Below are 67,913 nucleotides of genomic sequence, written 5' to 3'. Positions count from 1 at the left end.
GCTTCAGCATCAGTCCTTCCAATGAATATTCAGAGTTGATTTCCTTTAGGATTGATGAGTTTGATCTTGCTGTCCCAGGGACTTCAAGAATCTTTTCCAGCACTGCAATTTGAAAGCATCAATTCTTTGGTACCTAGCCTTCTTTAGGGTCCAACTCTCATATCTGTACATGACTACTGGAAAAACCATAGCTTTGACTCTATGACCCTTTGTCGGAGTTTTTCAAGTGGCTTCCACTGACATTTGTCTGTTTCTTTCTCTTCCAAACCCAACTGGAAGAGAGAGCACAAGAAGAGCCTGATTATATGATCCATACAAGACAGCTCCAAGTACACAAAGCAGCATCTAAAAGGATGGTAGGATGGAGAGCAGATTCTTCCACAATCATTCAAACTGAACAGTCTCATGTTTATTAAAGCTTGAGAGGTTGGCCACACCCTATTGAACTGTTCCTTAGATGGAACATTTGCTTCCTTGGTTGGTGAAGGAAAGAACTGGAATCCTGTGATGTGTGACAGGCTTGCTTGACCAAGGAAGGATGAGATTAAAGAAGGAGGTCATCAGCAGATTCTCCTGTCTGATGATCTCTGCTTTTGTTCTTTTTCAATTTGTTCCTTGATTTATGGGACACTGCATTGTCTGCCTGAATCCCTCTCTAGCGGGCTTTGGATTCAAACTCTCCAAGAGAGACACAACTTGGATAGATTGATCAATCAACATCCAATAGAGAGAACTGCTCTAAGATAGACTTCTCTGCTTGGGATACATCATAGGTTATTGATGCCCACGGACCAAACCATGGTCCAATCCTAAAGGATGGGAGGTGAAGTCACATGGTATGATGCCTGGCAACATGTGTGGAAAGAACTCCTTCCAGTCCACTTTGTGAAGTGTATCAGTTAGACTTGGCTGTGCAGCAAACAGTCCCCAAATTTCATTTGCTTAAAATAACAACTGTATTATTCTGTATATGATTTTGTGGGTTGGCAAGTGATTTCTTCTGGTCTAGTCTACCTGGCTGGTCTTGGCTGGTTCTTTCATGCATTTTTGGTCAGTTGGTGGGTCAGCTGTTTGCTGGATGATCAAACAGCCCACTCCTACATCTGGCAGGTTGGCAATCAGGGTGAAGAATTATTGGCTAGACAGCCTTGTTTCTCTTCCACATGGCCTCTCATTCTCTAGCAGGTTAACTTGGGCTCATTTACATGGTGATCTTAGGGTTTCAAGTGCACCAGGAGAGGGAAAGCCCCAATATGTGAGCATTTTCTAAATCTCTGTTTGTATCCTGTGAACTTGCTATCCCACTGGCCAAAGTCAGTTACATGGCCAAGTGTAGAGCCAGCATGGGTGGACTACACACAAAGATGGGTAATTCTTGCATCTATTCATGCAAATAATCTCTCACTTGCAGACTGATCTTCTAGCACACGGAATGCTCAGAATTTCATGGACTTCTCTTGGATTCAGGCATTTCACTTTAATATTTATACACTTTTCACTTCACCTCAGCTGACAAAGATAGATCTAAATGTTCTTTAAGTTGCCATGCAAAATAAACTTTTTTCCATGTTTTAATAACTGTAATTTTTAAAACTTTTATTGAAGTATGGTTGATTTACAAGGCTGTATTATTTCAAAAGAAACATTTTTTGAGTATCACATGAAGCAAATATTTTGAATACTACCAGAGGGGTTGACTGCCAGCCTACCTATGCAGCCATATCTAGGTATTATTTGAATATTTTACTGCATTGCCTCTAAATAATTTATAACAAGAAATGGGAAACTGAAAGATACTCATTGCAAGGATGTGAAGCTGAATAAAGCAAACCGTATTTAAAATGGAGTTGGGAAAGCCAGAAAGGGGCGCTGTCATGCCTTACCAGTCACTGCCATTTGCAGACCTCAAACAGAAAGAGAGGTACTTTGCATTTTCAACAGGAAGACTACTGCTTTATTAGCCAGTGGAAGGGAGGAAGGTTTTTCTTCTTGCTTGGTGACAGCCCAGCCAATGAGAGATTGTCACAGGTCAGCCAATGATAAGCCACTACACTTTCAACTCCCAGATTCCTCCAATGGATCCTTTGTTTACAATAACCCTTCCCAACTGCTTTTCCCCTCTAAAAAGCAGTTTTCTGCTGCTGCTTAGTCGCTTCAGTAGTGTCCAACTCTATGCGACCCCATAGACGGCAGCCCACCAGGCTCCCCCGTCCCTGGGATTCTCCAGGCAAGAACACTGGAGTGGGTTGCCATTTCCTTCTCCAATGCATGAAAGTGAAAAGTGAAAAGTGAAAGTGAAGTCGCTCAGTCGTGTCCGACTCTTAGTGACCCCATGGACTGTGGCCCACCAGGCTCTTCCGTCCATGGGATTTTCCAGGCAAGAGTGCTGGAGTGGGGTGCCATTGCCTTCTCCGAAAAAGCAGTTTTAGTTCCCCTCTAAAAAGCAGTTTTAGTTCCCCTCTAAAAAGCAGTTCCTCTCCTTTGTTTCTCTGGACTTACATATAGTTTTTGCGATAGCATGCTTGTCCTGTATTGCAATTCTCTGCTACTTTCAAATAAACTCATTTTTCTGCTAAAATAACTGGCTGTTTTATTTTTTTCTTTATTAAAAAATTTTTTTTATTGAAGCATTTACAATGTGACATTAATTAGGCTGTTTTATTTTCAAGGTCAACAGGGATATGTTTCACAACTATAATAAAACCAAGGCAAGACATCAATCACTAAATGTATATTTGAACTTGTCAAACTAGGAGATATTTGCAATATTTGTGGTGGATCATACCAAGACTCTTTAAATATGAATGAGAAGACAATTTCAGGACACCATATTAATGGGACCAGTCATGAATTTTACTAGTCAAGTGGTTGAATTTAATTACATTGGGTGATGGGGCTTCCCCAGTGGCTCAACAGTAGAAGAATCCACCCGCGATGCAGGACATGCAGCAGGAGCCATAGGTTTGATTCCTGGGTCAGGAAGATGCCCCGGAGGAGAAATGGCAACTCACTCCAGTATTCATGCCTGGAGAATCCTATGGACAGAGGAGCCTGGTGGGCTACAGTCCACGGTGTCACAAAAAAGTTGGACACAACCTAGTGACTAAACAGCAACAATAACATACTGGGTGACCCTATCTCTAAGACCAGAGTTATGGGTACTCACTTTGCAGAAGTGGTAAGCTGAGAAATGAAAGGATAACAGGGAACTGGGTAACATAAAGTTTATCACACTCTTCCACACCCTGGACTTCAATCCTCTCATTAAAGAAGCCTTCTCAAAGTTGCATCTATTTTCTTGGCATAGATGGAGATTGGGGCCACTCGCCATGACCTGGTTTTCCCCCTTGGCCACCATCATTGTTTCCAAATTCATTTTCTGAAGTATGGTCCATCCTGGTGATGTACTATTTAAATTACGTGGATGAAAAGAGAACTAATGGACCCTTACGCAATGAGAAGTAATAGACCCATCATGCAAGTGCTCCTACTGAAAGGTTGTTATGGAGCCATGAAAAACGCTGGGATTCTTGGCCTCCGGAGGAAAGAAATTCAATCCAGGGCCAGGACAAGGCTTGATCACTTGGAGCTTTTGTGTAATAAAGTTTTATTAAAGTATAAAAGAGATAGAGAAAGCTTCTGACATAGACATCAGAATGGGGCAGAATGAGTGCCCCCCTGCTAGTCTTTAGCAGGGAGCTATATACCTACTAGCAGGCTGCTAATTAGAGAAAGGAAATGTCTCATAACTCAGAGAGTGGCACCAGGCCCTTCACACACAACATGCATTCTGAGATAACATTGGCACAAGGTGAGTCATCTCGGGTAATAAAACTATTAATATGAATCTTGAAGAAAGGCAGATTTCCAAGCAAATACATAGTCTCATTAATAGAGCTTAAGAGAACATTTACATGAGTAAAACATACTGGTTTGTTGAGTAAAACATACTGATTTGTCAAGTCGGTTCTGAGTCTTCGGCAGAACCAACTTGAAGAAAGAGAGTCTAAGGTAAATAGGTAGTTCATTAACATAGCTTAAGGAAAACATTTCCATAAGAAAAATGCATAGGTTAGATCAAGGTTTGAGAAAAGTTAAGTTTAGGTGTAACCAGGTGTTGTTATGGCAACACAGAATTTTAAAAGAAACCTCCTTTCAATTTTGTATAGAGAAGGGAAAAAAATCTGATACTTGTCCTCCTGCTGCTTAGTTCAATTCAGTTCAGTCACTCAGTCGTGTCCGACTCTTTGAGACCAAATAGCCTGCAGCACGCCAGGCCTCCCTGTCCATCACCAACTCCTGGAGCTTGCTCAAACTCATGCCCATCAAGTCAGTGGTGCCATCCAACTAGCTCACCCTCTGTTGTCCCCTTCTCCTCTGCCTTCAATCTTTCCCAGCATCAGGGTCTTTTCCAAGGAGTTAGTTCTTCACATCAGCTGGCCAAAGTATTGGAGTTTCAGCTTTAGCATCAGTCCTTCCAGTGAATATTCAGGACTGATTACCTTTAGGATGGACTGGTTTGATCTCCTTGCAGTTCAAGGGACTCTCAAGAGTTTTGTCCAACACCACAGTTCAAAAGCATCCATTCTTCAGCGCTCAGCTTTCTTTATAGTCCAACTCTCACATCCATACATGACTACTGGAAAAGCCAGAGGTTTGACTAGATGGACCTTTGTCAGCAAAGTAATGTCTCTACTTTTTAATATGTTGTCTAGGTCTGTCACTCTGCTTATTTAACTTATATGCAGAGTACATCATGAGAAACGCTGGACTGGAAGAAGCACAAGCTGGAATCAAGATTGCCGGGAGAAATATCAATAACCTCAGATATGCAGATGACACCACCCTTACGGCAGAAAGTGAAGAGGAACTAAAAAGCCTCTTGAAGAAAGTGAAAGTGGAGAGTGAAAAAGTTGGCTTAAAGCTCAACATTCAGAAAATGAAGATCATGGCATCCGGTCCCATCACTTCATGGGAAATAGATGGGGAAACAGTGGAAACAGTGTCAGATTTTATTTTTGGGGGCTCCAAAATCACTGCAGATGGTGACTGCAGCCATGAAATTAAAAGACGCTTACTCCTTGGAAGGAAAGTTATGACCAACCTAGATAGCATATTCAAAAGCAGAGACATTACTTCGCCAACAAACGTCCATCTAGTCAAGGCTACGGTTTTTCCTGTGGTCATGTACAGATGTGAGAGTTGGAGTGTGAAGAAGGCTGAGCGCCGAAGAATTGATGCTTTTGAACTGTGGTGTTGGAGAAGACTCTTGAGAGTCCCTTGGACTGCAAGGAGATCCAACCAGTCCATTCTGAAGGAGATCAGCCCTGGGATTTCTTTGGAAGGAATGATGCTAAAGCTGAAACTCCAGTACTTTGGCCACCTCACGTGAAGAGTTGACTCATTGGAAAAGACTCTGATGCTGGGAGGGATTGGGGGCAGGAGGAGAAGGGGATGACAGAGGATGAGATGGCTGGATGGGATCACTGACTCGATGGATGTGAGTCTGGGTGAAGTCTGGGAGTTGGTGATGGACAGGGAGGCCTGGCGTGCTGCGATTCATGGGGTCGCAAAGAGTCGGACACGACTGAGCCACTGAACTGAACTGAACTGAGGTCTGTCATAGATTTTCTTCCAAGGAGCAAGTGTCTTTTAATTTCATGGCTGTAGTCACCATCTGCAGCGATTTTGGAGACCAAGAAAATAAAGTCTGTCACTGTTTCCATTGTTTCCCCATCTATATGCCATGAAGTGATGGGACCAGATGCCATGATCTTCATTTTTTGAATGTTAATTTTTAAACCAGCTTTTTCATTCTCCTCTTTCATTTTGATCAAGATGCTCTCTAGTTCTTCTTCACTTTCTGCCATCAGGATAGTGTCATCTGTGTATCTGAGGTTACTGATATTTCTCCTGCAATCTTGATTCCAGCTTGTGCTTCATCCAGCCTATCATTTTGCTTGATGTACTCTGCATAGAAGTTAAATAAGCAGGGTGACAATATACAGCCTTGATGTACTCCTTTCCCAATTTGGAACCAGTCTGTTGTTCCAAGTCCAGTTTTTCTCAAGAGGCAGGTTAGGTGGTCTGGTATTTCCATCTCTTGAAGAATTTTGTGATCACAGTTTGTTGTGATCTACACAGTCAAAGGCTTTGGCATAATCAATAAAGCAGAAGTAGATGTTTTTCTGGTATGCTCTTGCTTTTTTGATGATCCAACAGATGTTGGCAATTTGATCTCTGGTTTGTCTGCCTTTTCTAAATCCAGCTTGAACATCTGGAAATTCATAGTTCATGTACTGTTGGAGCCTGGCTTGAAGAATTTTGAGCATTAGTTTGCTAGTGTGTGAGATAAGTGCAATTGTGTGGTAGTTGAACATTCTTTGGCATTGCCTTTCTTTGGGATTGGAATGAAAACTGACCTTTTCCAGTCCTGTGACCACTGCTGAGCTTTCCAGATTTGCTGGCATATTGAGTGCAGCACTTTCACAGCATCATCTTTTAGGATTTGAAACAGCTCAACTGGAATTCCATCACCTCCACTAGCTTTGTCCACAGTGATGCTTCATAAGGCCCACTTGACTTCGCATTCTAGGATGTCTGGCTCTAGGTGAGTGATCACACCATTGTGGTTATCTGGGTCATGAAAATCTTTTTTGTATCGTTCTTTTGTGTATTATTGCCATCTCCTCTTAATATCTTCTGCTTCTGTTAGGTCTATACCATTTCTGTCCTTTATTGTGCCCATCTTTGCTGAATGGGAAACATGCTGAAAGGGAACATGAAATGTTCCCTTGCTATCTCTAATTTTCTTGAAGAGATCTCTAGTCTTTCCCATTATATTATTTTCCTCTATTTCTTTGCACTGATCACTGAGGGAGGTTTTCTTACCTCTCCTTGCTATTCTTTGGAACTCTTCACTCAAATGGGTATATCTTTCCTTTCTCCTTTGCCTTTAGCTTCTCTTCTTTTCTCAGCTATTTGTAAGGCCTCCTCAGACAACCATTTTTGCCTTTTTGCATTTCTGCTGCTTAAGAGAAATTAAAAATGTCTGACTCTTGCAGCCTATTTCCTCCATGTGGGGGGCCTTACCCTTTTTGAACGTTACCATCTCACTACCAATGCCTGCAGTCATCTCATACAGCCTCAAGACTCCTTGAGAAACTAAAGTTCAAGATAAGAAGAGATGAACTTCCTGTTTTGGTTGTTGTTAGCTTGAAGAAGCTGCCAGACTGGGTGACCAGTGAGGATTTTCATTTTCTGGGTAAGGAGGAACTGGTTTTGTGTTTTTTCCACTGAAAATACAAAATGCTTTGTTTGTGATCTTGAGTCTTAAAAAAATACACTGGCTCTGGAAAGATTTTAAAGGATAGCTCGTTATATGTCCTGTTCCTTTATTTTTTAATTTATATTTATTTTAAAATTTATTTATTTTTAATTGGAGAATAATTGCTTTACAACATTGTATTGGTTTCTGTCATGCTTTATCTCTTGAAAGATGCCCTAGAAACATTGTTTCATATTTATTTTCCCATTTCAGTTTAGTATGTATAGGCCATACTAAAATGTTTTCAAATACTCAAAAGAAATCATGAATTGTGTGTTGAGGGGCTTAAGGAGAACTAAAATAAAAAGTTTCAATGAACAGAGTCTGAAGCAAATACTCTTTGTGAAACTTGGTTCATTTTTCTCTCTATCTCTGTAAAGTAAAATGTATTTTTTATAATGGGTCTTGTTTAAAAACAAACAAAATACTCTGTAAATCAATGTTGCTAGATCTGTGAAATAAATCAGACCCAAAGAACAAATACAATATGATCTCACTTAGATGTAGAAACTACGGTAGTCAAATGCATAGAAGCATAGACTGATGTTTTCCAGGGATTGGGGAGGGAGGAAGATGGGAGGGGAAGTTCATAGGGTATAAAGTTTTAGTTACACAAGATGAAAAATTCCAGTAATGTATATACAGCTTAATGTCTATAGCTAATGATACTGTGTTGTATACTTAAAATTTTCTAAGAAGGTAGATCTTATGTTAAGTTTTATTCACACACACACACACACTCAAATCATAAAGAGGGCAGGAGGATATTTTCAGATATGATGGATATGTTTATGTCCTTAATGGTAGTGATAGTTTCATATGTATATATTTATTCTAAACTTATCAAGTTGTATACATAAAATATGTACTTTTGCATGCTTTTTACATGATGACCATCCCTCAGTAAAGTGGTTAAAAAAAAAAAAAGAAATCAACATCACTAGAGGTCTCAGCTCTTCTGAAAAATATTATCACCCTTTTCACACAAGATATTCACTTCAGTTAAACTGGTTTCAAAAAAGTCTTAAAAAAAAAAAGAATAACGACTAACTAGACTGGATTTCTCTACGTTGAGAGTTTCTATAGTTTATCTTACAGTAGGCTTTTGGAAGGGAAGAGAAATATAAATAAAAAAGGAAATGAATGTTGAGAGAAGGGAAAGGATCAGGAAGTAACAAAGTATAACTCCTGGCAGATGTCAACATACAGAACGTCTTGAGGTAAAGTCCATGGTCTCCAGATCTCCAGAGTTCTAATTTTTCCCTCCAGATCCCCAAGTGGCCTCATTTATTTATATTCCAAGTTTAGACCTAGGTGACAAGGTGGTTTGGGCTTCCCAAGTGGCATTAGCGGTAAAGAATCTCCCTGCTAGTGCAAGAGACTTAAGAAATGCAGGTTTGACCCCTGGGTTGGGAAGATCTCCTGAAGGAAGGCATGGCAACCCACTCCAGTGTTCTTGCCTGGAGAATCCCATGGACAGAGGAGCCTGGAGGGCTACAGTCCATAGGGCGGCAAAAAGTCGAACAGTACTGAGCGGCGACTACTGCTACTACTAACCTTGCTCCAAGGAGCCATTATGCTATAATCATCCTTGCAGAACCTTGCTTATTTCCCAGAATTGGAGTTGTTGAGTCAAATGACAGGTAGAAATGAAAGGGTTTTGATAAACATCAACCACCTGCCTTCTAAATTTTGTGACCATCCAAAATAAATCCTCATGAGGCTTATTTATCCCAGGAACCCTTGTCACATCCTGCTTGGGAGTGCTTCTATGGTTGTCATTCCTGGAACCTCGGCTGCTATGGGAAGCAGGTGCCTGTTGCTACTCCCTGGTGAGTAGAACAAAGAATTTTCCCCACCCTCCAGTACCCTGGATACCCCAGCTATGGTTGCTTTCCAGAATTTGGCACTTTCTCCAGAAATTCCTGTGTGTGTGTTCTATTCCAAACTCTGATACGGAGTCTCTTAGTTGCTCTCCTCCAAAGCAGAACCGAGACAAAAACTTGGGTTTAATTAATTTAGGCTTCCCAGATGGTGCTAGTGGTAAAGAACACACCTGCCAATGCAGGAGACATAAGAGATCTGGGTTCGATCCCTCGGTGGGGAAGATCCCCTGGAGAAGGGCATGGCAACCACTCCAGTATTCTTGCCTGAAGAATCTCATGGACAGAGGATCCTGGTGGGCTACAGTCCATAGGGTCCCAAAGAGCCGGACACAACTGAAGCAACCCAGCACAAACAGTTTGGGAAGGAATCCCAGGAAGGCTTTAGGATCCTTTGGGAAGGGAAGACAAAGAGGGAAGAGAGAAGAGTGGCAGTGAGGGGTTAGCACTGTGGGTAACTGGCACTCCAGTCCTGGGTATCCTTTCAGTATGTAATGTGCCTTAGAAGGGCAAAGAATCTGGACCAGTTCCCCTCCCGTGCTTCTTGATGCCTTCACGGGCTGCAGAAAAACATCCTTTTACAGAAGGATATAGTAAGTTATCTGCTTACTGTGCAACCCCTTCCTGGGTAGGCTTAGGGGACATGGCAAGCATCTAACATGCTGACTGACCACTGTGCGGGTCCAAACTTGGAGGACCATTGCTTACTATATTGTAGTAACTGGAACCTACCCACCTGTCTGCTCTGAGCTTTAGGGACTTCAAGATAATAAAAAATACCATTGGAGGAATCAAGCACAGTTTAAGGCTATGCAGTGTGTAAGCAGTTCTTAGAGGCAAGCACATGATGGCCATTACTTTATGACAGAAGTGAACGTATTTTTTCTTTCTGTAAAGATCCAAGTAATCACTATTCTCAGCTTTGTGGGCCATTTTGATCCCTGTCTTAATGCCTCAACTCTACTTGTTGCTGTATAAAAGCAGCCACAGAGTGGGACAGATCTTTTGGAATTTGTCTAGTGGGGTTTTCACAACACTGCACTGGAAAACCTCCCCCCACCCACAAAAAAAGTAAATAAATAAATAAAAGCAGCCACCAACCTTTTGTGACTGATGGGCACTGCTGTGTTCCAATAAAGCTTGATTTATAGACATAGGAATGTGAATTTCAGGTAATTTTCACATTCCATGCATGCACTATATTCTCCTTGATTAAAAAAAAAAACATTTAAAAACCACTAAAAACTTGGCAACCCACTCCAGTACTCTTGCCTGGAAAATCCCATGGACGGAGGAGCCTGGTAGGCTGCAGTCCATGGGGTCACTAGGAGTCGGACACGACTGAGCGACTTCACTTTCACTTTTCACTTTCATGCATTGGAGAAGGAAATGGCAACCCACTCCAGTGTTCTTGCCTGGAGAATCCCAGGGACGGGGGAGCCTGGTGGGCTGCTGTCTATGGGGTCTCACAGAATTGGACACGACTGAAGCAATTTAGCAGCAGCAGCAAAAACAATTCTTAGCTCATGGGCTGCACAAAACCAGGCGGAGGTCTGCATTTGGCCCAAGGCCATAGTTGGCTGACCTCTGCCCTATGGTCATACTTCTTTATGTGTCAAAAAAGCATTCACAAGGAAAATGCAGAGGCTTGAGGGTTTTTTGTTTTTAGCTGTGCTGGATCTTCGTTACTGCTTGCAGACTACTTTCTAGTTATGGTGCACAGGCTTCTCATTGCGGGGGCTTCTCTTGTTGTAGAGTACTGGCTCTAGGGTGCACGGGCTTCAGCAGTTGTGACGCACTGGCTTAGTTGCCCCATGGCATGTGGGATCTTCCCAGACCAGAGATCGACCCTATGTCCCGCGCATTGGCAGGTAGATTCTTGACCACTGAGCCACCTGGGATGCCCAATGAAGTGTCTATAAAAGCCCCAAAATGATGGGATTCCGAGAGCTTCTGGGTTGGTGAACACATGGAGATTTGAGGAAAGTGGTGCCAAGAGGGCATGGAATCCCCACTCCCTTCCTCATACCTTGCCCAGTGTATGTCTTCCATTTGGCTCTTTCTGAGATATATTCTATGTGTGCATGCCAAGTCATTTCAGTCATGTCCGATTGTGACCCCATGGACCATAACCCACTAGACTCTTCTGTCCATGGGATTCTCCAGGCAAGAATACTGGAGTGGGTTTCCTTGCTCTTTCAAGAATCTTTCCAACCCAGGGAAACCCGCGTCTCTTATGTCTCCTGCATTGGCAGGCAGGTTCTTTACCACTAGTGCCACCTGGGACGCTCAATATCCTTCTACAATAAACTGGTAATCCAGTAAGTAAATGGTTTCCCTGAGTTCTGTGAGCTGCTCTAGCAAATTAATTGAACCCAAAGACGGAGTCATTGGAATATCCAATCCATAGCCAGTTGGCCAGAAGCCCAGGGGACAACTTGGAATTGTGATGGGCATCTGAAGTCTTTCGGACTGAGCCCTTAACCTGGGATAGCTGATACTCTTTCTGGGGAGTTAGTGCCAGAACTGAGTTGAGAGGGACAAATTCGGAGGTTGGGATTGACATGTACACACTACTGTATATAAAATAGGAATTCCCTATTTCAGTGGTTAGGGCTCTGCACTTCCACTGCAGGGATCACAGGTCTGATCTTTGGTTGGAGAACTTAAGATCCCACGTGCCATGCTGCATTACAAAAATAAAAAATAGATAACTAATAAGGACCTATTTTAGGCTTCCCAGGTAGCATTAAAGGTAAAGAATCCACCTTCCAATGCAGGAGACATAGGAGATGTGGGTTTGATCCCTGGGTGGGGAAGATCCTTGGAGGAGGGCATGGCAACCCACTCCAGTATTCTTGCCTGGAGAATCCCATGGACAGAGAAGCCATGGTGCAACCATGGTGGATCCATAGGGTTGCAAAGAGTTGGGCACAACTGAAGCAACTTAGCATAGCACAAGGACCTATTTTATAGCACAAGAAACTCTTCTCAATACTCTTGTAATGATCCATATGTGAAAAAAAATCTAAAAAAGAGTGGGGGGGGGGTGGGGAGAGGAAAAAAGAACTGAGTTTAATTATAGGATACCCAGCTGGTGTCAGAGGATTGCTTATTGCTGTGGAAACTCTCATTGTCCCCCACACACACTGGACTTGGGTGTAGAGTCTCTGATAGCTGTAATCAGTACTGTGACATTAGTGTTTATAGCCAATCTAGAAGAATCTACAGTGAAGCTAGCACAAGTATGACTTGACAAGAGGAGACAAAGCCCCCCGACTGACTCAGGCTTCAGCCAAGCAGAGCCTCAGGACATCTCCCATCCACTTTATCTCTGCCCTTATTCTTCTAGGTCTCAGTGTCCTCCTGGCTCTGTTAGGATTGGAAGCAAAGGAGGCTGGAGGTGAGTGTGTTGCTACTGTTCAGTTGCTCAGTCATATCCTACTCTTTGTGATCCTATGGACCGCAGCACACCAGGCTTCTTTGTCCTTCACTATCATTGCAAATACTTCATACTTCAATGAGAAAAAAGACACCTTGGTTTGTTTTTGTAGTTGCATACATGAACCTCACTTTTCTACACTATTCTCTTGTTGGTTATCCTCCTCGTGTTTCCTTTTTTCCAGCCTTCAGTTGTTGTTTTTCAGTCACTAAATCATGTCTGACTCTTTGCAACCCCATGGACTGTAGCACACCAGTTTTTCCTGTCCTTCACCATCTCCTGGAAGTTGCTCAAACTCATGTGCATTGAGTCACTGATGCCATACAACCATCTCATCCTCTCTCAACACCTTCTCCTCCTGCCCTCAATCTTTCCCAGCATCAGGATCTTTTCTAACGACTCAGCTCTTCACATCAGGTGGCCAATGGATTGGAGCTTCAGCTTCAGCATCAGTTCTTCCAGTTAATATTCAGGGTGGATTTCCTTTAGGATCGACTGGTTTGATCTCCTTGCTGTCCCAGGGACTCTCAAGAGTCTTCTCTGGCACCACCAGCCCCCAATACATGTAGCCAAAAAGAGCTTTATTGTTGCAGGTTTTTTTGTTGTTGTTAATTATTCTGGTTAGCTGATTCATATCTGGAATGAGAAGCTGGTTTATTTTTAATCCACTGGCTCAGTCAGTCCATCACTGTTTGAGGAAACTAGTCCTTGGGGAAGAAGACCTTGAAAACCAGCATGTGCCGTGCAAAAAGGATGCTAGTGGCCAGAGAGAGCCCTCAGTAAGGAAACATAGGTGCTGAAATCTGGAAGTTCTACTGACGAGCAAAATTGGTATTGGTGGCAGAGGTGGGGAATGGGTGGGGCATGGTGAGCATCTATGTTCAGCAGTAGGATGGCTTCCAAAAGGATGCCAATAAGCTATTCCCAAGAGGAGGTTCTTGCGACTGCGGCATCTGGTACATCATAGGTGCTCAATGAATATTTCTTAAATGAAATGAATGAACAAGCGAATGAATGGATTCTATGTTCCTTGCAGTTTCCTGTCCTCCGTGCCCAGAAAATGCTAACTGCCTCAATGGCACCTGCGTTTGCGAAGATGGATTTGAGTCTGTGTCTCCGAGGTTGAGGTCCGCTCAGAAATGTGAAGGTAAAGAAGAAGTCCGCATTCATCTTGGCATTTGAAAGGGACCAGGGGCAACCTTCCTAGATTCAAATACTGTGTCACCTAGTGGTGCTGGTACTGCAATGGTACAATGATATTACAAAGTGGAAAATATCAGGACTGCCTCAATATCCCCATAGAAGCCCCCAGCCCTTGCCTTCTTTTCACATGCATCCCAATGCTGGCTTAGTGAGCCCTGATATTGGCTTGGTTTTTCTTCAGAGAAAAGTGGAGTTCTCAGGACCCTGGACTCTTAAAGTCTCAAGCACTGGTGATTGTTGTTTTTTTTTTTTTGAGGGGTGTGTTCTGAGGATTCCACAAGGGCAGGGAGAATTTCTTTTGTTTATCACTCAATACATAGGAAAAAGAACAATATCACATGGCAGATGCCCAACAAATAAGTGTTCCCCAAAGGAACAAATGAATAGACTCTCTCATCACTCAGCATCTTTCGTGGTGTGGTCCCAACTTAGCTTTTCAGTTTCACTTTTCACTACTCTCATCAGCTCTGGACAAATCTCTTTTTCACTGCTACAAATTCTAAAGGTCAATCTAAATGCCAAGGGCAATACCACTCCTGAATCCTAATTGCTGGAACTGGTTAACTGTTTGATGGCGTTGTCATGTCAATTCATTAGGTGAAACAGAAAATAGTAGACTATTTAAGATGTATTTATTCCTTTTTAACTTCATTTTACTGTGGCAAATGTATAAATTACAATTTACCATGTGGCTCAGTTGTGTCCAACTCTTTGAGACCCCATGGACTGTAGCCCACCAGGCTCTTCTGTTCATGGGATTTCCCAGGCAAGAGTATTAGAGTGTGTTGCCATTTCTTCCACCGGGGATCTTCCTGATCCAAGGATCAAACCCACGTCTCCTGTCTTCTGCATAGGCAGGCAGATTCTTTACCACTGAGCCACTTGGGAAGCCAGATGTATCTTTCAGTGGTTTTTAATACCTTCATATTGTTGTGCAACTGTCTCTACCATCCAACCACAGAACTTTTTCATCATCTCTAATGGAAACTTTGTACCCATTAAATGCTAAATTCCCATTCCTACTCCTCCCCCAGCCCTTGGCAGCCACCATCCTACTTTCTACCTCTGTTAATTTGACTCCTTTCAGTTCAGTTCAGTTCAGTGGCTCAGTCGCGTCTGACCCTTTGCAACCCCATGAATCGCAGCACGCCAGGCCTCCCTGTCCATCACCAACTCCCGGAGTTCACCTAGACTCACGTCCATCGAGTCAGTGATCCCATCCAGCCATCTCATTCTCTGTCGTCCCCTTCTCTTCCTGCCCCCAATCCCTCCCAGCATCAGAGGCTTTTCCAATGAGTCAACTCTTCACATGAGGTGGCCAAAGTACTGGAGTTTCAGCTTTAGCATCATTCCTTCCAAAGAACACCCAGGACTCATCTCCTTTAGAATGGACTGGTTGGATCTCCTTGAAGTCCAAGGGACTCTGAAGAGTCTTCTCCAACAGCACAGTTCAAAAGCATCAATTCTTCAGCGCTCAGCTTTCTTGACAGTCCAACTCTCACATCCATACATGACTACTGGAAAAACCATAGCCTTACTAGACCGACCTTTGTTGACTCCTTTAGGGCCCTCCTATAAGTGGAATCATATGATAATGTATTTATTTATTTAAATTGTTTTTTTCAATTATAGTAAAATATGTATAATGCAATTTACCATTTTAATCAGTTACTGTTATTCACTGTTATTCACTGACTACTTTGTTAACTACTTCACTGTTATTTAGTACAGTCACACTGTTGTGCAACCATCTCTGCCTTTCATCTCCAGAACGTTTTTCATCTTGCAGAACTGAAACTCTTTCCCCGTTAAACACTAACTTCCCTCTTCTCTCCCCCTATCCCCTGGTACCCACCATTCTACATTCTATCTTGGAATCATATAATATTGGATGTATTTTTTAGATGTTGTATTTTAAAACAGTTTGAGACTTAAAGAAAAACTGCAAAACGTGCAATGAATTCTGTAGAGCTTTTACTCAGTTCTCTAAGGTCAGCCAATCGTATGACAACCATCATACAGTGAGCAAAATCAGAGGATGAGTAATGGTACAATAACATATACTAGACTAGAGACTTTATACAAGTTTTACCAGTTCTCCTAAAATCCACCCCCCTTTTTTTTCTGTTCTAAGAGCCATTTCAAGGTCTCACATTGCATTTAGTCATCTCAGTCCTGCCTCATCTAATCTGTGACAGATTCTTAATCCTTCTTTGTCTTCTGTGATCTTGATCCTTTTGATGGGACATCAGAGAAGGCCTTCTGAACTTCATTTCACTCCTCAGCGCATCCTAGAAATTACTTTGGCTTTATAAAGTAACTTCAGGAGAATTGTCATCTCTATATTGAATCATCTTAACCAAGGAGAGATGTTCTGGGTACATTTATAAGTGATGTTGGGTAGTAGAGATCTCATGGGCAAGGGAAAACAATATGGTTTTATGAGACTAAAAAGTGATATTTTCTAATGATATTTTCTCTTGATTCACAGATATTGATGAGTGTGCGAGAGGGCTGGCAAAGTGCAAGAAGAAAGCATACTGCAGAAATGGAATTGGAAATTACTACTGCAGCTGTGTCCCACATTATCCTGTCTTCAACTGGGTGGCTGGTATATTTACAATTAATTATGCAGAATGTTATGGTAAGAATCTCCAAATACTCCAGTAATCAAATACTCCACCATGAAAAAGGAGGCAGGAGAAGATCCCTTGAGAGTTGCACTAATTTCAGGCTAGGGTAACGGGGTAGAGATCTGTCCTGGTCCTCACCCTTCAATCCATTGTTGTCCTTGGTAATCATTTCCTGGGAGATTTCACTCAAGCCCATGGCAACAGTCACCATCTCCAAGTAGATGCCTTTGTTGTTGTCGTTCAGTCATGTCCGACTCTTTGCAACCCCATGGACTGAAGCACACCAGACTTCCCTGTCCCTCACTATATCCCTGAGTTTGCTCAAACTTATGTCCATCGAGTTGGTGATGCCATCCAACCATCTCCTCCTCTGTCATCCCCTTCTCCTCCTGCCTTCAATCTTTCCCAGCATAACGGTCTTTTCCAATGAGTTAGCATTTCACATCAGGTGATCAGTGTCACTTAAAATATGATGCTAGGTAGACAACAACTGATTGTTATTATCTCAATTAACACCTGTTTCTTTGGGAATGGTTTCCCACACCCTAAACATGGTCTTTTTCTGTATATTGCCAAGGCGTCTCATCCTATGTATTAATATGCTGGACTCTTATAATCACTCAATTATTTGCTTGGCAACTTTGCCATAGGCTGCAAACTCCACAAGGGAACATATTTTGTCTCTGTTTTTAAAAACCTGGAATATAGTTGCTTTACAATGGTGTGTTAGTATCTGCTCCACAATGAAGTGACTTAGCTCTGTGTATACACATATCTGCGTCCTCCCATCGCCCTCCATTCCACCCATCCAGGTTATCGTAGAGCACTGAGCTGAGCTCCCTGCACAATACTGCAGGTTCCCACCGGCTATCAGTTTTACACATGGTAGTGTATTTAGGTCAGTCCCAGTGTCCCAGTACATCTTTCCCTCTACCCCTTCAGTGCTCACATGTCTGTTCTCTATTTCTGCCCTGCAAACAGATTCATCCATAAGTTTTTCTAGATTCCACATAAATGTGTTAATATACAGTATTTGTTTTTCTCTTTCTGACTTACTTTACTCTGTATGACAGACTCTAGGTCCACCCATGTCTCTACCAATGACCCAATTTCATTCTTTCTGTTGGTTTGTTTTGTTTCTTCTACTTATTTATTATTATTTAATACTTAAATTTTATATTTCATCTTAAAATGTATTTTATCTTAATTCTTAGTTATTTTTGTTCACTTTAAAGAAATTACTGTTTTCTAGATTCCATTGTTTCTGATGAGAGGTTAGCTATCAGTCTAATTGGTTTTCATTTGAATATAATCTTTTTTTCTGTTTGTCTTTGATTTTCAGCAGTTTTTTTTTTTAGGTTTTTTAAAAATTTATTTTGTTTTAATTGAAGGATAATTGCTTTACAGAATTGTGTTGTTTTCTGTCAAATCTCAGCATGAATCAGCCATAGGTATACATATATCCCCTCCCTTTTGAACCTCCCTCCTGTCTCCCTCCCCACCCTACTCCTCTAGGTTGATACAGAGCCCCTGTTTGAGTTTCCTGAGCCATACAGTAAATTCCTATTGGCTATCTATTTTACATATGGTAATGTAAGTTTCCATGTTACTCTTCCTATACATCTTGCCCTCTCCTCCTCATTCCCCATATCTGTTCTCTTTGTCTGTTTCTCCATTGTTGCCCTGTAAATAAATTCTTTAGTACCATTTTTCTAGATTCTGTATATATGCATTAGAATACGATAATATCTTTCTCTTTCTGACTCACTTCAGTCTGTATAATAGGTTCTAGGTTCATCCACGTCATAGAACTGACTCAAAGGCATTCCTTTTTATGGCCGAGTAATATTCCACTGTGTATATGTACCACAACTTTTTTATCCATTCATCTGTCGATGGACATCTAGGTTGCTTCCATGTTCTAGCTATTATAAATACAGCTGCAGTGAACATTGGGGTACTTGTGTCTTTTTGAATTATGGTTTTCTTAGGATCTGTGCTCAAGGGTGGGATTGCTGGGTCATATGGTAATTCTATTTTTAGCTTTTTAAAGAACCTCCCATACTGTTCTCCATAGTGGCTATATCAATTCACATTCCCATCAACAGTGAAAGATCATGGCAGCTGTCTCTATTCACCTATAAGATTTAGCCTCCCTCTTAGTAAATGCTCCATGAACACTACTGACTGAATTTTTAAATGAGAAACCCCATCCTAATTCCCTTTGAAAATTCTACCTTAGAAGAGATTTGGGAATTCTTAGAATGAAATTAGGATAGTATTTGAGTGCAGAAGGAAACACTCAACTTGAATGTGATTGGAAGAAAGATCTATGTTAGAGTGTGTTATTTCCCATATTTCATTTGACTGTACTTTTCTTTCTCAGAAGATGCCAGTAATAAGACACAAGCATCAGGGGACATTTGGGTAAGTAAGGTGTAGCCTAGGTTTGAAAAACAATCAGTCTGACCATACGTTTCTCCTGCTCAAATACTACCATGGCTCTCTATGACTTTTGTTGTTGTTATTGTTCAGTCGCCAAGTCATGTCTGACTCTTTGCAAATCCATGGACTGCAGCATGCCAGACTCTCCTGTCCTTCACTAACTCCTGGAGTTTTCTCAAATTCATGTTTGTTGAGTCAGTGATGTTACCTAACTATCTCATCCTCTGTTGCCCCTTCTTCTTTTGCCTTCAATCTTTCCCAGATCAGAGTCTTTTCCAATGAGTTGGCTCTTTGCATCAGGTGGTCTTCTGATGAATATTCAGGGTTGAGTTCCTTTAAGATTGACTGGTTTGATCTCCTTGCTGTCCAAAAGACTCTCAAGAATCTTCTCCAGTAACACAGTTGGAAAGTATCAACTCTTTGGTGCTATGCCTTCTTTATGGTCCAGCTTTCACATCTGTGCATGACTACTGGAAAGCCCATACATAGTCTTGACTATATGGACATTTGTCAGCAAAATGATGTCTTTGCTTTTTAACCTACTGCCTAGGTTTGTCATAGCTTTCCTGCCAAGATGCAATCATCTTCTAATTTCATGGCTGCAGTGACCATAAGCAGTGATTTTAGAACACAAGAAGAGGAAATCTGTCACTTGCCCTTCTGTTTGCCACGAAGTGATGGGACCTGAGGACATGATGTTAGTTTTTTTTAATGTTGAGTTTTAAGCCAGCTTTTTCACTCTCATCAAGAGGCTGGCTCACTCAACCACACTTATGTATATTCCTGCTTTTCAAAGTTTCAATAACCATCTACCTAATTAGTTTTATTTCTTTGAAAGGAAATTCTGAGGAACAATGGAAGCAAAAACTACATTGCAAAACAGGCGACCCAACTACTTCAACATGTAGAATTGACCATATGGAATAAGAGTTTTGTTTCTCCAGGAAAGCATGAAGATTCTGTACTTGACATAGGTAAGAAACACTAAGCATTAGTTTTAAGACCAGAAAATTTTATGAAAGTCATCTTTTATCAGACCTTGTGTTAATATGTTCACATATCATGAACAGAGTTCACTTAAGTGATTTTTCCCAAATGCAGAAGATTGCTCCCAGGTGACTATTCCCTTGGAAAATTTTTATTTTTTCTTGTTAGATTTTTAAAAATTGAATTATAGTTGATTTATATTATTGTGTTAGTTTCAGGTATATAGCATAGGAGGGCTTCCCAGGTGGCACTAGTGGTAAAGAATCCACCTGCCAATGCAGGCTTTTTGCCTAGAAAATCCCATGGATGGAGGAGCCTGGTAGGCTGCAGTCCATGGGGTCACGAAAAGTCGGACACGACTGAACAACTTCACTTTCACTTTTCACTTTCATGCATTGGAGAAGGAAATGGCAACCCACTCCAGTGTTCTTGCCTGGAGAATCCCAGGGACGGGGAAGCCTGGTGGACTGCTGTCTATGGGGTTGCACAGAGTCGGACACAACTGAAGTGACTTAGCAGCAGCAGCAGCAGCCAATGCAGGAGACATAACAGATGTGGGTTCAACTCCTGAGTTAGGAAGATTCCCTTGAGGAGGGCATGGCAACCCACTCCAGTATTCCTGCCTGGAGAATCCCATGAACAGAGGAGCCTGGCTTCAGTCCACGGGGTTGCAAAGAGTCAGACATGACTGAATTGACTTAGCATGCACACATGCATGTATAGCATAGTGATTCAATACTTTTGCAGATTACATTCCATTGTAGATTATTATGAGATATTGGGTATAACTTCATGTGCTATTCAGTAAATCTCTGTTGCTTATCTATTTTATATATTGTAGTTTGTACCTGTTAATCCCATAGTCCTAATTTATCCCTCCCCACTGCCTCTCCCCTTTGATAACCATAAATTTGTTTTCTATGTCTGTGAATCTGTTTCTGTTCTGTACATACACTCATTTGTATTATTTATTAGATTCCACATGTGTTATCTGTAGTATTTGTCTTTCTATGACATTTTATTAAGTATTATATTCTCTAGGTCCATCCGTGTTGCTGCAAATGGCAATATTTCATTCTTTTTAATGGCCAAGAAATATTCCAATATGCCTAAGTCAATCATCTGTTGACGGGCACTTAGGTTGCTACCATGTCTTGGCTATTGTGCACAGTCCTGCTGTGAACACTGGGGCGAATGTATCTTTTCAAATTAGAGTGTTTGTTTTTTCTGGATCGATGCCCAGGAGTAGAATTCCTGGATCATATGGTAGCTCTGTTTCTAGTTTGTTCGCTTTTTTTTTTTTTCATGAAAACTCTATTTCTTGGAAAACTTTTAAATGCTTAGCTTCCCTTGCTTAAAAAAATTAGTTCTCCTTTCCCCAGGCGCCCCATTACACATTGTCTAAAGAAAATTTTTCCCTTTATTATATGGTAAAGGCGGAGCTTGCCTATTTTAGTTCCAGCTCTGGGAAGCATGACAGTCTTCTCTCTTCCCCTGAGTTGTGTGACCCACATGTGTTGCCTATACTTTCGACATTTCATCTCCACCAGTCAGAAATGTTAGGGGAGGACCACATGGTCTACCTTGCATGCAGTAAGTAAAATGACTAGTAATGGACCTGTCAAAGAAGGGAGTTATTAGCAAGTTTTTTAGGCATGAGAACTGAGCAAAGCAGGACTCACTTTCCTAATGTTTCCAGTTTATGAAACCAAGAAGTGCAATGAGACAAGTGAGAAGACTGTTCTAGAAGCTGGAAACAACACGATGGATATCGACTGCCCAAATGCTTTCAAAGGAAGCACAAGAGGTACTGTGTCTAAGATGACCTATACTCTTGACCTATAACTTCTAGGCACTGTTGTCTCATTTCTAGGTGATGGAGCCAAGCTTCCAAAGCATTCAAGGTAAGAAGACTCTTCTGGCAGAATTAAAAGATCTGCCTTGACCACTAACCAGGCAATTTTGAGGACACAGTTTGTATGGACTTTGTGATACACACGGAGGTTCAAACAGGGATTCCTTGACTTAGCTCCTTAAAAGGGATGGGCTGGTGCACACTCAGTTTCATATGCTGATCCAAAAAGCTTACTCTTTTTTAAAAACTTTATTTTTTAAGTGAAGTCCCTGGTGGCTCAGCTGTAAAGAATCTGCCTACAATGCGGGAGACCTGGGCTTGATCCCTGGGTTGGGAAGATCCCCTGGAGAAGGGAAAGGCTATCCACTCCAGTATTCTGGCCTGGAGAATTCCATGGACTGTATAGTCCATGGGGTCGCAAAGAGTCGGACATGACTGAGTGAGTTTCACTTTCGTAGTTGATTTATAATGTCATGCCTGTCTCTGCTATATAGCGAAGTGACTCAGATAATACACTTTCTTTCTTTTTTAAATATTCTTTTCCATTATGGTTTATCACAGGATATAGACCATAGCTCCCTGTGTTATAACAATAGAGCCTTGTCGTTTGCCCGTCCTCTATATAACAGTTTGTGCCTCCTTGCTCATCCCACAGGCCCAGTCCTTCCCTCCCCCATCTGCCTCCCCATGGCAACCTCAAGCCTGTTCGTGTCTGTGTGTCTGTTTCTGTTTTGTAGATAGGTTAGTTTGTGCCATATTTTAGATTCCACATGTAAGTGATATCATATGGCATATTTGTCTCTCTTTCTCAAATACTTGACTTGGTATGATAATCTCTAGGTCCATCCGTGTTACTGCAAATGGCATCATTTCATCCTTTTTTTGGCTAAGTAATATTCCATTGTATATACATACCACATCTTCTTTACCTATTCCTCTGTTTATGGACATTTAGGTTGTTTCCATGCTTTGATTATTGTGAACACTGCTGCTATGAACATAGGGGTACATGTACCTTTTTGAATTATAGCTTTAGCAGGAAATATGCCCAAGAGGGGGATTGTTGGATCATATATTGGTTTTTTGAGGAACCGCCACACCATTTTCCATAGTGGCTGCACCAGCTTACATTCCCACCAAATGTAGTGTAGAAGTGTTTCCTCAGAGAAGCTCACTCTTGATGATGGCACACGAGTTGCCTCAAACACTCTTTCCCTTGAGAAGCATTTTATAATCTCTCTATTCTGCTAGCCTACAAGTTGGCAAACTTTTTCTGTAAGAACACAAGAGGACATATATTCCTGGTTTTGGGGCCAGATGATTTTTGTTTTATCTGCTCAACTCTTGACATTGTAGTGTGAAAGCAGCCATCAGTGATATGTAAATGAAGGGACATGGCTGTGTGCCAATAAAATTTTATTTACAAAAACAGGTGGTAGGCTGGATTTGACCCTCAGGGCCATAATTTGACACCCCTACTTTATTCTATCATTTTATTTAAGTCTCTGCATCACATCCACACTATGCAACCCTTTCTAATTTATTTATTTGTTTGGTGTCTATCTCTCCCACGACATCATCTCCCTGATGGCAGGGACTCTGCCCATTTTGTTCCCTGTTGTGTTGCGATGCCTGGAACACTGTCCAGTACACAGTAGATGCTCAGTAAACATGTGACAAATGAATGAATGAATGCACGCATGAAAAGTATTTCAAAGAGAAAGACCCAGTTACCTTGAGAGAGTGAAGTACTTGTTCCTATGACTCCTCCAGAAAATTCCTGGCTACTGGTTAATCTTCACTGTTTACTGTGAGCTGCAGAAGAGAGGAGGGAGAGGGGAAAACATCTAAAAATGAGCTGATTTTTATTATTTTTTCAACCATTCACTCCTTTTTAAAATCTATTTTTTAATTTATTTTTGGTAGTGCTGGGTCTTTGTTACTGCTTGCGGGCTTTCTCTAGTTGCAGTGCTCAGTGTTTCTCACTGTGGCGGCTTTCTCATGCATCCAGCCTCCACGGGATGCATGGGCTTCAGTACTTGTGATTCACAGGCTCTAGAGCACAGGCTCAGTAACTGTGACTTAGTTGCTCTGTGGCATGTGGAATCTTCGAGGACCAGGGACCAAACCCATTTCCTCTGCATTGGCAGGTGATTCTTATCCACTGGACCACCAGAGAAGTCCAGTTGGTTTTTTTAGATCGAGTGATATAGGTGGTAAGTGGTTTGGGGTAAAACTGGGATGGTGGCACATGAATGATTGCAGTTTAGGAAACTGTGTCATACTGTGCATTCAACTTCTATGACTTAAATTCTTCTAGCATGAAAAGGGAAAGGGAAGAGGATGGGAGGGAGACAGAGAGAGAGAAAAAGAAAAAGAGAGAGAGAGAGGCTGAGAAAGAGAGGTAGGAGGAGGGAGTGAGGAAGGATGAGAGGATAAATTGAACAGAATGGGCCATCCTGATACTTTTCCATTAAATTAGATACCCAAGAGTCAGCTTGAGGTGGAAGATAGGAATTATTTGGAATATTTTTTAAATTAATTTTTGTTGGAGTATAGTTGCTTTATAATGCTGTGTTAGTTTCTACTATCCAGCAGAGTGACTCAGTCATGTGTATACACATATCCCCTCTCTTTTGGATTTCCTCCCCATGTAGCTCAGCACAGAGCATTGAGCAGAGTTCCCTAACTATACAGTAGGTTCCCATTAGTTATGCATTTTATGCATAGTGTTGATACTGTACGGGGCTTCCCAGGTGCTGCAGTGGTTAAGAATTCACCTGCCAGTGCAGGAGATGCAAGAGGTGTGGTTCAGTCCCTGGGTTGGGAAGACACCCTGGAGTAGGAAATGGCAACCCACTCCAGTGTTCTTGCCAGGAAAATTCCATGGACAGAGGGGCCTGGCAGGCTACAGTTCATAGGACTGCAAAGAGTTGGCCAAGACTGAGCAACTGAGCACACACACATCAACAGCGATATATGTCAATCCCAATCTCCCTGTTCATCCAGTGTCCCCCATTCCCCCCTTGGTGTCTATACATTTGTTGTCTAGGTCTGTGTCTCTGTCTCTTTGGCAAATAAGATCATCTGTACCATTTCTCTAGATTCCACATATGTGTGTTAATATATAATATTTGTTTTTCTCTTTCTGGCTCAGTTCACTCTGTATGACAGTCTCTAGGTCTGTCTGTGTCCCAACTTTATTTCATTTTATAGTTGAGTAGTATTCCACTGTACATACACACCACATCTTCTCCATCCATTCCTTTGTTGATGGACATCTAGGTTGCCTCCGTCCCTTGGCCACCATAAACAGTGTACAGGAATGCATATGAGGGAGTCATCATCTATTCAGAAACATTTCAGTTCTTCATCCCACATGAGTTCCAGGCTTCCCAGGTGGTGCTAGTGGTAAAGAACCTGCCTGCCAATGCAGGAGATGTAAGAGATGGGGGTTTGATCCCTGGGTCGGAAAGATCCCCTGGAGAAGGAAATGGTAACTCACTCCAGTATTCTTGCCTGGAGAATCCCATGGACAGAGGAGCCTGGTGGGTTACAGTCCATGGGGTTACAGAGAGTTGGACGTGACTGAATGGGCACATGCATATGTGCGTGCCACACAAACACACACACACGCACACCTGAATTTCACCTTCTGGAGACAAACATCTTGCCTTATGATTCTGCTTTTGATGTCTAATGTTCATATATAAATATTTTACAACACATCGATAGAATATTTTGCACATGCTGCTGCTAAGTCCCTTCAGTCGTGTCCGACTCTGTGCGACCCCATAGACGGCAGCCCACCAGGCTCCCCCGACCCTGGGATTCTCCAGGCAAGAACACTGGAGTGGGTTGCCATTTCCTTCTCCAATGCATGAAAGTCAAAAGTGAAAGTGAAGTCGCTCAGTCATGTCCGACTCTTAGCGACCCCATGGACTGCAGCCTACCAGGCTCCTCCATCCATGGGATTTTCCAGGCAAAAGTACTGGAGTGGGGTGCCGTTGCCTTATATCCCTTATAATGTGTGATACATTTGACTATATATTACATATACAGAATAATAATCCCTAAGCCACATGTAATGTATTGATTGGGCAATGGAAAAGACTTCCTAGTGCAATTTTGACTTTATACAACCCTCACAACCCTCACACAGAACACTAATGTACCAATTCCCCAACCTCTAGATACCCTAGCAAACGTGACTTTTCTTCCATTTTCTCAGATAGGAGTGCAGTGGCACTTATCACTTATCGATCTCTTGGGGATATTCTAAATGGATCCTTTTTCAGTGATAGAAGAGGGATAAAGGAAGTCAACCTGAACTCTCAAGTGATAAGTGGCTCCATTGGTGTGAAGGAAAAAGTTGATCTATCTAAACCTGTGTTCCTAACCTTCCAACATACTCAGGTGAGCAAAATCTAGGCTTTACTTTGAACAGGTGAATTATCAGTCCAGGCAGGAAACTGAATTCAACTCTGATCATTCAGAGTTAAGAGAACTAACAAATGTTGAGGCACTCAGAGATGGCAAATGTGGGACAGCTGGTATCACACTTAAGCATAAAAAGGCAATGGGGGGGGGAGCACCGGGGGGATGAGCATTGCCCAGTGAAGGCTGCAGGTATACAGGAAGATTGCCCATTGGAGATGGAGACAGTTGGCAGCAGAAAAGCAGTACAGAAGAAATACCGGAGCTGCCTCTTCTCCCTCTCATCCGTTTCTCTCATTGGTCTTATCAATGACCAACAACCTGGGGAAAGCAGTGCATAACAGTCAGTCCCAGGGGAAACCAGAGCTGGACAGAATAAATGAAGAGCAAACCCCACAGTGAAAGTGGGGTACGCAACACTTCCCCACAAGGGTTTCAGAGTTTTTCCAATCCAGTTTCCAACCCAGTGCACCTCACTTAACCTATAAAGTTGAAATGATAAAAACCAGAAGAAATCCACTTTCATGCTCTTCTCTTTCCAGCCAGGTGGTGGGAGGAGAAAATATTTCTGTGTCTACTGGAAAGGATCAAAGGATGGGGGCAGCTGGTCGACGGAGGGCTGTGCTCATTTGGGCAGCAATGATTCTCACACCCAATGCAAGTGCTCCCACCTTTCCAGCTTTGCTGTCCTCGTGGCTCTTGTTCCCAAGGTACAATTTATGGTCCCTTACAGTGAACTTGACTGTGTCCAGGAAGACTCTCCAGTGTCAGGGAAAATAAAAAAACAACTCTGAGATAAGGTGTCAAGCAGAATTACTTGAGAGGTAATTCCAGGAAGCATCAGTAAGGGACTGGGAAATGAAATGGGAAAGAGACAGAAGCCAATCAGAGAAGCCAGATGCCAGGTACCACTATGAGTAACTGGGGTTACTTCCCTCTGGGAGATTTTTGGAGTCAGGGTAGAAGACAGATCTCAGAGTCATCCTAACTGAACGGCGAGAAAGCTGGGTTATTTATACACCATCTCCCTTCAGTCATTTGTTGAAAGCTACATCATCGACTCAATGGATATAAATTTGAGCAAATTCTGGGAGATAGCAGAGGACAGAAGAGCCTAGCATGCTGCAGTCTATGGGGCTGCAAACAGTCAGACGAGACTTAGCGACTGAACAACAAAACAACAACACCCAGGGAGTATTCATCCTCTTGACATGTCCATGGGCATGGGCAGAGTGTGCTCAAGCTAGCAGAGAAAGCCCTCAATCATTGAAAAGTTGGTTGTCAGCCCCTAAGGTTGAAAGATCCATGGAGACCTGTTACTCTGCGAGAAATAGAGTTAACCCCCATCGCCCAGTCACACCAGAACAAAGGCAACTGACCATCACCCATGTAAAAGCATAGCCCCCTAAACTTCCCGGGTCCCAACGGTATCTCAGATAACTCAGACTTAAAGAAATTTACATAACTTATTTCCCCATTTATTTTAAACTCCCATTTATTGATCATTGACTGGAAGATAACACCATATTTCTTACATAAACGTACAACCTCATTTTGTTCATTTAACAGATTTATATATAAGTAACTTTGTTGTTGTTGTTCAGTCACTAAGTCGTGTCTGACTCTTTGAGACCCCATGGACTACAGCGCGTCAGGCTCCTTTGTCCTCCACTGTCTCCTGGAGTTTGCTCAAATTTATGTCCATTTATAACCAGTGATGCTATCTAACCAACTCAATGAGCATGAATTTGAGTAAACTACTATATGTCTGATGCCATTCCAGGCATTGTGGATACTACAGAGAACAAAACAGCCTTCATGAGATTATATTTGATTGCCGTCTTGTCCAATAGGATCAGACACATGGTTATTGAACACTTAAAATGTGACTAGTATGACTAAAGAAACAAATTCTATTCCATTTGAAGGTATTGAAATTAAGAAATAGTATAAAATATTTTTCCACTAAATACAACTTTGTTTTTTGGTAGGACGGTGCTTTACTTTCACTCTTTAAAAAATAGCATTTGATTGAGATGCTCGGTAAGTGTTAAGTACACAGTGGATTTCAAAGACTGAATATGGAGGGAAAAGAGTACCAACTAGTTCATTAATAACTTTTACACTGAATGTAATCTGAACTGATTATATTTTTGTTATATCATTATATTAGTTATATGACATTAAATATGTTGAACTGATAGTATTTTGAACATGTGTACGTGAGTGCTAAATTGCTTCAGTCGTGTCCGATTCTTTCTGAGTGTAGCCAGTGAACTATAGCCCACCAGACTCCTCTGACCATGGGGTTCTCCAGGCAGGAATACTTGAGTGGGTTGCCATGCCTGTCTCCAGGGGATCTTCCTGACCCAGCGATTGAACCTGCCTGTTACATCTCCTGAATTGGCAGGCAGGTTCTTTACCACTACCACCACCTGGGAAGCCCAGTATTTTGAACATGTACTATTAAATCAATTAGACTTGTTTCTTTTGACATTTTAAAAAATATGGCTACTAGAAAATTTAAAATTGTGCACATGGCTCATCTGTTTCTATTTGTCAATGCTGGTCTAGCTCTGTGTGATAAATGCTATAACTGCCCGTATTTTGAAGAGGGAATCACCAAGTCTCAGAGAGATTAGGTCATTTCTTTGGGAGCTGAACTGGAAAGCCCATCTGATGCTCCATCAGGAACATACCTATAGAGCTGGAATAATAGATTCCTCTTTTGGTGTCTTCTAGGAGGATCCCGTACTGACCATGGTCACCTATGTGGGGCTGAGCCTCTCTCTGCTCTGCCTCCTCCTGGCAGCCCTCACCTTCCTCCTGTGTCGATCCATCCAGAACACCAGCTCTACTCTCCACCTGCAGCTCTCCATCTGCCTCTTCCTGGCCCACCTCCTCTTCCTTGTGGGGATTGATCAAACTGAACCTGAGGTAGGAGAATTAACATATTATTTATTTCATGGTCCTAATCCAATCTAGCCACTTAGTTTGGAGGAAAGATGGGATGAATGACGATAAACACCAATGATTGTGTAGTGTAAAAAGCAAGAGTTCCCATTTCATCTCTCTGTGTAATTTTGAACATGACCCATAATTTCTTTTTTTAAATTTTGTGTTTTAAATACAAATTTATTTATTTTAATTGGAAGCTAATTACTTTACAATATTGTATTGGTTTTGCCATACATTGACATGAATCTGCCACGGGTGTACACGTGTTTCCCATCCTGAACTCCCCTCCCACCTCCCTCCCCATCCCATCCCTCTGGGTCATCCCATTGCACCAGCCCCGAGCATCCTGAATCATGTATCGAACCTGGACTGGCGATCTGTTTCACATATGATAATATACATGTTTCAATGCCATTCTCCCAAATCATCCCACTCTCACCCTCTCCCACAGAGTCTAGAAGACTGTTCTATACATCTGTGTCTCTTTTGCTGTCTCGCATACAGGGTTATTGTTACCATCTTTCTAAATTCCATATATATGCGTTAGTATACTGTATTGGTGTTTTTCTTTCTGGCTTACTTCACTCTGTATAATAGGTTCCAGTTTCATCCCTCTCATTAGAACTGATTCAAATGTATTTCTTTTTAATGGCTGAGTAATACTCCATTGTGTATCTGTACCACAGCTTTCTTATCCATTTGTCTGCTGATGGACATCTAGGTTGCTTCCATGTCCTGGCTATTATAAACAGTGCTGCAATGAACATTGGGGTACACGTGTCCCTCTCAATTCTGGTTTCTTTGGTGTGTATGCCCAGCAGTGGGATTGCTGGGTCGTATGCCAGTTCTACTTCCAGTTTTTTAAGGAATCTCCACACTGTTCTCCATAGTGGCTGTACTAGTTTGCATTCCCACCAACAGTGTAAGAGGGTTCCCTTTTCTCCACACCCTCTCCAGCATTTATTGCTTGTAGACTTTTGGATAGCTCTACTGACCCACAGGGGAAAATGAACTACTCTTGGGATAAACCACTGATATTTTATAGTTTATTTATTGCAGTTGCTATTGTAAACCCTACCTAACACCATCAGTCTGACACTCAAACATTTTGTTAAATCAGACTGATGGTGTTAGTTAGGGTTACAATAGCTACTACACCAAATAAACTATAAAATATCAGTGGTTTATCCCAAGAGTAGTTCATTTTCCCCTGTGAATCAGTAGAGGGTGAGTGAACAGGTGTATGGAGAAGGCAATGGCACCCCACTCCAGTACTCTTGCCTGGAAAATCCATGGACAATGGAGCCTGGTGGGCTGCAGTCCATGGGGTCGCTAAGAGTCAGACACAACTGAGTGACTTCACTTTCTCTTTTGACTTTCATGCATTGGAGAAGGAAATGGCAACCCACTCCAGTGTTCTTGCCTGGAGAATCCCAGGGATGGGGGAGGCTGGTGGGCTTCCGTCTATGGGGTCGCACAGAGTCGGACACGACTGAAGCGACTTAGCAGCAGCAAACAGGTGTAAGGGGTATCTCTCCTCCAACCTCAGGCCATGGGAGGCTCTCTCATCTTCCATACACAGCTTCCAAGGTTATCCTGAGATTCTTTCCATTTTGACCAAGTGGAAAGAGAAAGAGGGTGGTGGAGACCTAGGAGAGGGGTTTATATGGACCTCTCAAATCCCACTGGCTAGAATCCAGTCACATGGTCAAGTCTAACTGCAAGGAGTGCTGGGAAATGTAGTCTCTGCTTGGTAAGTTGAGTCCTAGTGACAAACTGAGGGTGGATGGAGGCTTGGAATTTTGGTGGATGTGACTTTGCTGGTTTCTGCTTTACATTTCATAAATAAAATTTATTGGAACCATGACCTTTGATGTCTGAGAGCTAGAGAAGATGGATGTCCCAGTTCAAGTAGAGAGAGCAAATTCTCCCTTTCTCCAACTTTCTGTTCTATTCATGCCCTTGACAAATTGGAGGATGCCAATCCTCATCGGTGAGGGCCATCTTTCTTACTCAGTCTATTGATTCCAATGCTAATCTCTTCCAGAAACATCCTCACAGACATGGCCAGAAATAATGTCTTATCAGTTATCTGGACATGTCCTAGCCCAGTCAAGCTGAAACATAAAATTAACCATACCATCCCCCCAAAGGCCAAAGTCAATGGAGTACTGATTTGCTGACTCTTGTCTCTTATGGATTTGAGTGCTGCTCCCACAGTGGCTCAGATTGTAAAGAATCTGCCTGCAATAGAGCAGACCCAGGTTCAATCCTTGGGTTGGAAAGATCTCCTGGAGAAGAGCATGGCTACCAATCCAGTATTCTTGCCTAGAGAATTCCATGGAGTGAGGAGCCTTGCAGGCTACAGTCAATGAGGTCATAAAGAGCTGAACATGACTGAGTGACTAACACTTTCACTTTTCACCCGTGGCATTCATTTCTTGGCACTTCTGGCTTGCCCCATGCACAAGATAGGCAGATTTCAATGGTTGGTGAGAGTCCCTAGAAGATGTGTTGTCCCTAAGCAAAATGGCACAGGTGTAAGAATTTAAATTCTAGGCTAGCATGCAGGAAATAATAAGTGTTAAGGATATAATTTGACTTCCCAGGTGGTGCTAGTGGTAAAGAACCTGCCTGCCAATGCAGGAGACATAAGAGATGCAGGTTTGATCTCTGGGTGAGGAAGACCCCCTGGAGGAGGGCATGGCAACCCACTCCAGTATTCTTGCCTGGAGAATCCTATGGACAGAGGAGCCTGGTGGGCTACAGTCCATGGGGTTGCAAAGAGTTGGACATGACTGAAGCGACTTGGCATGCACACAGGCAAGGATATAATCAGGTACAGACTACATCAGCTCCATGTTCCTAACTCTACTGTCCCCTCCAGGTGCTGTGCAAGGTCATTGCAGGTGTTCTGCATTACCTCTACTTGGCCGCCTTCACCTGGATGTTCCTCGAAGGGCTGCACCTCTTCCTCACGGTCAGGAACCTCAAGGTGGCCAATTACACCACTGCAGGCAGATTCAAGAAGAGGTTCATGTACCCTGTAGGCTACGGGGTCCCAGCTCTGATTGTGGCTGTATCAGCAACAGTAGGACACAAGAATTATGGAACGTATACTCAGTAAGCATGATGAGTGCATTCATGGTGGAAGTGGTGTCCATTACCAATACAAAATCCGAAACAGTGGGGTAGAGAGGGGCTGGCAAACTTCCTATAAAAAAAAAAAAAAGAAAAGAAAAACAACAGATGGTAACTAATATTGTTTTGCAAGCCATATGGTCTTTTTGGAAATTACTCAACGTTGCCCCTGTAGTGTTATAGACAATTTGTAAATTAATGGATGTGATTGTGTTTAAATAAAACTTTATTTACAAAAACAAAGAGAGGACCAGATTTGGCCTGTGGGCCATAGTTGTAACCCTTGGAATAGAATCAAGTATGGGAGATTTTCTGCCTACTGAGTATTGGTAATTGCTTACTTTTGCCAGTTTCATATTGCCATGTCCTCTTTCAGAATAAATTATATTGATAAATTATACTATTTTTGCAAATATAAGCTATGAAAGAATACAAAGTATTGGGCATTGGAGTGCTTGGTACATGAAATATGCTTGATTATTAGTGTTGATAGTTTTTGTAGCTGAAAATTACTACTTTTACTCTCTTATTTTAGCAATCATTATTATTAGAATCCACCTTCAATGTGGGAGACGTGGGTTCAGTCCCTGGGTTGGGAAGATCCCTTGGAGGAGGGCATGGCAACCCACTGCAGTATTCTCGCTTGGAGAATTTCATGGACAGAGGAGCCGGGTGGGCTGCAGTCCATGGGGTTGCAAAGAGTCAGTCATGACTGAGCAACTAAGCACAGCACATTATTAGAATGCATTTATTGGGAGTCCCTGGTAGCTCAGCTAGTAAAGAATCTACCTGCAATGTAGGAGACCCTGGTTCAATTCCTGGGTCAGGAAGATTCGCTGGACAAGGGAATGGCTACCCAGTCCAGCATTCTGGCTTGAAGAATTCCATGGACTCTACAGTCCATGGGGTTGCAAAGATGCAGATAAGACTTTCACTTTTCACTTTCACATGGTATTAGAATACATTATTAGCTACATTCATTGGTCCTTAATTCTGTCAGGAAATGTATTAAAAATGTATGAACATTATCTCATTTAATCTTTACTATGAGATCTATATGATGGAAACTTTGATAAAAGAAATCAAAGTAAATTCAAATAAATGAAGTGATAGTCCATGTTCATGGACAGGAAGAGTCAATATTGTCAAGAAGTCAGTTTTTTCCTACTTGATCTATAGATTGAATGTATTCCCAACCAAAATCCCAGAAAATTATTTTGTGGATATTGACAATCTGGTTCTGATGTTTATAGGGAGCGGCAAATGACCCAGAATAGCTAACACAGTATTGAAGGAGAAAAGCAAAGTCAGAGGACTGATAATACTATCTGACTTCAAGACTTGGTATATAGTCACAGTAATTACTTAAAAGTGTTGAAAACATTTTGGTTGGCCCCACTTTACACTTGGGAAACTGAGGTTCAAAGCATGCAGTTTGCAAGAGATGAGGGAGGACCCATGTTTAATTCCACCTAAGATTCAGATCTGAAGCAAACAGCTATGGACACTGCTCAGATATTGCTACAGTAGCCGGAATTCAAGTCCTTTGCTTTCTCCTAAGAAATCAGCAGCTAATGCTTATCTTTCTCTCAACAGCTGCTGGCTCAAACTTGATAAAGGGTTCATCTGGAGCTTCATGGGGCCAGTAGCACTCATTATCTTGGTAGGTGACTGACCATTGATATTTACTGGTGAAACACAGAGTGTGTTTCTTATCTGTTAAAGTGGAAATGAGATGTGATAAGGAAATACAGCCTAATGTGATCAACCCTTCTTGCTGGAAATATTGTCTTCAGATGTCTTTCTTCAGCGTCCCCCAGCTCCCTGGTTCCTCTGATATAACATAACCCTCTGCTGGGAAGTCTTTTAAAAATCCAGGATTTGTTCATTTGACAAACCTTTAGAAAATATTCACTCTGCATAGAACATTTTCCTGTTTGCCAAGAAATTCCTGATTACATCCGTCATCCTGGTATAGACGTGAATAGCATTCTTTCACTTTTAAAGTGTCCTGGCTTGAATGATAAATTATATAGTCATGCTAATCAACCAGCAGATGTATGGGTTCTATAGTCTGTGTTGTATAAAAGACCAGAGCCTGTGTGCATATCACTACCCTTATAAAATCTGTATCTTTTGGGAAAAGATTCTTAGGTCTACCTCAAGTTGGGTTGCATGACATAGCTTCAAAAGACAGTTCCAAGTCAATTTTCCATTCTGTTTCCACAGATAAACTTGGTGTTCTACTTCCAAGTTCTGTGGATTTTGAGAAGCAAACTTTCCTCCCTTAATAAAGAAGTTTCCACCATTCAGAACACCAGGTAAGAATGCATACCAGAATTAGTGGTACCCATAGATTTTTTTTCCTATAGGACCACATTTTCTGGAACCACCCATATAAAAATAGGGTATAAAACTTCCACATAAAAGACTTTGCAAAGGAATAATTTTCAAGAGTGAGAAAAAGCATTATTCTCAGAGGTCAGAAACGTTCATCAGTACCCTCTTCTTAGATTGCATGTATGCATTAATATGAGATATTTGTTTTTCTCTTTCTGACTTACTTCACTCTGTATAAAAGGGTCTAGGTTCATGGAGATGCAGACTCAGAAAATAGACTTGTGGACAGAGCAGGGGAAGGAGAGAGTGGGATGAGTAGGGAAAGTAGCATTGAAACAGATACATTAATACATTACCATATGTAAAATAGATAGCCACTGGGAATCTTCTATATGATGGAAGGAGCTCAAATCTGGTACCCTGTGACAACCTAGACGGGTGGGATGAGGTGGGAGGTCTGAGGGAGGTTGAAGATGGAAGGGGCATACCTATGGCTAATTCACGTTGATGTATGGCAGAAACCAATACAATTATTGTAAAGCAATTATCCTCCTACTAAAAAGAAATTTTAAAAACTACTTTTAATTTCAAAAGAAAAAACAAATTGGGTTCTGCCTTCTTCAAGTTGCATGACTTCGAGGAAGACACTCCGCCACATGAGCTATTCGTGAGGTTTAACTAAGGTAATACATGAGAGGCCTTCCCAGACGGCACTAGTGGTAAAGAACCTGCTGAAAGCCTTGAGTGCCATGCACACTGTGTAGTGATAAATGAGAGGTATTACTGTTTTTTCCTTTTTCAGAGTCATGACATTTAAAGCCATCTCTCAGCTGTTTATCCTGGGATGTTCTTGGGGTCTTGGTTTTTTCTTGGTTGAAGAAGTTGGGAAGACCACTGGATCGATCATCGCCTACATGTTCACCATCATCAATGTCCTACAGGGGACTTTGCTTTTTGTGGTACACTGTCTTCTTAATCGCCAGGTAAGGCAAATCATTTTGTGTCTCACCAGCTTAATCTGAAAGTCTTGTTGAATTGTTGTTCATATCCTCGCCCTTCTCTGACCTTGTGAAAGTCGCTTAGTCATGACTGACTCTTCACAACCCCATGGACGGTAGTCCATGGGATTCTCCAGGCCAGAATACTGGAGCAGGTAGCCATTCCCTTCTCCAGGGGATCTTCCCAACCCAGGGATCAAACTCAGGTCTCCCACATTGCAGGCAGATTCTTTACCATCTGAGCCACCAGGGAAGCCCTGGAGTGGGTAGCCGTTCCCTTCTCCAGGAGATCTTCTCTCTGACCTTGTATATTTATAATTTTGGAGTTGCCTTGATTCTAGGAAGAGGGTTTAGGTACTTCTTGGGTAAGTGCTCTGAGTCTTCATCCATTCATCATTCCAATCTGGACCTGCCATATGGAAAAAAAAAAAAAAGATTGTTAGTCTAGTTATTAATAACTTCTTTTTAAGTAAACTTTTTATTTTGGAATAATTTTAGAAGTAAAAGAAAGTTGCATGCATTTGTCTGCTGGTGACTGCCATAAAAAATACCACAGACAGAGTGATCTTGTCAATAGAAATTTATCTTCTCCCAACTTGGGAGACCAGATGCCTAATATCAGGATGCCAGTATGTTTGGGTTCTGAAGAGGACTCTCTTCTTGGTAGATGGTTACTTTCTGAAAGTGTCTTCACATGGGAGTAAGAATGAGAGTTTTCAGGTCTCTTCTTATAAGGATGTTGTTAATCCTATTGAACAGGGACTCGGTGCTTATGACCTCATGCATGCTAAGTTGGTTCAGTCGTATCCGACTCTCCGCGACCTCATGGTCTGTAGCCCACCAGGCTCCTCTGTCCATTGGATTCTCCAGGCAAAAATATTGGAGTGGGTTGCCATGCCCCCCTCCAGGGGATCTTCCTGACCCAGGGTCTGAACCTGTGTCTCCTGCATTGGCAGGCAGGTTCTATACCGCTAGCACCACCTGGGAGCTTATGACCGCATTTAACCTTAACCACTTCCGTCAAGGTCATACCTCCAGATACAATCACATTGGGAAAGTTAGGGCTTTCATACATGAATTTTCAGGGGACACACTTTAATTCATAATTCAATTCAATTTAATTCATAGTCTGGATAAGGGAGATTCTGCTGTAGTAACAGTTAGCTCATCCCCCTCTGATTTCAGTGGCTTAAATGGCAAAGGCTCATTTCTTGCCTATGCTACATAGCTGCGGTTTGATATGTATCGTCTTCACTCTGTGATGGAGGCTGAAGGGGCAGCCCTTATTTATTAGTAGAACATTGGTGTGTTCATGGCAAAGGGAAAGGAGATTATGGCAAAGCTTAGTTCAACTCTCTTTCATTGGCCAAAGCAGACCCCATGGCCATACCTGAATTTGTCAGAGAGAGGATGAATAATCCTCCTAGTCAGGTGCACTGTATGGAAAAGCGCTGGTTTATTGGCATAATTTTATATTACCACAAACCCAGAAAGACCAGCTCTAATCCTGGTATTTCCACTAATTGGGTTGCTGTGTGACTCTGGGAAGGTTGCTTACTCTCTCTGAGCCTTTGTTTTTCTCATCTGCAAATATGGCAATACCTGTCTCGCTGGATTGAGAATTAAATGAGATAACACAAAACAAATGTCTTTAGCAGTTTGTGGCACACTTGTTCTCAGTGAGGATCATTATAATTTCACTCTTTATAGTGTAAAGATTGAAAACAACTTTCCTGGCTTTTTTCCCTTTGCTGTTGAGTAGAATTACCACCAGTTAAGATGCTGGCGGTGAAAAGACCATCTTAACAGTTTACAGATTTCTCTTTCATTTTTTACTGCCTTAATGCTTGGTGCTCCTCACACACAGAAGAAGAAAAATAGAACTTAATGCGAGTTAATGTTGAGTATTAAGAATTTAGATGTCTTTTAAAAAATACGATAATGTGGTTAGAGGAAGGCAATTCATGGAATCACAGTGGGTGGTCTGTGTCAGGGCTCTGAGTAAAAATGACAAAGTTTTGCGTGCTGGCCATGTGATCTTAGGCAAGTCAATTTACTTCCAAGAGTCTCAATTTCTTCACATTTAATTGGGGGTGAGAGAAGAATCTTTCTCCTGTTGTTTCTTCTGAATGTTACATTGTATTGGTTAACGTATTAACTGATATGTTGTCTATAAAGTACATTAAACATTGCTAGTGTTCAATAAATAATGGGCTTCATCATCGTAATCATCACATCACCATTACCGTCTTTGTCATCGTCACCATCACGACCATAATCCTTTTCATCATTATTACTATCATACCATCACCACCACCACCATCATATCAACATCATCATCATTTCCACCATCACCCTCACCACCATCAACATGATCAGTATTATTATCCTATATAGAATCCTTATGGTGCCTTTCATTTAGTAAATACCTCTTTAACAACCAAGAAAATCCAATCTAAATTAAATGAATCAGCATGAACATGGCAATATTATACCAAGAATCAGTATAAGGGTGGCAGAGAATATGTCTTAGCATATATACCTTTAATTTCCTGTTTTAGGGTCTTTTCTCCCAAACCAAGCTTTGGATGTAACACAAGCCTCTATATTCCTTAGGTGCAGATGGAATTCAAGAAATGGTTTAGTGGGGTGCGGAAAGGGGTTGAAACTGAAAGCTCTGAGGTATTTCGCTCTGCTACTCAGACCAAAATGGTAAGATGGGCTCCTCTGCAATGCCGTGTACTTGTCTGAACTCAGTATCTCCTGCTACTAGGAACTTCCTGGTTGTTTGATCTGAAAAAAAGAGAGAGATTACATTAGATTCCTGCATTAAGCTGTGGAAGTTTCTGGGTTTTGAGACCAAACCCCCAAAATCTCTTTTTCCCTTTTTCTTCCTCTCCCTCTTTCTTCCTTTCTTCCCTTTTCCTATCTTTCTTCCTTCTTTCCTTTCTTTCTTCCTCTTCCGTCCATTAACAAATACCCAATGATATTTAACAGAAATATTACATGTATTCAACAACATTCTTTTAACAAAAATTAACTGAGTTCCTAGTTTGTGCCAGCCACTGTTTTAGATATTGGGGGGAAATCCTCACCTTCACAGAGTTGATATTCCAATAGGGAGTAGACAGACAGTAAATACCAAAAGTAGATTATACAGTGTGCTACAAAATGAGATATGCTATAGAAAAAATATGGAGCAAAGGACTCACAGATATAGAGGACAAACTCATGGCTAGACTTGAGAAGAGGCGCTGTAGGGGTGGGGACATGGGAGGTACGAACAATTGGGTATAAGATGGGCTCAGAGATCTATTGTACGACACAGCGAATATAGCCAATATTTTGTAATAACTTCAAATGGAAATTAACCTTTAAAAATTATATTAAAAATTTAAAAAAGAAAATAAAAAAGGGAAAAATTTAGAAAGCAATCAGGAATGCACCAGGCTGAAAGAATTTTGTTGTTCTTTAGTGGCTCTGCTGCTGCTGCTGCTAAGTCGCTTCAGTCGTGTCTGACTCTGTGCGACCCCAGAGACGGCAGCCCACCAGGCTCCCCCGTTCCTGGGATTCTCCAGGCAAGAACACTGGAGTGGGTTGCCATTTCCTTCTCCAATACATGAAAGTGAAAGTGAAGTCGCTCAGTCGTGTCCAACTCTTCGCAACCCCATGGACTGCAGCCTACCAGGCTCCTCCGTCCATGGGATTTTCCAGGAAAGAGTACTGGAGTGGGGTGCCATTGCCTTCTCCGTACTTCTACCCATTTCCCTTGTTCCTTACAGAACCGGTCTAATTGTAGAACAGTATTATACTTAAGAGACCCTCCAACTGGCCACCATTCGCCGTCCTCCAACGGATACTGTGGCCATGCAGTATCACACTGGAAGACCAGGTGTGTCTTCTTTAAGCCCTGGGGATCAAATCTATCCCAGTTTTTCAGGATAAAGTTCAAAGGAGTGAGGCTGGAATTGTTAGCTCCCATCTGTAAGAGAGAAAAAAAGCGACCAGCGCCATTTTTTCTACTGGAGGCGTCCCTCCCTGCTCTAAATGGGGGTGTAGACAGTGTCCAGCTCTTTGTGACCCAATGGACTATAGCCTGCCAGGCTCCTCCATCCATGGAATTTTTCAGGCAAGAATACTGGAGTGGGTTGCTGTATCCTCCTTCAGGGGATCTTCCCAATACAGCGATTAAACCTGCGTCTCCTACACTGCGGCTAGATTCTTTACCAGTGAACCACCAGGGAAGCTCTGGGGAAGTTTATTTTTAAATAATGTGGCCATAATGAACCTCCCTTCCCAGGTGGCACTGGTGGTAAAGAACCTGCCTGCCAATACGGGAGACATAAGAGATGCAGGTTTAATCCTTGGGTCGGGAAGATCTCCTGTAGGAGGACGTGGCAACCCACTCCAGTATTCTTGCCTAGAGAACCCCATGGATGGAGGAGCCTGGTGGGTACACTTCATAGAGCCACACAAAGTCGAATACAACTGAAGTGACTTAGCGCACAGCACAATGAACCTCCCTACGACTCTGCCACTTGAGTCCTCAGTCGTGTCCAACTATTTGTGGCCCCATGGACTGTAGCCCAGCAAGATCCTCTGTCCCTGGAATTCTCCAGGCAAGAATACTGGAGTGGGTTACCATTTCCTTCTCCAGGGGATCTTCCAGACCCAACCTGGGTCTCCCTCATTGCAGGCAGATTCTTTACTGTCTGTGCCACTAGGGAAGCCAAAAAACTTGATGAATATATCTAATTTTTAAAAAATGACCCCTGGGGGAATCCTCTGGTGGTCCAGTAATTAGGGCTCTCTGCTTTCACTGCTGAGGGTGTGGAGTCAGTCTCTGATGAGGGAATTAAGATTCCCTAATGCTAAGACCCTAATGCCGGGAAAGACTGAAAGCAGGAGGAGAAGGGAGCAGCAGAAGATGAGATGGTTATATGATATCACCGACTCAATGGACATGAGTTTGAGCAAACTCTGGGAGACAGTGAAAGACAGGGGAGCCTGGCATGCTGCAATCCATGGGATCCCGAAGAGTCAGACATGATTTAGCAACTGAACAATAGCAACAAAACAAGAAATTAAGACTCTCAAATCCAGTGAGCAATTTCCACTGGCCAGGCATTTCCCTAGGCAGAAGGAAAACAATAGTGACCAAAACAAGGACATTTATAGAGAGTAGAGATTGACCAAAACACCTTTAGGGGCAGGACAAATATCATACAATGAGACAGAGTATGAAGAAAATTAGAATATAGTGATAGGTAGTGAGGGAAAGACTATTTTGGAATGAATGATTAGAGGAAAACTGAGGAGGTGACATTTCAACTAACTATATAGAAGAGTCCAGAATAATAATCATAATCCCTTATTTTTTTTTAATGTGGATTATTTTTAAAGTCCACATTCTTGCCTGGGGAATCCCATGGATAGAGGAGGCTGACGTGCTACAATCTATGGAATCTCAAAGAGTCAGATGCAACTTAGCGACTACAAGATTTTTAGACTTTACTGAATGTGTTACAATATTGTTTGTTTTGTTTTGGTTTTTTGGCCCTGAAGCATATGGGATCTTAATTCCCCAGCCAAGGATCGAACCCATACCCTCTGCATTGAAAGGCAAAGTCTTAACCACTGGACCCCCAGGAGAGTCTCATAATCCCTATCCTTGGACAACATGTTACATTCTAAAAAGCACATAATCAGAGACTTTCCTGGTTGTCCAGTGGTTAGGATTCTGTGCTTCCACTGCAGGGGGCATGGATTAGATACCTGGTCCAGAACTAAGATCCCGCATGCTGTGTGGTGGAGCTGACAATAAATAAATAAGTAGTACATAATCAACCTAACCAAGCTTGCAACCTCCATTAATCCTCTGTAGCGTTTAAGTGATCCATCACTATTGGGTTTACATAGAGCCCAAGTGTCTGGATTCAGATCCCAGATTCTACCATCTCCAGGCTGTGTGACCTTGCACAAGCCACTTGATATCTCTGAACCTCAGTTTCTTCATCTATAAAATGGGAATGATAATATCTGTCTCATCATGAGAATTAAATGATATCTTACAGGTTAAGTGCTTCAAACGCTACCTGGCGCACAGTGTGTGTTAGTTGCTCAGTCATGTCTGACTACTTGTGACCCCATGGACTGTAGTCCACCAAGCTCCTCCGTCCATGGAATTCTCCCTGCAAGAATACCTGAGTGGTTGCCATTCTCTTCTCCAGTGAAACTTCCTGACCTGGGGGCTAAACCCAGGTTTCCTGCATTGCAGGCAGATTCTTTACCTCTGAGCCCCAAACACGTAATGTTTGTGAAGAAACTAAGTTTTTAAACCCCATCATAGATGGTGTTATGGGGTGTTGAGTAAAAACAAAAAACAAAAAACACACAACCTAAAAGTTGAAAATTATGTTTTATTTGTCAGACTTTCCGAGGACTTCAAGAAGAGCTCTGAGGGACTGTTCCAAAGAGGCAAGGGAGGAGTCAGGTTATATAAGAGTTTTTACAACAAAGATCAGGTAGTCAGAACAGCAAAAGATTACTGTTAATTAAGGGAGATTAACTTAAGGGACATCTTAAGGAATTTAGTGCTTTTCTATGTACAGGAAAATGCGAGTCTGCATGTTTGCTCTAAGTCCCTTCAGTCGTTCCCACTCTATGCGACCCTATGGACTGTAGCCCTCCAGGCAAGACTACTGGAGTGGGTTGCCATGCCCTCCTGGATCTTCCCCACCCAGGAATAGAGGATCTTCCTGACCCAGGAAGATCTTCCTGACTCAAGTCTCTTAAGTCTCCTGCTTTGCAGATGGGTTCTTTCCCACTAGCACCACCTGGGAAACCCACAAGAGCCTAGGCTCTTTGAAATAATTCCTTTGATAAGCATCTTAGCTATTTACCTCCGTATCCCATTCTTTCTCATCCTGAGTCCCCTCAGGGTGCACCTTTGTAGGTGGCTGTACCATCCTTTGTTTACTGATACATCAGGCAACATTAATGGCACCCCACTCCAGTACTCTTGCCTGGAAAATCCCTTGGACGGAGGAGCCTGGTGGGCTGCAGTCCACAGGGTCGCTAAGAGTCGGACACGACTGAGTGACTTCACTTTCACTTTTCACTTTCATGCCTTGGAGAAGGAAATGCCAACCCACTCCAGTGTTCTTGCCTGGAGAATCCCAGGGACGGGGGAGCCTGGTGGGCTGCCGCCTATGGGGTCGCACAGAGTCGGACATGACTGAAGCGACTTAGCAGCAGCAGCAGCAGCTTCTGATTTACTGAGCTTTGAACCTTAGGGCAATTCTAGCTTGTCACTTCCAAGCATGCTTAGAAGTTTTAGTTAATTTCTGAGGTGTTCATTTCCCTTCAGCTTTTTCTCCACATTGTTTCCCCCAAATAGGAGAAACTGGAGAAGTCATCGGAATTCTTTTACAAAAAAGACTCTGCGTCTATCCAGCCACCGCCTGGGCCTCACCTTATTAGTGTTTCTTGGCTCAAAACAGACAACTGAGCTGCGTGTGGACTGCGCCCCCTCGTGGTCATGTATGGATGGGACCAATGCCACTGTTGACCCTTCCTGTGAAAATGAGTCCTGATTTCCTCATCTTGGTTTCTCTCTCCATAGAAAGAAAGGGACACCTGGGAGAATTCTTAGATCCAGAATCCAGTATCGTGTGTCAGGCTTAATCAAATGGTTAAGAAATCCTTTTTAATGATGAGAGAAATAAGTGGATTTTCCTCTGCTAGACTTGCCTATGACTGACTAACATCTGGATCCAGCTTACAGATTCTCCTCTGGCTTCTCCGCTGCATTTTATGCTCCCCAAGATTTTGCATCTCTGGACACCTGCATAATTCAATAATTCTCATATGAATTAATATGAAAAGAGGGTTGCATGCTTGGCAATGCAAAAATGGGACACCACCAGTCCCACTTAGGAGTGAATTGTCTTCAGGAAGAATTTTGCAGTCAGAACGCCAGCACTTTTCCATTTTCTTTGCCTGAAGACTTTTTTGAACCTACCCTATTCTCTGATTAAATATAATTTTGTTTTCTTAGTTTCATCTCTGAAGGAAAGTTACAGGGCTCAAAATAGCCTGGAGTTAAAGTTCCCCTCCAGGTCCTCCCTACCATTCTATGCAAAACAAAGAACTCTCTCACCCCAAGAAAAAATGGATATTAAGGTTGATTATGCCCAGCTCCCAGCCGGTCCAGCCTCTGGCCAATCTCCAAAATTCCTTGCCCCAGCCGTTTAAGAGATAACTACTCTGAACAACCTTGGAGAAGAACAGGCCCCCTTAAGACAATAGCTTTCCACATACGTGCCTATATATACTTACTATTTTCTTGGGTAAATGCAGCAGCTTACTAATCTGACTGCTGCCCCTTCTTGCCTCATTAAAGGTGATCTGTTCCCGTAGAGTGCCGGTCTCGTTATTTTTCTGAACCTCGCCTTCTCTAACTCCCTTACCCTACATTTTTGGTGCCGAAACCCCAGGAGGTTGCAGTTCCTTCTCCTTCTCCATGGCCAGCTCTTCGCAGAGTGGAAGCCTGCCAAGCTCACTTTCCCGCTGGGGTTTTCAAGACCTCCTCTAGAGGACGCCCTATGCCTTCGTGAGCGGTACAAGTCCTGTGTAAGGGCTTTATTGGTTTTCCATGTAACCTGAGGAATATTGGCCTCTCTCTCTCTCTTCCTCTTTTCTCTACACTTTTCTTTTTTTTTTTTTTTTTCTTATATAAGCATTTATTGTCCAGATATACCAGTAATAAAATGGTAGCTCTTTCATTGAGGTTAACATACTCATGTTTAATTCCACGAGACCGACCAACTCCAGGACAGAGGCCTTTTGCCATTCGACCCCTTTACATGCAACACTCCACTCAAGCCGGCCCCTAAATTAAGGTAAGATCCGGACGCTGTTCTAGAGGCACCCTAGAACCCAGTCCTCTCCGGTCCCGGGGACCCCCGGCCTAGGGCCACTCTGTAGGCGATGGTGGGGGACCCTCCACCTTGACACAGAGCTCTCTTCTCGTAACTCCTATTGCGACTACGGGTGACAACTCGAGCTCCCAATAAGAGTCTCTGCTTGCCTTTCAATTATGGGGTCTGGCCAATCTGTCCCAAAAGATTCCCCTCTGGCTTGTGTTCTCAAAAATCTCAGACCACTCACTCACTGAACTCAAAGCTAACTGCTTAAAACAACTCTGTATACAGATCTGGCCTCAATACCAATTAGACAATCAACATTAGACAATCAAAATCCTGGCCTGAGATCAGGACTTTCGATTTCAATATTTTATCAGATCTCACTAACTTCCTCAAATGGAATGGCAAATGGTCAAAGGACCCCTATATTCAAGCCTTCTGAGACCTTAGAAGCCATCCTTCTCTCTGCAAAGACTGTTCATCAAATCCTCCTCTGCTCTCTCTTCCCGTCCATTACAAAAGAATCCAAATCTAAAGTCCCTAAAAGGCCCCCTAAACCCTCAGCCCCCCGATTTTGACCCAGCAGATGAGCCTCCTTCCTACCGCCCCGGAGAAAAAGCTTCCGGAGACGAGACCCCATCCTCTAGCCCTTCCTCCTCCGAAACAGAAGGCCATGACTCCAGAACCCCCAAAGAGATTTCCAGCCCCCTCCATCGGCCAGGACCCGAAGCAAACACATTTCCTCTCAGAGAGGCAGTGGGACCGGAGGGCCCTACATGGGTTCATGTGCCTTTCTCAGTTTCTGATATGAGCCAAACTGAAGAAAAATTGGGATCCTTTTCAGAAAATCCTACTAGATACATAAAAAAATTCCTCCGCCATACACAAGCATATCATTTAACCTAAAATGATCTTTATTACATCCTAAATGCCACTTTAACCCCTGATGGAAAGAAACGGATATGACAGGCAGCCTGGACTCCTGCTGATCAGCTCCATAACCAAGATAGGACCAATGTGGTGATTGATGATGCAGTCCCTTTAACTGAACCACTGTGGACATATCAAGCAGGCGATGCCAACATCTGGTACCTACATCATATGATCACTTGTTTACTAGAAGCAATGCTAAAAAGCTCTCACATTCATGTTAATAATTACAATAAGATTAGGGAAGTGACTCAAGAAAAAGATAAAAATACTGCCCTTTTTCTTTCATGGCTTACTGAGGCAGTCCAAAAATACACTAATGTAGATATTTCCACCCCTGCTGGACTTCTGTACCTGCATGTCAGTTCATAAGCCAGTCAGCCCCCTATATTCGCTGAAAACTATGCCAGTTAGAAAAGGGCCCCAAATCCCCTCAAGTGAGATCTTCTAAAATTAGCCTTTAAAGTTTTCAACAATAGGAAGGAAGAAGCAAAAAAAGAAAAAGAAAAAAAAAAAGGCCACATATGCTTTATTCACTGCAACTATCCAAGGAAAAAATTCAACCCCTTTGGCCCATCAACCTCAGCCCACCCATAAGAGACTACTCTCCAGATCCCTGCTTCAGATGTAACCAAACGGGACACTGGGCTAAGTCCTGCCCAAACCCCTGCTGCTGCTGCTGCTGCTGCTGCTGCTAAGTTGCTTCAGTCGTGTCTGACTCTGTGCAACCCCATAGATGGCAGCCCACCAGGTTCCTCTGTCCCTGGGATTCTCCAGGCAAGAACACTGGAGTGGGTTGCCATTTTCTTCACCTACCAAACCCTGCCCCACCTGCGAACAATGGGTCCACTGGAAAATAGATTGTTCCCAGACACTACCCACCAAATCTCGGGGTCCACCCCAGGCCCAACAACAATGGGCCAGGAACCAGGCTCAGGGAGGCCCTGGCACCCCAGACCATGGTTCCTCGAATTAGGTGAGAGATGATCCAATCGTGCCTGAGTTAATCCAGTGATGGAGCTCAAGCTCCAGACCCCAAGTCCACCCCATACAGATAGACTCAAAGCTTTGGGTAATTGGCATGGTGGCCAGACACAAAGTCTCATTTCTAACAGACACTGGAGTGGCCTTTTCACTTTTAACCTCCTTTAAGGGCCCTCTCCAACCTTCAAAAGTGGCCATTATATGGGTCTCAGACATCCCTTTCTATCCCAAAATAACCCCTCCTCTCCTTTATTCCTTTGGCAAAACAACACTAACACATTCTTTTATAATAGTTCCTCAATGCCCAGACACTGATGGGATGTGATCTTCTGGCTAAGCTAAAACTTCCCATTCTTAGATCCCATATCACTTCTTTGCATCCAAATGGCACCTGAACCCCTGGCCAGCCCCCACTCCCAAAACCTGCCCCCTGACCTTTCCCCAATAGATCCTCAGGTCTGGGACACCGAAGCCCCATCAGTAGCCAGACACCACTCCCCCATGCAGGTCTTTCTTAAAAATCCCTCTCAAATAATAACCCAAACTCAATATACCCTGATCACAGAATCCCAACAAGGACTTAAACCAATAATCTCCCGACTGCTCAAAACCAGCCTTTTGCAGCCTATCTGTTCTCCTCATAATACTCCTATACTAGCAGCCAAAAAGGGACCCCACTCATGGTGTCTAGTTCAAGATCTTCACAAGGTCAATGAGGCCATAATACCCGTACACTCCGTGGTCACTAACCCTACACCCTTCTCTCACGTATTCCCCCTGACACACTCTATTTCATGGTATTAGACCTCAAAGATGATTTCTTTACTATACCCTACACCACTCCTCACAGCCTCTATTTGCCTTCACCTAAACAGCTCCAGGGATGGGGGAGCCTGGTGGGCTGCCGTCTATGGGGTTGCACAGAGTCGGACACGACTGAAGCGACTTAGCAGCAGCAGCAGCAGACAGATCCAGATACATATCAATCTCAACAGTTAACTTAGACCGTTTTACAGGAGTTTAGAGATAGCCCTCATTTTTTCGGTCAAGCCCTCCAAAGAGACCTACAAACTTTAGACCTAGGTTCTACTACCTTACTCCAATATGTAGACGATTTATTGTTCCTCTCGCCATAACTGCCTAGTCCACACTGCGACAGTATTAAATGCCCTAGGCAACTGGGCAACAGAGTCTCACTCTCCAAAGCACGAATTACTTCCACCACTGCCAATCACATGGGATTACTTCTCACTCCCACATCCAAAATAATCCCAACTCAGAGATTTCGAGCCTTGACACAGACCCCCCAGGCCCCAAACCAAGAGAAAACTTCTTTCTCTATTAGGTCTGTTAAACTTCTTCCAAATATGGATCCCAAATTTTGCCCTCCACACAAAACCTCTCTACCAAGCTACTCGAAATAACTTGGATGAACACTTGTTGGCCCCCACCTCTCTCCACACCCCAATACAGACTCTTATCAAACATTTACTACAGGCCCCTTCTCTTTACTTACCTGATTACACCAAGCCTTTTTTCCTTTTTGTACATTCTTGACAAAGACATGCCTTAGAGGTTCTGTGCCAAAAAAGGGGAGACATATGGGGCCTCTAGCTTACTTATCTAAACAACTCTATCTCATCACATTTGGATGGCCACCTTGTCTCCAGGCCTTAGCTGCAACCACCCTCTTAATACCTGAAGCCCAAAAACTAACCTGAAATGCTCCTCTAAATGTATGTTCACCTCATTCCTTCAAAGATTTACTCTCTCATCAGGCTTTCCTTTCTCTGCCCCCTGCTCAACTACAAATCCTCCACCCACACCTCCTCGGCCCATCCCTTTCTTTTATGCCTTGTAAACCTCTTAATCCTGCTAGGTTACTCCCTACACCAGATCCAGAAACAGAACACCTATTTCATGACTGTATTCAGACCTTAGATATGACACTTAATCCCTTTGAACATATAACTGATCAGCCCCTTACTGACTCCAAAGTCCCATCCTGGTTCATAGATGGCACTGCCCAAAAACAAGCCCCATTTGGGGATCAATACACTATAATTCAGGGACAGCCTTACAAAGTTATCCTGCTCGCCTCAAGTCAGCCACACTCCCAACTCACACATCCCCACAACAGGCTGAATTGATAGCTCTTACACAAGCTTTGACCCTAGCCAAAGACCAAAAGATCAACATTTACACTGACTCCAAATATGTCTATAACATATTACATTCTAACATTATAATCTAGAGAGAAAAGAGATTCCTCTCTCAGAAAGACACACCTATTCTCAATGCTTCTTTTATTTCTGAACTCCTCCTTGTGGCTCAGCTCCCAAAACAAGCTGCTCTAATACATTGCCGGAGACATCAGCGACATAGTCCTATCTCCTTTTATAGTGAAGTCGCTCAGTCGTGGCGACTCTTTGCTACCCCGTGGAGTATAGCCCACCAGGCTCCTCTGTCCATGGGATTTTCCAGGCAAGAATACTGAAGTGGGTTGCCATTTCAACAAAATGACAGGCCACCTCTGTTAGTCCTGCCTTTACTATCACCCAAATTGGTGAACCTAACATCCACACACTACTTTCATATTTACATTCCCTTTTCCATCCCTCTGCAAAAGTACTTAAGGCTTTCCTTCAGAATTTTATTAAACTGACTAAGGAGGATGTGACTTATTTAAATAATCTGACCCAAACTTGTACCATTTGTCAGTAGACAAATCCTAACATTCGACTCCCTCCTTTCCCCACCCACCAAATTCGTGGACGTCTTCCTGCACAAGACTGGCAGATAGATTTCATCCACATGCCATCCGTAAAAAGGGTTAAATTTCTCCTAGTCTTCGTAGATACATTTTCTGGATGGACTGAAGCTTTCCTGACTACTAACAAATGAGCCCCTACTGTGGCTCAGCTTATTCTTACTGAAATCCTCCCAAGGTTTGGAATACCTTCCTCCCTCCAGTCTGACAACGGGCCAGAGTTCACATCCCAAATCACCCAAAATATTGCACGAGCCCTTCTAGTTCCTTGGAGGTTTCACATTCCTTACCATCCCTGGTCTTCCAAAAGGTTGAGAGAGCCAACCAAGTCCTAAAAGAAACTCTGACCAAATTAACGATCAAACTTCATCAAGAACTGAACTAAACTCCTCCCTTTAGCCCTCTTAAAGGTCCAGGCCTTACCAAAAAAACCCCTTAAATATCAGTCCATTTGAGGCCATGTATGGGTGGCCCAAAATACCTTTGGGTCTTCACCCTTCCCAGGACAGTCCCAAACGGCCTTCCCACCTTCCTTTTCCTTTACTTGCCCAGATATGAGATGCCCTTTGGCAACAAATGGATAACTTACTCCCTCGACCACACCCCAATCTTCCATACCTATCTCTTCAAATTGGAGACAAAGTCTATATGACAGTTCGGTCCCACTCAGATGTAACCCCAAAATGACAAGGACCCTACATAGTAATTCTACTGACCCCTACCAGTACGAAATTAAAAAAAAAAAAAAATCACTCCTTGGGTACACATCACCCGGATTAAAAAAAAAAAAAAAAAAAGGTTATGCAGCCCAATGATGAAAATGCTTGCCAGACTAATACTTATCTAGTTTCTCACACAGACCCTACAACTCTAAAGTTCTCACAGCTTCCACCAGCCCCAACTGGCAACAGATGAGCCTGTCGGTTTCACGGCTACAATTATTCCTAGAACAACTTCTGGCAGATATTTGGGTCGTGAGTCCTCAAGGATCCGCACTCAAACACACTGAAGATTACATCTCCACCCTGTGGCTACAGGAAACCTTTTATAACTTTTACCCCTTCTCAGACCATTCATTTTTATCATTCTCCTACTCACCTTTGGTCCTTATTTGCTTAATCTTTTCCAGAAATTCCTCCAAGACCGAATCCGAGCCATTTCCCAAGACCAAGTCAAAACTGTTCTTTTGTTTGAGACCCTGATGGCTAGAATAAAAATCAACACTACGGGCCTTAGACTTCCTTCCTCCCAGACCACAAACCCCTGACCCTCATTTATCAGCACGAAGAAGCCCTGAACATTAACAGCGCCCATCTCTCTTTCTCTTTTTATATATATTCCTTAGGGCCTGGAATGAAGGAAAATTAAGTGGCTCAAAATAGCCTGGAGTTAAAATTCCCCTCCAGGTCCTCCCCACCATTCTGTGCAAAACAAAGAACTCTCTCACCCCAAGAAAAAATGGACATTAAGGTTGATTACACCCAGCTCCCAGCTGGTCCAGCCTCTGGCCGATCTCCAAAATTCCTTGACCCAGCTGTTTAAGAGATAACTACTCTGAACAACCTTGGAGACGAACAGGCCCCCTTAAGACAATAGCTTTCCACATATATGCCTATATATACTTACTCTTTTCTTGGGTAAGTGCAGCAGCTCACTAATCTGACTGCTGCCCCTTCTTGCCTCATTAAAGATGATCTGTTCCTATAGAGTGCCGGTCTCGTTCTTTTTCTGAGCCTCACCTTCTCTAACTCCTTTACCCTACAATCTCCATGTCCTGGTATAAATGCTCCCAAACTAAAACTCTGTGGCATATCACATCAGTAATTTGATCTGATTAATTTTGTTCTACTGTTTCTAAATTCGTTTCCAAACATGTTGGGTTTTAGGTGTGTGTTTCAACATTAGAATTATTAAGTGCATGGATAACTTTGTGACCAGACAGTGTTTCCAAAACAATTTTAAATTGTAATGACAGTACAATTATGATTCATTAAAAAAGAAAGTGTAGAACATACTGTAAAGTTAAGCATATAGTCAAATTCAGAATACCCCAATACTGTAATTATTACAGGTTTCCCAGGGGGCACTAGTGGTAAAGAACCTGCCTGCCAATGCAAGAGAAGTAAGAAACTCAGGTTCGACCCCTGGGTTGGGAAGATCCCCTGGAGAAGGAAATGGCAACCCCCTCCAGTATTCTTGCCTGGGAAATCCCATGGACAGAGGAACCTGGTGGGCTACAGTCCATGGGGTCACAGAGACAGACAAGACTGAGCACACACCATACATAATACTATAATATGGTGGTGTGTTAACAACTTAGTCTAGTGTAAAGCTTAAAGGATGAGATATTAAAAATAACTGTAGCTACCTTAATTTGTTAACAAATACAAAATATAAAAAGAGATTGTAATTGTGATATCAAAGACAAAAAAGGAGAGAAGAAGAGTGGAGCTTTTATGTGTGATTGGGGTTAGTGAAAATGAAAGTCACTCAGTCCCTTTGCAACCCCATGGACTATACAGTCCATGGAATTCTCCAGGCCAGAATACTGGAATGGGCAGCCTTTCCCTTCTCCAGGAAATCTTCCCAACCCAGGGGTTGAACCCAGGTCTCACCACATTGCAGGTGGATTCTTTACCAGCTGTGCCACAAGAGAAGCCCAAGAATACTGGAGTGGGTAGCCTATCCCTTCTCCAGTGGATCTCCCTGACCCAAGAATCAAACCAGGGTCTTCTGCATTGCAGGCAGATTCTTTACCAACTGTGTATCAGGGAAGCCCTGGGGTTAAGTTGCTATCAACTTAAAATGGATGATTTTAGCTGTAAGATGTTTTATGGAAGCCTTGGGGTAATCACAAAAGCAAAAACATATAGTAGATTCACACACATGAAAAAGAATGGAATCATTGTATACCAGTTGGAAAATCATCAATTCATAAAGGTAGGCAGAGAGGAAAAAGGGGACAGTGGAGCTACAAAAAAATTGCCAGGTAATAATTAGTAAAATGACATTAGTATGTCCTTAACTAATAAGGACCCACTGTATAGCTCAGGGAACTCTATTCAATACTCTGTAATAGCCTACATGGGAAAAGAATCTTAAAAAAGAGCAAATATATGTATACATATAACTGATTCACTTTACTGTACAGTAGAAGCTAACACAACATTGTAAATCAACTATATTCCAATTAAAAAAACAAAACCAACATTTATACAATGGAATATTACTCAGCTGTTAAAAAGAATGAAATAATGACATTTGTAGCAACATGGATGGACCTCTAGATTGCCATACTGAGTGAAGTAAGTCAGGCAGAGAAAGAGAAATATCTTTATTATGACATCACTTATATGTGGAATCTAAAAAGAACTGATACAAATTAACTTACTTACAAAAAAGAAACAGATTTACAGACTTCAGTTCAGTTCAGTCGCTCAGTTGCATCTGACTCTTTGCGACCCCATGAATTGCAGCACACCAGGCCTCCCTGTCCATCGCCAACTCCTGGAGTTCACTCAAACTCACGTCCATTGAGTGGGTGATGCCATCCAGCCATCTCATCCTCTGTCATCCCCTTCTCCTCCTGCCCCTAATCCCTCCCAGCATCAGAGTCTTTTCCAATGAGTCAACTCTTCACATGAGGTGGCCAAAGTACTGGAGTTTCAGCTTTAGCATCAGTCTTTCCAAAGAACACTCAGGACTGATCTCCTTCAGAATGGACTGGGTGGATCTCCTTGCAGTCCAAGGGACTCTCAAGAGTCTTCTCCAACACCACAGTTCAAAAGCATCAATTCTTCGGCGCTCAGCTTTCTTCACAGTCCAACTCTCACATCCATTCATGACTACTGGAAAAACCATAGCCTTGACTAGATGGACCTTTGTTGGCAAAGTAATGTCTCTGCTTTTCAATATGCTATCTAGGTTGGTCATAACTTTCCTTCCAAGGAGTAAGCATCTTTTAATTTCATGGCTGCAATCACCATTTGCAGTGATTTTGGAGCCCAAAAAAACAAAGTCTGCCACTGTTTCCACTGTTTCCCCATCTATTTCCCATGAAGTGATGGGACCAGATGCCATGATCTTCATTTTCTGAATGTTGAGCTATAAGCCAACTTTTTCATTCTCCTCTTTCACTTTCATCAAGAGGCTTTTTAGTTCCTCTTCACTTTCTGCCATAAGGGTGGTGTCATTTGCATATCTGAGGTTATTGATATTTCTCCTAGCAATCTTAATTCCAGCATGTGCTTCTTCCAGCCCAGCATTTCTCATGATGTACTCTGCATATAAGTTAAATAAGCGGGGTGACAATATACAGTCTTGATGTACTCCTTTTCTTCTTTGGAACCAGTCTGTTGTTCCATGTCCAGTTCTAACTGTTGCTTCCTGACCTGCATATAGGTTTCTCAAGAGGCACGTCACGTGGTCTGGTATTCCCATCTCTTTCAGAATTTTCCACAGTTTATTGTGATCCACACAGTCAAAGGCTTTGGTATAATCAATAAAGCAGAAATAGATGTTTTTCTGGAGCTCTCTTGCTTTTTCGATGATCCAGCGGATGTTGGCAATTTGATCTCTGGTTGCTCTGCCTTTTCTAAAACCAGCTTGAACTCACGGTTGCCCATGCTTGCTAAGTCTTCTCAGTCATGTCCGACTCTTTGCTACCCTATGAATTGTAGTCCACCAAGGTCCTCTGTCCATAGGAATTCTCCAGACAAGAATACCAGAGTGGTTTGCCATGCCCTCCTCCAAGGGATCTTCCCAACCCAGGGATTGAACCTGTGTCTCCTGTGGTTCCTGCATTGCAGGCAGATTCTTTACTGCTGAGCCACGGGGGAAGACCATGGTTGCCCGTACATACTGCTGTATTTTAAATGGATGACCAATAAGGACCTACTGTATAGCACACAGAACTCTGCTCAATGTTATGTGTCAGCATGGATGGGAAGGAAGTTTGGGAGAGAATGGATACATGTACATGTATGGCTGAGTCCCTTTGCTGTTTGCCTGAAACTATTGCAACGTTGTTAATTTGTTAAACTCCTATACCAAATAAAAAGTTAAAAAAAATTAAAGCTTTGCTGAGAAATAAAATGGACATTTACATAAATATAATTTTAAAATAATTTTAAAAATAAACAAAAATTGTAACAACAGTAAATGTTAAAATAGCAGCCAAGAGTCACCATAATTTATTTGAAGAGATTTTGTGTGCATTTTTAAGGTCGTAGACAAAGGACTGTATCCCTTTTCTGTTTAGGGGGCTCAAATATCTCCTCCATGTGGTAGCAATATAACCAGAGTATACAAATCACTTCCTCTCCTAGCTTTGAAATTATGTGATTTCTCTTGAAAAGCTGGCTTCTCCTATGGCTCAGTGGATAAAGAATCTGCCTGCAAAGCAGAAGACATAAGAGACACAGGTTAGATGGGTCGGGAAGATCCCCTGGAGAAGGAAATGGCAAGCCACTCCGATATTGTTGCCTGGAGAATGCCATGGATAGAGGAGCCTGGTGGGCTACAGTCCATGGGGTCACAAAGAGTCGGACACAACTGAAAGACTAAACACTTTCACACTTTCTCTTCCTTGAAAAGTTAAAATTTAGGGAAATTCACATGGTTTCAAAATGTGTACACATAGAATGATTTGTTTATATTATGCAATTTCAAATTTACATAGATGAAACTTGCATAAAACAAAATATTTTTCAGGAGGACAATTTGGCACTAACTCTCCAAATTTAATCATTAAATAATCCTTCCATTTAAAAACTTTCTTGATAGGAAACTATCCAGGGGCTACTGTGATAAGCGTAATTTATAAATACAGGGATGTAGGATATATACATTCAGGTCAATGATGTTGAATTAAAAAAAAATGTCCAGCCTAAAATTTGAGAGAGTCGGGCTTCCCTGGTGGCCCAGTGGTTAAGAATCTGCCTGCCAGTGCAGGGGACATGGGTTTGATCCCTGATTCAGGAAGATTTCACATGCCATAGGGCAACTAAGCTTGTGCGCCAGAACTACTGAGCATGGGTGCCTGGAGCCTGTGCTCTGCAACAAAAGAAACACTGCTTTGAGAAGCCTGTGCACTGCAACTAGAGAGTAGCCCCTGCTTGCTACAACTAGAGAAAACTCAGGAAGCAACGGAGACCCAGTGCAACCAAAAATAAATACAAATTTTTTAAAAATGAAAGTCAAGAGTTAAGTTTTTTTTGGTGGAAAATCTCAAATAACTTTGAGAGACTGCTCCAAAGAGGCAAGGGCAGGACCCAAGATACACAGGAGTTTTTGCAATAAAAACCAGGTAGTTGGAACATCAAAAGTGAAAGTCGCTCAGTCGTGTCCAACTCTTTGCAATCCATGGAATTCTCCAGGCCAGAATACTGGAGTGGGTAGCTTTTCTCTTCTCCAGGGGATCTTCCCAACCCAGGGATCAAACCCAGGTCTCCTGCACTGCAGGCAGATTCTTTACCAGCTGAGCCACAAGGGAAGCCCAAGAATACTGGAGTGAATAGCGTATCCCTTCTCCAGCGGATTTTCCTGACCCAGGAATCAAATTGGGGTCTCCTACATTGCAGGTGGATTTTTTACCAACTGAGCTATCAGGGAAGCCTTGGAACATCAAAAGGTTACTGTTAATTAAAGAAAACCAGATATCTCAAGTTACAAAATTTAGCGCTTTTCTAGGTATGGGAAGATGCAAGAGTCTGGGCTCACGGAAATCATTCCTTTGACAGGCACTTCGGCTTACCTGTGCTTTCTCGTCCTGAGTCTCCTCATAGAGGTTGTCTGCAGTGGCTGAGGGCTTGATGGTGGGCATCCTGGTTTTTTTTACCCTGAGTTCCATCAGGGCTTACCATCTGGATGGCTGCAATATCCTTTGTTTACTGACATGGCAGGCAATATTTTTTCATTCACAATGTGATTTGCTCTATCACCCTGAATTGTTTGCTGTGATGTATCAGATGGAGGAAAAAGGAACACTTTGTACAGAAAATGTTGCCTTAAACTTGTACATACAGTTACAGAATCACTAAGCTACCATGCTCAAAGATAGCCCAGGCTAGCATGGCTTAACTTTTGTTGTTGTTCAGTTGCTAGGTCATGTTCTCTTGCCAGACTCTTTGGGACCCCTTGGACTGCAGCATACCAGGTTTCCCTGTCCTTCACCATTTCCCAGAGTTTGCCCAAACTCATGTCCATTGAATCAGTGATGCCATCCAACCATCTCATCCTCTGTCGTCCCCTTATCCTCCTGCTTTCAATCTTTCTCAGCATCATGGTCTTTTCCAATGAGTTGGCTCCTTGCATCAGGTGGCCAGAGGGTTGGAGCTTCAGCTTCAGCATCAGTCCTTCCAATGAATATTCAGGGTTGATTTCCTTTAGGATTGACTTGTTTGATCTTCTTGCAGTCCAAGAGACTCTCAAGAGTCTCCTCCAGCATCACAGTTCAAAAGCATTAGTTCTTAGGTGCTCAGTTTTCTTTATGGTCCAACTCTCAGCTTTGCCTATAGAGACCTTTGTTGGCAAAGTGATGTCTCTGCTTTTTAATATGCTGTTTAAGGCTTGTCATAGCTTTTCTTCCAAGAAGCATGCATCTTTTAATTTCACAGCCACAGTCACCATCTGCCGTGACTTTGGAACTCAAGAAAAAAGTCTATCACTGTTTCCACTGTTTGCCCATTTATTTGCCATGAAGTGATGGGACCAGATGCCATGATCTTAGTGTTTTGAATGTTGAGGTTTATGTCAGATTTTTCACTTTCACCTTCATCAAGACACACATACACATATACATATATCAGATGAATGCATATATATGGTATGTCATTTAAGTTTTGAAATGAACTTTCCCTATTATTCAAAACAATGCAGGTTTACAAAAATATAATCAAGACTTATCATGGGAACTGGATGACTTACAAATTTTCTCTCATGACAAAAAAATGTAGTCCTGACCTTCCCTCATGTTCTTAGCTCAATTTACGATCTAAATTTGTGTTCTTTTATCAAAGCCTCATAGAATTGGGGGTGGGGTGGTATATGATTGTGTGAATGCCAGTGTAAACTTGCCTATCTTTACAGTGCTAAAAAGTTTAATAGCAGTTTTGGAAAATCATCTTGCAAGTTATCATCATAGCCAGGATGATAATACTACTATATATATTAGTATATGATATGTATATGTATATTGGTAAATACCAAAATTGGTATCAAGACTACATCTCCCACATTGGCAGGTGAATTCTTTACCCTAGAACCACCAGAGAAGCTCCATATCTATGTATCTATCTATCTATATATATAATGACAAAGTTTGGTGTGATGTGTGTGAGTATGTGTCTTCAAACAAAATTGATGAGGTTCATTGTTTCACTTGCTCATTACTAAAAGAAAGAAAAGGAAAAAGAAAAACCTGAGTTTGTTATGCTCACCTGTTTCCCCACATGTGATGTTTTTACCACATATAATGTTTAGGAGAATGAACAGGATAGGTAATAAAAGTGTACCTAGCTGGAAAAGTCAGTGTATTATTTCTACCATTCTGTAGATATAGGTGACTTTTAAAGAAAATTTTGATTTTTTTAGAGCAGTTTTAGGTTCACAGAAAAACGAAGCGATGGGTATAGAGAATTCCCATGTGTCTGCCATCTGCACACAGGCAGAGGCTCCCTGACTGGCCCACCCACAGCGATACATTTGTTAAAACTGATGAATCTGCATCAATACATGGTAGTCACCCCAAATCCATAGTTCACCAATTAGGGTTCACTCTGGGTGTTGTGCATTCCAAGGGTTTAGATAATTGTGTAATGATCTGTGTCCATCATTATAGTATCACACAGAGCATATTCACTCATGAGCCCTAAAACTCATCCACCTATTCATCATGTTACTGCTAATGTCAAATTTGGTGTTTGTTTTTTTTTTTAGCTAATATCACATTGTATGCTTTTAAAGACTTATTTATTTATTGGCTGTGGTAGATCTCTGTGGCTACACATGGGCTTTCTCTAGTTGCCTCCAGCGGGGGCTTCTCTTTGATGTGGTGCTCGTGCGTCTCATTGTGGCGGCTTCTCTTCTCGCTGAGCACAGGCTCTGAGGCGCACGGGCTTCAGTAGTTAGAGCACACTGGCTTAGTTGCTCTGCAGCATGTGGGATCAAACCCGACCAGGGATCAAACCCGTGTCCCTTGCATTGCAAGGCTTAACCACTGGATTCTTAACCACTGGACCATCAGTGAAGTCCAGCTCATTGTATATTCCATTTTATATATATATATAAAATATGTAATATATATAAATATATCACATCTTTTTTCCATTTAATTATACTTGATTTACAATGTTATGTTAGTTTCAGGTGTACAGCAAAGTGATTTGGTTATATATATCTATAATATATATATATATATTCCCCCCCGCCCTTGGGCTTCCCAGATAGTGCTAGTAGTAAAGAACCTACCTGCCAATGCAGGAGACATAAGAGATGCAGGTTAGATCCCTAAGTCAGAAAGATCCCATGCAGAAGGAAAAGGCAACCCACTTCAGTATTCTTGCTTGGAAATCCCATGAACAGAGGAACCTGGGGGTCTACAGTCCATAGAGTTGCAAAGAGTTGGACACAACTGAAGCGACTTAGCCTGCATGCATGCATATTCTTTTTTCAGGTTTTTTTCCCATATAGGTTATTACAAAATATTGAATATAGTTCTCTGGGCTGTACAATAGGTCCTTTTTTATCTATTTTATATATAGTAGTCTGTATATGCTGACCCCAAACTCCCAATTTATCCCTCCTTCCTGCCTTTCCCTTTTGGTAACCATAAGTTTGTTTTTGATATGTGTGAGCCAGTACCCTCTTTTCGGAGAATGCAATGGCACCCCACTCCAGTACTCTTGCCTGGAAAATCCCATGGATGGAGGAGCCTGGTGGGCTGCAGTCCATGGGGTCGCTAAGAGTTGGACACGACTGAGCGACTTCACTTTCACTTTTCACTTTCATGCATTGGAGAAGGCAATGGCAACCCACTCCAGTGTTCTTGCCTGGAGAATCCCAGGGACGGCGGAGGCTGGTGGGCTGCCGTCTATGGGGTCACACAGAGTCAGAAACGACTGAAGTGACTTAGCAGCAGCGGCAGTACCCTCTTTTAAGATTCCACATGTAAATGGTATCATATGATATTTACCTTTCTCCGTCTGGCTTACTTCACTTAGTATGATAGTCTCTGGGTCTATTCACGTTGCTACAAATGGCATTATTTTATTCACTTTTACGGCTAATATTCCATTATATAAGTATACTACATCTTCTTTATCCATTTATCTGTTGATGGACATTTTCATGGCTTCCATGTCTTGGTATTGTTAAATGGTGCTGCTAAGGACATTGGGGTACATGTATCTTTCCAAATTAGCATTTAAATTTTTTTGGATATATGCCCAGGAGTGAAATTGCTGGGTCAGATGGTAGTTCCCAATTGAAGATTTTTTTTTTTTAATTTCAAAAGTTATTCAGGTGACCTTGACATAATACAATATCACATACAAGCAGTTCTTTTGACCTCTCCTCCACCCCCACACCAAGGTCAGACAAAGACACTACAGAGCAAGAGGAAGTCATGGAGGAAGTTAGAACATGAGACATTCTCAGGACTCTTGTCCACTCCCTCCCGCCCGGGTGGTGGAGCATGTGTGGAGCAATCTATATAATTTGGCAGGTGCAGAAGCAGAAGGAATCTCTTTCAGAATGAACTGTCAGATACCATCCCAAACAGGGTCCCCAATAATGCAGATTGGCAAAAGAACAAAAAGATGCTTCTGAAACATCCAGAGCAGTGTCAGTGATGTAACATCAGCCAGAAGCCAGAATTAGAAGAGAAAGGGAGTAGAGACCATGAATGATTTTTTTCCAGCTTCACTGCAGTGCAATTGACATATAATATTGTGTAAGTTTAAGTTTACTTACATGTTGTGTAAGTAAATCGTGTGATAATTTGACACATATATAACTGCAAAATGTTTACCATCAGATTAGTTAACACATCCTTCACTTCACATAATGAACATAATTTTAAAAGAACTGTTTCAGAAGGTGCTCCTCATTGCTAATTATTAGAGAAGTGCAAAGCAAAACTATAATGAGGTATTACCTCATCATTCTAATGATGGTCAGAATGGCCATCATCAAAAAGTCTACAAATAACAAATGCTGGAGAGGGTGTGGAGAAAAAGGAACCTTCTTACACTATTCATAAGAATATCAGTTGGTGTAGTCACTATGGAGAACAATATGGAAGTTCTTTTAAAAAATTAACAACAGACCTACCATATGATCAACAATCCTACTCTTGTCAGTATCATCACTGACACTGCTCTGGATGTTTCAGAAGCATCTTTTTGTTCTTTTGTCAATCTGCGTTATTGGGGACCCTGTTTGGGATGGTATCTGCCAGTTCATTCTGAAAGAGATTCCTTCTACTTCTGCACCTGTCAAATTATATAGATTGCTCTGCACCTGCTCCACCAGCCGAGCGGGAGGAAGTGGCGGAGAGTCCTGAGAATGTCTCATGTTCTAACTTCCTCCATGACTTCCTCTCGCTCTGTAGCGAGAGGATCCATGCACTGTAATGTTCATAGCAGCACAATTTACAACAGGCAAAATATGGAAGCAACCTAAATATCCATCCACAGGTGAATGGATATCAAAGATGTAATACATGTATACAGTGGACTGTTAGCCATAAAAAAGAATGAAATAATGCCATTTGTAGCAACATGGATGGACCTCTAGATTCTCATATTAAGTGAAGTAAGTCAGACAAAGATAAATATCATATGACACTGTCTCTATGTGGAATCTAGAAAAAAATGATACAAATGAATTTATTTACAAAACATAAACAGATTCACAGACACTGAAAACAAACTTATGGTTACAAAATGGGAAAGGGGAGGGTGGAGGAATAAATTAAGTGTTTGGGAGTAATAGGTACATACTATTATATATAAAATGAACATCAAGAACCTATGGTACAGCACAGGGAACTATATTCAGTATCTTGTAACAACCTATAATGGAAAAGAATCTGAAAAAGGATAGATATATACACCAGAAGCTAACACAACATTGTACATCAACTATACTTCAGTAAAAGAGAACTGTTTCAGATTTACAGAAATGTGATGATCGTACCGATGTACCCAGCACCCACGTACCCCCATGAGTAACATCTCTGTAGACACCAAACGTCTCCTTCACGTCTCTCTCCTGTGAATGTCTTAGAAACAGGGATAGCATTCGTATTCCCAAGGCAAATTAACAGATTAGTTGGAGCTCAATAAATATTTGAGAAATGAAGGAACAGAGAGCCAAAGGAGAAAAGAAAGAACCACTTAATTTGGATTCATGAAATCTGTCTTTAGTCTCCTGTTAACCCACAACCAAATCCTGATCTTTTTATTGAAAAACAAAAATCTGTTTTTTTTAAAGCAAAAATTAAAACCAAAGAATTACTATGTATTATATCAAACATTTATATACCCATCACCTACTGCTGCTGCTAAGTTGCTTCGGTCATGTCCGACTCTGTGTGACCCCCTAGACGGCAGCCCACCAGGCTCCCCCGTCCCTGGGATTTTCCAGGCAAGAGCACTGGAGTGGGTTGCCATTTCCTTCTCCAACCCATCACCTAGAAAGGACAATTAGTAACATTTTATTGTGCTTCCCTGGTGGCTTAGTGGTAAGGAATCCACCTGCCAATGCAGGAGACCCAAGTTCAATCCCTGGATTGAGAAGATCCCCTGGATGAGGAAATGGCAACCCACTCCAGTGCTCTTGCCTGGATAATCCTATGGACAGAGGAGCCTGGCAGGCTACAGTTCATGGGGTTGCAAAAGAGTCAAACACTACTTAGCAACTAAGCAGCAACAACAGCAGCATTTTATTACATTCAATTTGGGTCTTAATTAGCAACATTTTATTATATTCATTTTGGGTCTTTTAAACAAAGAAAAAAACTTTTGACAGCTCCAATGACTTTCTTTGACTCTCCAACCCTAGGTTCTGTTTTTCTTCCCGTTCCCCCAAGGCGGCAAATAGTATTTATTTAGCATATGTCCTTCCTTTCTAATTTTCACACATATGTTTATTATATGCATCCAAACACATATGCATCTCAACATATATTCATGCATAAAACACCCATATCAGTGAACAATGTCTAGCATTGTTTTGTGCATTTCCATTTTAATCTATATTTGCCTAAATACATAATAAACACTTACAGTTCATCTTATATTTTTAAGTTCAACTGGTCTATAAAGATGATGTCTGTGAAACTGGAATGTCATACTGCATATTATATTAGCAACCAAATACACATTCATCATTTGTTTGCACCTTGAGTTCTGCTAGTTACCACAGGAAGAAAATGGGGGAAGTGGGTTTTTGCAGCAACATGCATCAGGGTGCCACCCTTACAGAGCTAAATAATCTAGTCTGAGAAAAAATACCCATCAGTATCTAGGAAGCGAGTATAGCAACCAGACAGCACATAATTAAAGCACCCCATCTCTCCGTGCATGTTATTTTTAAAATGTGGGGAAAACACTAAATGCTGGTATAAAAACTTTGGAAAATTATTTGTCCATATCCACTGTGTCTCTGTGATCTTTATCCCTATCTATTGTTATCTGTATATACTTTTTGCTGTGTGTGTGTGTGTGTGTGTGTGTGTAATTTCACTCCTAGGCATATTCCCAAAAGAAATGAGTACCCATATACATCAATAGATATGTATGGATAAATAGATTGGGACATATTCATGGAATGGAATCCCATATACCAATGAAAAAGGACAAAGCACTGCTACATGCCCCAACATGGATAAATCTAATAGACAATTATTAAGAAAAGAAGAGCAATTGAAGAGACAACAGATGGTAAGAGTCTACTTATATAAAGTTCAAGAACAGACAAAAATAATCTGTGGTGGCGGAAATGGGTTAATTCCAGGGTTGGGAGGATGGTACTGACCAGAAGGGGACATTGGAGAATATTCTGAGGGACTGAAAAGATTTCCATGTCTTGATTACCCTCCCTCTGAAGAGAGGAGAATACTTCCTGAGACACTAGCTTGCTGTACTCCCTCTTTGCCTGACAAAGAATAAATCTGCTCTTTCTTTCTCCTTCGAAACTCTGTCTCCATATCTCATATCAGCATTGTGTACAGAGGACCAATATTTTGGCATCAGTAATGGTCTTCTGAGTGAGTACGAATCTACAAACTCATTGAGTTGCACATATTCATTATGCACAGCTTTTTTTTTTTGTATGTAAAAAATTACTTAATTAAAAGAAAAGAAAATAGAAATAGCCTTCTATGAATGAAAGGCATCGATGCGGTCTCTGATGGAAGGAAGTAAGATTCAGGTGGAGAATATAGCATGATCAAGTTGTTGTTGGGCATATGTTGGGGCCGAGAGGCGAATGCAGAGAGAAAGGCCATGGTGGGACATTCAGCATCTCACAAACGTGGGCCTCCATCTGGAAGAGATCAGCTCAGTGATTTGATAACTTCATCTTTGTAGGACTTGATCAAAAAGCAGCTTATAAGTATTAGCTAATGTGAAGACATCTATAGCTAAGATATTTCTTTAAAAAGCAGAAGAAAAGAGACTTCCTTCTTCTGATCTCTTCCCCTGCTCCCCGCAAATTTGCAAGTTTATTTTGGTCAGAAATAGCAAATCAGAATGGAAACTAACACCATGGCACTCTTGGCCCTGTTAGGACTTTGCACTTCCAACCTGGCTGGGTTGTTGGTCCATGAACTAAATTCTGAATATTGGCCCTAATGCCCACTTACTCTGGAACTCATCATTCTCCTTTATGTGTCAAGGCTTATTTAATCTCTCCAGCATCATCTGAAATCACATATCCTTCAAGAAACCATTTATTGTGGATTATCAAAGACACTAATTTGAAAAGATACATGCATCCTAAAGTTCATAGAAGCATTATTGACAATTGCTAACATATAGAAGTAACCTGAGTGTCCATCAACAGATGAATGGAAAAAAGATGTGGTATATACACACACTGGAATACTTCTAAGCCATAAAAAGAAATGAAAATTTGCCATTTGCAGCAACATGTATGAACATGGAGGGCATTATGCCAAGTGAAGTAAGTCAGGCAGAGAAAGATAAAAACTGTATGATATCACTTAGAGGTGGGATCTGAAAAATACAAAAAAACTGGTAAATATATAATAAAAGAGAGGCAGACTCACAGATGTAGAGAACAAGTTAGTGATTACCAGTGGGGAGGAGGGGCAACGTGAGGATGGGGAAGTGGGAGGCGCGACAGTGTTTTCGTTGTCACATCTGGGGGGTGGTATTGCTAGCCTCTAGTGGGTGGGGCTTACAACAGGCTCCCCCAGCAAAGAATAATCCAACTCCAATGTCAATAATCCCAAGATACAGAAAAAATATGCAGAGCATAATTAAACATTTTCTAACGTTAGTAGGAGCTCTGAGCATAGAGCTTAGATGTAACTTTTATTTTCTTCTACTTCAAATCCATGTTTCTAAGATTTCTATAAGAAGGGTACTTTAAGATTTTTAAACATCATTTTATTATGAAAACTTGCCAAGCTGCAAGAATTGTACAGTGAATGCCCATGTACCTGAGAGAGGTTGGGACCTGGGACCCTTTGTTGCAGTGGTTCCACCTGGACAAACATCTCCCTGAACAACAAAAGGCAAAATGGGACTAATAACTTCACATATGCACAGATGGGGGCAAATTATGAACAATAAGATACAAAAATGCCACAAGCCAGTTGCCATTTCTGAGGGGTGGGAGCAAAATCAGGTCCTGCACACGAACCTGGAATCTTCAGTGAACATTTTACTTGTGTTTTCACAATGTATCTCCATGTCTGCATTGCCCTCTCACTTCATTCATTCATCTTACTTTTAAAAATTAATTAATTTTTTTATTGAAGGATAATTGCTTTACAGAATTTTTTTGTTTTCTGTCAGACCTCAACATGAATCAGCCACAGGTATACATATATCCTTTCCCTTTTGAATCTCCCATGCATCTCCCTTCCCATCCCACCCCTCTAAGTAGATACAGAGCCCCTGTTTGAGTTTCCTGAGCCATACAGCAAATTCCCATTGGCTATCTTTTTTGCATATGGTAATGTAAGTTTCCCTGTTACTCTTTCCATACATCTCACTCTCTCCTCCTCTCTCCCCATGTCCATAAGTCTATTCTCTATGTCTGTTTCTCCACTGTTGCCCTGTAAATAAATTCTTCAGTGCCGTTTTTCTAGATTACATATATATGCATTGCCGCTGCTAAGTTGCTTCAGTCGTGTCTGACTCTGTGTGACCCCATAGATGGCAGCCCATCAGGCTCTTCTGTCCCTGGGATTCTCCAGGCAAGAATACTGGAGTAGGTTGCCACTTCCTTCTCCAATGCATGCATGCATGCTAAGTTGCTTCAGTCATGTCTGACTCTGTGTGACCCCATGGACAGCAGCCCACTAGGCTCCTCTGTCTACGGAGTTCTCTAGGCAAGAAGACTGCAGTGGGTTGCCATTTCCTTCTCTCATATATGCGTTAAAATATGATATTTATCTTTCTCTTCCTGACTCACTTCACTCTGTATAACAGGCTCTAGGTTCACCCACCTCATTAGAACTGACTCAAATACGTTCCTTTTTATGGCTGAATAATATTCCCCTGTGTATATGTGCCACAACTTCTTTACACATTCATCTGCCGATGGACATCTACATTGCTTCCATGTTCTAGCTATTGTAAATAGTGCTGCAATGAACAATGGGATACATGTGTCTTTTTCAATTTTGGTTTCCTCAGGGTATATGCCTAGGAGTGGGATTGCTGGATCATATGGTGGTTTTATTCCTAGTTTTTAAGGAATCTCCATACTGTCTTTCATAGTGCCTGTATCAATCTACATTCCCACCAACAGTGCAAGAGCATTCCCTTTTCTCCACACCCTCTGCAGCATTTATTGTTTGTAGACTTTTTGGTGATGGCCATTCTGACTGATGTGAGGTGATATCTAATTGTAGTTTTGATTTGCATTTCTCTAATAATGAGCGATGTTGGGCATCTTTTCATGTGTTTGTTAGCCATCTGTATGTCTTCTTCAGAGAAATGTCTGTTTAGATCTGTTTCCCACTTTTTGATTGGGTTGTTTGTTTTTCTGGTATTGAGTTGTATGAGCCTCTGGTATATTTTGGAAATTAATCCTTTGTCAGTTGTTTCATTTGCTATTATTTTCTCCCATTCTGAGGGTTGTCTTTTCACCTTGCTTATAGTTTCCTTTGCTGTGCAAAAGGTTTTAAGTTTAATCAGGTCCCACTTGTTTACTTTTGTTTCTATTTCCATTACTCTAGAAGGCGGGTCATAGATGATCTTGCTTTGATTCATGTCATCAAGTGTTCTGCCTATGTTTTCCTCTAAGAGTTTTATAGCTCTGGTTTTACATTTAGGTCTTTAATCCATTGTGAGTTTATCTTTGTGTATGGTGTTAGGAAGTGTTCTAACTTCATTTTTTTTACATGTAGCTGTCCAGTTTTCCCAGCCCCATTTATTGAAGAGGCTGTCTTTGCCCCATTGTATATTCTTGCCTCCTTTGTCAAAAATGAGGTACCCATAGGTGATGGGTTTATTTCTGGGATTTCTATCTTGTTCCATTGGTCTATATTTCTGTGTCTGTACCAGTACCATATGATCTTGATGATTGTAGCTTAGTAATATAATCTGAAGTCAGGAAGGTTGATTCCTCCAGCTCCATTCTTCTTTCTCAAGACTGCTTTGGCTATTTGGGGTCTTTTGTGTTTCCATAAGAATTGTGTGATTTTTTGTTATAGTTCTGTGAAAAAATTTCATTTGGAATTTGATAGGAATCACACGAAATCTGTAGATTGCATTTGGTAGTATAGTCATTTTCACAATATTGATTCTTCCTACCCAGGAACATGGAATATCTCTCCATCTGCTTATGTCGTCTTTGATTCTTTCATTAGTGTCTTATAACTTTCTGTGTAACAGTTCTTTTGTTTCCTTAGGTAAATTTATTCCTAGATATTTAATTCTTTTTGTTGCAATAGTGAATGGGATTGATTCCTCAATTTCTCTTTCCAGTTTTTCATTGTTAGCATACAGAAATGCAAGTGATTTCTGTGTATTGATTTTGTATCCTGCAACTTTAATAAATTCACTGATTAGCTCTAGGAATTTTGTGACATTCGTCTTATTTTTTAAAATGCATTTCAGAGTAAGTTGCAGCCTTAAGTTGACCATCTCTGTTTCTGTATTAAAAAAAAAAAGTGCTGTTCTCTTTAGTCTCTCATTAGAATACTAGAAGATGGTCCCACAGTAGTGGTTACGAAATCCCCAATTCTCCTTGAGAAATAACAGAGATAAAGACATATAAGTTCCTATTTCTGTTCTCATTTTGTCGTGATGGCTCGAAGTCTCTTTTTGCCTTTGAGTGGTAAGTCGTTAAAATATTTTATTCTCTCTTAACAAAAACAGATATTGTATATTAATGCATGTATGTGGAATCTAGAAAAAAGGTACTGATGAATCTATTTGCAGGGCAGG

General features: G+C 41.8%; 1 protein-coding gene, 1 long non-coding RNA gene and 1 other non-coding gene across 3 annotated transcripts; 2 read left to right on the top strand and 1 right to left on the bottom strand.

The window, feature by feature from the left end:
* The first annotated feature begins 7,213 nt into the window (after positions 1 to 7,213).
* LOC129626728 (adhesion G protein-coupled receptor E4-like) lies at positions 7,214 to 44,062 on the top strand. Its single transcript, XM_055546121.1, has 17 exons — positions 7,214 to 7,264; positions 9,065 to 9,159; positions 12,563 to 12,613; positions 13,689 to 13,799; positions 16,347 to 16,499; positions 18,875 to 18,915; positions 19,772 to 19,907; positions 21,620 to 21,727; positions 26,007 to 26,191; positions 26,755 to 26,922; positions 28,955 to 29,149; positions 32,058 to 32,293; positions 33,908 to 33,974; positions 34,541 to 34,632; positions 35,454 to 35,634; positions 38,266 to 38,361; positions 43,049 to 44,062. The coding sequence occupies exons 2-17, from the start codon at positions 9,099 to 9,101 to the stop codon at positions 43,157 to 43,159; spliced, it is 1,992 nt and encodes a 663-aa protein (XP_055402096.1). The 5' UTR covers positions 7,214 to 7,264; positions 9,065 to 9,098; the 3' UTR covers positions 43,160 to 44,062.
* LOC129642571 (U7 small nuclear RNA) lies at positions 10,200 to 10,267 on the top strand. The gene has a single exon (XR_008709825.1). It is a non-coding gene; the product is annotated as a U7 small nuclear RNA (small nuclear RNA).
* On the bottom strand, positions 35,698 to 48,298 carry LOC129626732 (uncharacterized). The gene is made up of 3 exons (XR_008702163.1): positions 48,007 to 48,298; positions 38,192 to 38,442; positions 35,698 to 36,058 (listed from the first exon to the last, which is right to left on the bottom strand). It is a non-coding gene; the product is annotated as an uncharacterized LOC129626732 (long non-coding RNA).
* Between the last annotated feature and the right edge of the window lie 19,615 nt (positions 48,299 to 67,913).

This window comes from Bubalus kerabau, chromosome 1 (genome assembly GCF_029407905.1).
Source record: "Bubalus kerabau isolate K-KA32 ecotype Philippines breed swamp buffalo chromosome 1, PCC_UOA_SB_1v2, whole genome shotgun sequence".
Lineage (NCBI taxonomy): Eukaryota > Metazoa > Chordata > Mammalia > Artiodactyla > Bovidae > Bubalus > Bubalus kerabau.
This window is presented reverse-complemented; position numbering and strand designations above follow the sequence as displayed.

What these genes read in the sequence shown, in the direction of transcription:
- LOC129626728 (XM_055546121.1), top strand. Translation starts at nt 9,099, where the DNA reads ATGGTTGTCATTCCTGGAACCTCGGCTGCTATGGGAAGCAGGTGCCTG. An exon ending in GGAAGCAAAGGAGGCTGGAG is followed by an intron (nt 12,614 to 13,688) that starts GTGAGTGTGTTG and finishes TGTTCCTTGCAG; the next exon opens with TTTCCTGTCCTCCGTGCCCA. An exon ending in AAGCATCAGGGGACATTTGG is followed by an intron (nt 18,916 to 19,771) that starts GTAAGTAAGGTG and finishes TTTCTTTGAAAG; the next exon opens with GAAATTCTGAGGAACAATGG.